Source organism: Triticum aestivum, chromosome 7A (assembly GCF_018294505.1).
Source record: "Triticum aestivum cultivar Chinese Spring chromosome 7A, IWGSC CS RefSeq v2.1, whole genome shotgun sequence".
NCBI lineage: Eukaryota > Viridiplantae > Streptophyta > Magnoliopsida > Poales > Poaceae > Triticum > Triticum aestivum.
In genome coordinates this window covers 131,523,427-131,595,515 of record NC_057812.1, presented here as the reverse complement: position 1 = coordinate 131,595,515, position 72,089 = coordinate 131,523,427, and the positions used below count along the sequence as shown (strand labels likewise).

At 45.0% G+C, this 72,089-nt stretch overlaps 2 protein-coding genes, 2 long non-coding RNA genes and 1 pseudogene across 4 annotated transcripts; all 5 read right to left on the bottom strand.

Annotated features, from left to right (window-relative positions):
• Window positions 1-34,643: 34,643 nt before the first annotated feature.
• Window positions 34,644-36,202, bottom strand: LOC123147411 (uncharacterized). The gene is made up of 4 exons (XR_006473181.1): window positions 35,874-36,202; window positions 35,585-35,797; window positions 35,072-35,399; window positions 34,644-34,993 (listed from the first exon to the last, which is right to left on the bottom strand). It is a non-coding gene; the product is annotated as an uncharacterized lncRNA (long non-coding RNA).
• Window positions 36,203-42,227: 6,025 nt separating this feature from the next.
• On the bottom strand, window positions 42,228-48,986 carry LOC123153167 (uncharacterized; annotated as a pseudogene).
• A 253-nt stretch (window positions 48,987-49,239) lies between these two features.
• On the bottom strand, window positions 49,240-50,260 carry LOC123150864 (uncharacterized). Its single transcript, XM_044570681.1, has one exon. The coding sequence runs from the start codon at window positions 50,098-50,100 to the stop codon at window positions 49,399-49,401; it is 702 nt and encodes a 233-aa protein (XP_044426616.1). The 5' UTR covers window positions 50,101-50,260; the 3' UTR covers window positions 49,240-49,398.
• Window positions 50,261-55,764: 5,504 nt separating this feature from the next.
• On the bottom strand, window positions 55,765-56,629 carry LOC123153166 (uncharacterized). The gene is made up of 3 exons (XM_044572413.1): window positions 56,570-56,629; window positions 56,275-56,412; window positions 55,765-56,085 (listed from the first exon to the last, which is right to left on the bottom strand). The coding sequence occupies exons 1-3, from the start codon at window positions 56,627-56,629 to the stop codon at window positions 55,765-55,767; spliced, it is 519 nt and encodes a 172-aa protein (XP_044428348.1).
• A 6,793-nt stretch (window positions 56,630-63,422) lies between these two features.
• On the bottom strand, window positions 63,423-66,312 carry LOC123149982 (uncharacterized). The gene is made up of 3 exons (XR_006474896.1): window positions 65,396-66,312; window positions 64,483-64,624; window positions 63,423-63,956 (listed from the first exon to the last, which is right to left on the bottom strand). It is a non-coding gene; the product is annotated as an uncharacterized lncRNA (long non-coding RNA).
• Window positions 66,313-72,089: the final 5,777 nt, after the last annotated feature.

Here is a 72,089-nt window from a genome sequence, read left to right as displayed (position 1 = left end):
GTGGGGGATTGCTGAAATTTGAGATGGGCTCTAGGCCCATATAACAATTTCTGAAAAATCTCTAAGGGCCCATGTGGGTTATATGGCACTAGGTGTAGTGCGAAGTTTAGTCCCACCCTGGAAGTGGAAGAGGAGTTGGACCTCCTTATAAGGGTTTCTCTTCTACATGCTCTTGGAGCTTAAGAAGAGAAGAGGCCCTCGCGCACTCCTCCTCCGCTACCCGCCTCGCCACGCCATGCCTCGTCACGCCGCGCAGCGCCGCGCCACGGGTTGCGGGATTGAGCCGAGCCGAGCTCACACCTACGCGCTTATTTTTGCCAGTCACTAACGGAGAGTTCTCTGACAGCTGGGCCATGATCTGAGACGTCAGATCGTGGGCTGACACAGACTCGGACGTGGGTCGAGCCCACGTCTCTCCACGCGGCTGCGCCTATATAAGTGTGTGGTGTCTCCTAACCCTAGCCGCCACGAACAGATCACATCTGCTCCACGCGCACGCCCACCGTCGTTCCTTTGCTGCTGCTGCCGCCGGTGACTCCATCCCGTCCGCCGCGTACACGGTCGACGGGAGAGCAGGTCTCCGAAACCACGCCCTTCTGGTTCCTGTGCGGGGTGAGGGGCGAACATGTTTGTGAGAAGCGATTACGCGACTGCTCGCTTCCGATCGTCTACTTCCTCTACGTCTGCGTTGCCTTCATCATCACCATGTCCACCGACGCCAAACGTGCCGCCGCCGAGAAAGCTGAAGCCGACAAGAAGGCCGCCGAGGACGCCGCTGCTGCCACCAAAGCCACGGCCTCTGCATGGCCTACTGGAAGGTATAACTCGTTTATCCTGCTCCTACTGTTTTTTGTTTTAGCCATGCTAGCATTGTACGTAGATCTTTCTGCAATTAGCGTAGCATGTGCTAGCTTGACTGAATATCAGTATGTGTTTATTTGTGTCAATGCCATGTTAGTGGTTTACTCGTGGATTAATTTAATCGAGAAATTGCTAAAGGAAATATGCCCTAGAGGCAATAATAAAGTTATTATTTATTTCCTTATGTCATGATAAATGTTTATTATTCATGCTAGAATTGTATTAACCGGAAACATGATACATGTGTGAATACATAGACAAACAGAGTGTCACTAGTATGCCTCTACTTGACTAGCTCGTTGATCAAAGATGGTTATGTTTCCTAGCCATAGACAAAGAGTTGTCATTTGATTAACGGGATCACATCATTAGGAGAATGATGTGATTGACTTGACCCATTCTGTTAGCTTAGCACTTGATCGTTTAGTTTTTTGCTATTGCTTTCTTCATGACTTATACATGTTCCTATGACTATGAGATTATGCAACTCCCGTTTACCGGAGAAACACTTTGTGTGCTACCAAACGTCACAACGTAACTGGGTGATTATAAAGGTGCTCTACAGGTGTCTCCGAAGGTACTTGTTGGGTTGGCGTATTTCGAGATTAGGATTTGTCACTCCGATTGTCCGAGAGGTATCTCTAGGCCCACTCGGTAATACACATCACTTAAGCCTTGCAAGCATTGCAACTAATGATTTAGTTGCGGGATGATGTGTTACGGAACGAGTAAAGAGACTTGCCGGTAACGAGATTGAACTAGGTATCGAGATAGCGACGATCGAATCTCGGGCAAGTTAAATACCAATGACAAAGGGAACAACGTATGTTGTTATGAGGTCTGACCGAGAAAGATCTTCGTAGAATATGTAGGAGCCAATATGGGTATCCAGGTCCCGCTATTGGTTATTGACCAGAGAGGTGTCTCGATCATGTCTACATAGTTCTCGAACCCGTAGGGTCCGCACGCTTAACGTTCGTTGACGATATAGTATTATATGAGTTATGTATGTTGGTGACCGAATGTTGTTCCGAGTCCCGGATGAGATCGCGGACATGACGAGGAGCTCCAGAATGGTCCGGAGGTAAAGATTAATATATTGGATGATATGGTTTGGCCAAGGGGTCAAGCCCATGAGGCTATAAGTCGGTGCAAAAGGAGTTTTGCCGAGGCCAGGGGGCCAAACGCCGGAGACCCTGGCGTCTGGCGCCAAGGATTGTGGCGTTTGGTACTGGAGTCCGATTGGGACTCTTGCCTTTTGGGCAAAACCGACTTTGAGGAGGCTTTTCCTCCACGTTTCGACCCCAAGGCTCAACATATAAATAGAGGGGCAGGGGTAGCACCAAAGACACATCAAGAAACACCAAGCCGTGTGCTGGTAACCCCGTCCCCTCTAGTTTATCCTCCGTCATAGTTTTCGTAGTGCTTAGGCGAAGCCCTGCGGAGATTGTTCTTCACCAACACCGTCACCACGCCGTCGTGCTGCCAGAACTCATCTACTAATTCGCCCCTCTTGCAGGATCGAGAAGGCGAGGACGTCACCGAGCCGAACGTGTGCAGAACTCAGAGGTGCCGTGCTTTCGGTACTTGGATCGGTCGGATCGTGAAGACGTACGACTACATCAACCGCGCTGATATAATGCTTCCGCGAACGGTCTACAAGGGTATGTAGACAACACTCTCCCCTCTCGTTGCTATGCATCACCATGATCCTGCGTGTGCGTAGGAAAATTTTGAAATTACTACGTTCCCCAACAGTGGCATCCGAGCCAGGTTTTATGCGTAGATTTCATATGCACGAGTAGAACACAAGTGAGTTGTGGGCGATATAAGTCATACTGCTTACCAGCATGTCATACTTTGGTTTGGCGGTATTGTTGGATGAAGCGGCCCGGACCGACATTACGCGTACGCTTACGCGAGACTAGTTCTACCGACGTGCTTTGCACACAGGTGGCTGGCGGGTGTCAGTTTCTCCAACTTTAGTTGAACCGAGTGTGGCTACGCCCGGTCCTTGCGATGGTTAAAACAGCACCAACTTGATGAACTATCGTTGTGGTTTTGATGCGTAGGTAAGAACGGTTCTTGCTAAGCCCAGTAGCAGCCACGTAAAACTTGCAACAACAAAGTAGAGGATGTCTAACTTGTTTTTGCAGGGCATGTTGCGATGTGATATGGTCAAGACATGATGCTCAATTTTATTGTATGAGATGATCATGTTTTGTAACCGAGTTATCGGCAACTGGCAGGAGCCATATGGTTGTCGCTTTATTGTATGCAATGCAATCGCCCTGTAATGCTTTACTTTATCACTAAGCGGTAGCGATAGTCGTAGAAGCATAAGATTAGCGAGACGACAATGATGCTACGATGGAGATCAAGGTGTCGCACCGGTGACGATGGTGATCATGACGGTGCTTTGGAGATGGAGATCACAAGCACAAGATGATGATGGCCATATCATATCACTTATATTGATTGCATGTGATGTTTATCTTTTATGCATCTTATCTTGCTTTGATTGACGGTAGCATTATAAGATGATCTCTCACTAAATTTCAAGATAAAAGTGTTCTCCCTGAGTATGCACCGTTGCCAAAGTTCATCGTGCCCAGTCACCACGTGATGATCGGGTGTGATAAGCTCTATGTCCATCTACAACGGGTGCAAGCCAGTTTTGCACACGCAGAATACTCAGGTTAAACTTGACGAGCCTAGCATATGCAGATATGGCCTCGGAAGACTAACACCGAAAGGTCGAGCGTGAATCATATAGTAGATATGATCAACATAGTGATGTTCACCATTGAAAGCTACTCCATTTCACGTGATGATTAGTTATGGTTTAGTTGATTTGTATCACGTGATCACTTAGAGGATTAGAGGGATGTCTATCTAAGTAGGAGTTCTTAAGTAATATGATTAATTGAACTTAAATTTATCATGAACTTAGTCTTGATAGTATTAGCATATCTATGTTGTGGATCAATAGCTCGCGTTTAGCTCCTCTGTTTTATTTTTGATATGTTCCTAGAGAAAACTAAGTTGAAAAATGTTAGTAGCAATGATGCGGATTGGATCCGTGATCTGAGGATTATCCTGATTGCTGCATAGAAGAATTATGTCCTTGATGCACCGCTAGGTGACAGACCTATTGCAGGAGCAGACGCAGACGTTATGAACGTTTGGCTAGCTCAATATGATGACTACTTGATAGCTTAGTGCACCATGCTTAACGGCTTAGAATCGGGGCTTCAAAGACGTTTTTGAATGCCATGGAGCATATAAGATGTTCCAAGAGTTGAAATTGGTATTTCATACTCATGCCCGTGTCGAGAGGTATGAGACCTCTGACAGTACTTTGCCTACAAGTTGGAGGAGAATAGCTCAACCAGTGAGCATGTGCTCAGATTGTCTAAGTACTACAATTGCTTGAATCAAGTGGGAGTTAATCTTCCAGATAAGAGAGTAATTGACAAAGTTCTCTACTCACTATCATCGAGTTACTAGAACTTAGTGATGAACAATAATATGCAAGGGATGACAAAAGTAATTCCCAAGCTCTTCGTGATGCTGAAATCGACGAAGGTAGAAATCAAGAAAAGCATCAAGTGTTGATGGTTGACGAAGACCACTAGTTTCAAGAAAAGGGCGAAGGGAAAAAGGGGAACTTCAAGAAGAATGGCAAGCAAGTTGCTGCTCAAGCGAAGAAGCCCAAGTCTGGACGTAAGCCTGAGACTGAGTGCTTCTACTACAAAGGGACTGGTCACTAGAAGCGGAACTGCCCCAAGTATTTGGCGGATAAGAAGGATGGCGAGGTGAACAAAGGTATACTGGATATAAATGTTATTGATGTGTACTTTACTAGTGTTTATAGCAAGCCCTCGATATTTGATACTAGTTCAGTTGCTAAGAGTAGTAACTTGAAACATGAGTTGCAGAATGAACAGAGACTAGTTAAGGGTGAAGTGACGATGTGTGTTGGAAGTGGTTCCAAGATTGATACGATCATCATCGCACACTCCCTATACTTTCAGGATTAGTGTTAAACCTAAATAAATGTTATTTGGTGTTTGCGTTGAGCATGAATATGATTTGATCATGTTTATTGCAAAACGGTTATTCATTGAAGTTAGAGAATAATTGTTGTTCTGTTTACATGAATAAAACCTTCTATGGTGATACACCCAATGAAAATGGTTCGTTGGATCTCGATCATAGTGATACACATATTCATAATATTGAAGCCAAAAGATGCAAAGTTAATAATGATAGTGCAACTTATTTGTGGCACTGTCGTTTAGGTCATATTGGTGTAAAGCGCCTGAAGAAACTCCATGCTGATGGGCTTTTGGAATCACTTGATTATGAATCATTTTGATGCTTGCAAACCATGCCTCATGGGCAAGATGACTAAGACTTCGTTCTTCGGAACAATGGAGCGAGCAACTGACTTATTGGAAATAATACATACTGATGTATGCAGTCCGATGAGTGTTGAGACTCGCGGTGGGTATCGTTATTTTTTGACCTTCATAGATGATTTGAGCAGATATGGGTATATCTACTTGATGAAACATAAGTCTAAAACATTTGAAAAGTTCAAAGCACTTCAGAGTGAAGTGGAAAATCATCATGACAAGAAAATAAAGTTTCTACGATCTGATCGCAGAGACAAATATTTGAGTTACGAGTTTGGTCTTCAATTAAAACAATGTGGAATAGTTTCACAAAATCGTGCCACCTGGAACACCACAGCATAATGGTGTGTCCGAACGTCATAACCTTACTATTATTGGATATAGTGCAATCTATGATGTTTCTTACCGATTAACCACTATAGTTTTGGGGTTATGCATTAGAGACAACTGCATTCACGTTAAAAAGGGCACCATCTAAATCCGTTGAGACGACACCGTATGAGCTGTGGTTTGGCAAGAAACCAAAGTTGTTTCTTATAGTTTGGGGTTACAATGCTTATAAGAAAAAGTTTCATCCTGATAAGTTCAAACCCAAATCAGAGAAATGTGTCTTCATAGGATACCCAAAGGAGATAGTTGGGTACACCTTCTATCACAGATCTGAAAGGCAAGACATTCGTTGCTGAGAATGGATCCTTTCTAGAGAAGGAGTTTCTCTCGAAAGAAGTGAGTGGGAGGAAAGTAGAACTTGATGACGTAAATGTACCTGCTCCCTTATTGAAAAGTAGTTCATCACAGAAATCTGTTCCTATGACTACTACACCAATTAGTGAGGAAGCTAATGATGATGATCATGTAACTTCACATCAAGTTACTACCGAACCTCATAGGTAAACCAGAGTAAGATCCACACCAGAGTGGTACGGTAATCCTGTTCTGGAAGTCATGTTACTAGACCATGATGAACCTACGAACTATGAGGAAGCGATGATGAGCCCAGATTCCGCGAAATGGCTTGAGGCCATGAAATTTGAGATGGGATCCATGTATGAGAACAAAGTGTGTACTTTGGTTGACTTTCCCGATGATCGGCAAGTCATAGAAAATAAATGGATCTTCAAGAGGAAGACGGACGCTGGTAGTAGTGTTACTATCTACAAAGCTAGAATTGTCGCAAAAAGTTTTTCGACAAGTTTAAGGTGTTGACTATGATGAGAGTTTCTCACTCGTATCTATGCTTAAGTCTATCTGAATTATGTTAGCAATTGCCGCATTTTATGAAATCTGGCAAATGGATAAACAAAACTGCATTCCTTAATGGATTTATTAAAGAAGAATTGTATATGATGCAACCAGAAGGTTTTGTCAATCCTAAAGGTGCTAACAAAATATGCAAGCTCCAGCGATCCATCTATGGACTGGTGCAAGCATCTCGGAGTTGGAATATACGGTTTGATAAGTTGATCAAAGCATATAGTTTTATACAGACTTGCGGTGAAGCCTGTATTTACAAGAAAGTGAGTGGGAGCACTACATCATTTCTGATAAGTATATGTGAATGACATATTTTTGATCAGAGATAATGTAGAATTATTCTGCAAAGCATAAAGGAGTGTTTGAAAGGAGTTTTTCAAAGAAAGACCTCGGTGAAGCTGCTTACATATTGAGCATCAAGATCTATAGAGATAGATCAAGACGCTTGGTAAGTTTTTTCAATGAGTACATATCGTGACAAGATTTTGAAGTAGTTCAAAATGGAACAGTCAAAGAAAGGGTTCTTGCCTATGTTACAAGGTGGGAAATTGAGTAAGACTCAAAGCCCAACCACGGCAGAAAATAGAAAAAGAATGAAAGTCATTCCCTATGCCTCAGCCATAGGTTCTATAAAGTATGCCATGCTGTGTACCAGATCTATTGTATACCCTACACCGTTTTTTGGCAAGGGAGTACAATAGTGATCTAGGAGTAGATCACTGGACAACGGTCAAAATTATCCTTAGTGGAATAAGGATATGTTTATCGATTATGGAGGTGACAAAAGGTTCATTGTAAAGGGTTACGTCGATGCAAATTTTGACACTGATCCAGATGACTCTAAGTCTCAATCTGGATACATTTTAAAAGTGGGAGAAATTAGCTAGAGTAGCTTCGTGCAGCGCATTGTTGACATAGAAATTTGCAAAATACATACGGATCTGAATGTGGCAGACCCATAGACTAAACTTCTCTCACAAGCAAAACATGATCACACCTTAGTACTCTTTGGGTGTTAATCACATAGCGATGTGAACTAGATTGTTGACTCTAGTAAACCCTTTGGGTGTTGGTCACATGACGATGTGATCTATGGGTGTTAATCACATGGTGATGTGAACTATTGGTGTTAAATCACATGGAGATGTGAACTAGATTATTGACTCTAGTGCAAGTGGGAGACTGAAGGAAATATGCCATAGAGGCAATAATAAAGTTATTATTTATTTCCTTATATCATGATAAATGTTTATTATTCATGCTAGAATTTTATTAACCGGAAACATGATACATGTGTGAATACATAGACAAACAGAGTGTCACTAGTATGCCTCTACTTGACTAGCTCGTTGATCAAAGATGGTTATGTTTCCTAGCCATAGACAAAGAGTTGTCATTTGATTAACTGGATCACATCATTAGGAGAATGATGTGATTGACTTGACCCATTCCGTTAGCTTAGCACTTGATCATTTAGTTTGTTGCTATTGCTTTCTTCATGATTTATACATGTTCCTATGACTATGAGATTATGAAACTCCCGTTTACCGGAGGAACACTTTGTGTGCTATCAAACTTCACAACGTAACTGGGTGATTATAAAGGTGCTCTACAGGTGTCTCTGAAGGTACTTGTTGGGTTGGCGTATTTCTAGATTAGGATTTGTTACTCCGATTGTCGGAGAGGTATCTCTGGGCCCACTCGGTAATACACATCACTTAAGCCTTGCAAGCATTGCAACTAATGAGTTAGTTGCGGGATGATGTGTTACGGAACGAGTAAAGAGACTTGTCGGTAACGAGATTGAACTAGGTATTGAGATACTGATGATCAAATCTCGGGCAAGTAACATACCGATAACAAAGGGAACAACGTATGTTGTTATGCGGTCTGACCGATAAAGATCTTCATAGAATATGTAGGAGCCAATATGGGCATCCAGGTCCCGCTATTGGTTATTGACCAGAGAGGTGTCTCGGTCATGTCTACATAGTTCTCGAACCCGTAGGGTCCGCACGCTTAACGTTCGTTGACGATATAGTATTATATGAGTTATGTGTGTTGGTGACCGTATGTTGTTCGGAGTCCTGGATGAGATCATGGACATGACGATGAGCTCCGAAATGGTCCGGAGGTAAAGATTCATATATTGGATGATATGGTCTGGCCAAGGGGTCAGGCCCAGTTGGCTATAAGTCGGTGCAAAAGGAGTTTTGCGGAGGCCAGGGGGCCAAACGCCGGAGACCCTGGCGTCTGGCCCCGGGCCAGACGCCGAGGCCCATGGCGTCTGGGCCAGACGCCAAAGATTGTGGCGTTTGGTCCTGGAGTCCGAGTGTGACTCTTGCCTTTCGGGCAAAACCGACTTTGAGGAGGCTTTTGCTCCAAGTTTCGACCCCAGGGCTCAACATATAAATAGAGGGGCAGGGCTAGCACCAAAGACACATCAAGAAACACCAAGCCGTGTGCCGACAACCCTGTCCTCTCTAGTTTATCCTCCGTCATAGTTTTCGCAGTGCTTAGGCGAAGCCCTGCGGAGATTGTTCTTCACCAACACCGTCACCACGCCGTCATGCTGCCAGAACTCATCTACTACTTCACCCCTCTTGCTGGATCGAGAAGGCGAGGACGTCACCGAGCCGAACGTGTGCAGAACTTGGAGGTGTCGTGCTTTCGGTACTTGGATCGGTCGGATCGTGAAGACGTACGACTACATCAACCGCGTTGATATAACCCTTTCGTAAATGGTCTACAAGGGTATGTAGACAACACTCTCCCCTCTCGTTGCTATGCATCACCATGATCCTGCGTGTGCGTAGGAAAATTTTGAAATTACTATGTTCCCCAACATTTGACTATTTACTCAACAATCCAAAAACCTATTATGTGTAGGAATTTTTCGGCAAGTGTCTTTGCCGCTGCACTGAAACCGGATGAGTTTACCGGTTCATATTTTAAGCGTTGGCAGACTAAGACCACTTTATGGCTCACGTCTATGAACGTGTTCTGGGTCACCGGTGTCTCCATGGGAATGATTGCTCCTGAACAGGAGAAGGCGTTCAAGGAGGCCACCATTGTGTTCCTCGGAGCAGTTCTTAGCATGATCGGAGATAAACTGGGTGACACATATTTACATGTGCATGTCGCCAAGGACTTGTGGGAGGCAATCGAATCTAAGTTCGGGGCAGCCGATGCCGGGAGCGAGATGTATATTATAGGGCAGCTCCACGATTACAAGATGGTTGAAAACCGTCTTGTATTGGAGCAGGCTCATGAGATAATATGCATTGTTAAGGAGCTTGAACTTCTTAAGTGCGAGTTACCGGGCAAGTTTGTCGTGGGCTGCGTAATCGCTAAGCTCCCTAATTCCTGGAGGAACTTTGCCACCACTCTGAAACATCAGAGGCGTGAATTCTTTGTGGAGGATGTCATTGGCCATCTGAGTGTTGAGCAGAATTCAAGGGCAAAGGATTCGCACGGAAAAGGGGCCGAAGGGACTTCTATCGTCAATATGGTGAACCATAAGAACTTCAACTCCCACAAGCCTAAGGGAAAGAACGGTGTCCAAAACAATACCGACTTTAAGAAGAAGGGTAAGAAGACCTTCAAGAAGAACAAGAAGGATGAGGGTTGCTTTACTTGTGGTTCGATTGAACATTGGGCCAACAAGTGCCCAAACAAGTACAAGAAGTCAGGACAGGACTCCAAGTCCGTCAACATGATTGTGGACAACAATGAGAATGGTGCACCTGGGTACGGTAATTTATTTACTGTTTTTTTAGTGTTTCAGCCCACCAATTGGTGGGTGGACACAGGTGCAGGTGTACATTTGTGTGCTGACATTTCATTGTTCACTTCTTACCAGGTCATAGGCCACGGGTCCGTATTGATGGGGAATGGCACGAGTGCTTCTGTTCATGGTGTTGGCACGGTTGATCTGAACGTGCAGCCTGTCCCTGCCATCAAGAAGAACCTCTTTAGTGGCTCCCTTCTATGTAGAGAAGGGTTTAAGTTGGTTTCCGAGTCTAATAAATTAGTTGTTACGAAATATGGACTCTTTGTTGGAAAAGGTTATGAAAGCGGAGGGATGTTCCGCCTTTCCCTCGCAGACTTTTGTAATAAAGTCGTGAACCATATTCATTCGAATGTTAATGAATCTGAAGTTTGGCATTGAGGTCTTTTTCACATTAGTTTCGGTGTTATGATGCGGCTATCCAAGTTGGATTTAATCCCGAGTTTCACCTTAACCAAAGGTTCTATGTGCCTTTCATGTGTGCAAGCTAAGCAACCTCGCAAGCCTCACAAGGCCGCGGAGGAGAGACACTTGACACCATTAGAACTCATACATTCTGATCTTTGTGAGATGAATGGTTTGTTGACTAAAGGTGGAAAGAAATACTTCATGACATTGATAGATGACTCCACTAGATATTGCTATGTGTATCTGTTAAACACTAAAGTTGAGGCTCTACACTACTTTAAAATCTATAAGGCAGAAGTTGAGAATTAATTTGAAAAGAAAATTAAACGAGTCTGGTCAGATCGTGGTGGAGAGTACTTCTCGAGTGAGTTTGATTCTTTCTGTGCGGAACACGGCATTATTCATGAGAGGACGCCTCCCTATTCACCCCAATCAAACGGGATTGCCGAGCGAAAAAACCATACTCTAACTGATTTGGTTAATGCCATGTTAGATACATCAGGGTTTATCCAAGGCATGGTGGGGGGAGGCTATATTGACGGCATGTCATGTCCTGAATAAAGTTCCGACAAAGGATAATGAGATCACTCCCTCTGAGAAATGGGCAAAGAGAAGGACAACACTCTCGTACTTGCGTACTTGGGGCTGTTTGGCGAAAGTCAGTGTGCCGATCCCCAAAAAGCGTAAGCTTGGACCAAAGACTGTGGACTGCATTAATTTGGGCTACGCTAAGAACAGCGTTGGCTATAGATTTCTAGTAGTGAAATCTGAGGTACCTGACCAGAAGGTCGGTACAATTATGGAGTCTAAGGATGCTACATTCTTCGAGGATATTTTTCCTATGAGAGATATGCAAAGCACTTCTAGACAGGAATCTGAGGAGACTCCTGAACCTGCCATCCCTATGGAATATTATGAACAAACACATGATGAAAATCCCGAGGACGATGACGAGGAAACCCTTGGTAGGGGCAAGAGACAAAGGACTGCAAAGACCTTTTGGTGATGATTTCTTCGTGTACCTCGTGGATGATACTCCTACTTCTATTTTAGAAGTGTATGCCTCTCCAGAAGCTGACTACTGGAAGGATGCGGTCCGTAGCGAGATGGATTCCATCATGGCTAACGGGACATGGGAGATCATTGAGCGTCCCTATGGTTACAAACCATTGGGATGTAAGTGGGTGTTCAAAAAGAAGATTAGTCCCGATGGTACGATTGAAAAGTACAAGGCTAGGCTTGTGGCCAAGGGTTATGACCAGAAAGAAGAGGAAGATTTCTTCGATACTTATTCACCTATGGCTAGACTGACCACCATTAGAGTATTACTATCATTGGGGGCCTCGCATGGTCTTCCCGTCCACCAGATGGATGTTAAGACGGCTTTTCTGAATGGAGAGCTAAATGAGGAAATCTATATGCAGCAACCAGATGGCTTTGTGATAGATGGTCAGGAAAGAAAGGTGTGTAGGTTGCTGAAATCTTTATATGGCCTGAAGTAAGCACCTAAGAAATGGCATGATAAGTTTAATACAACTCTGACATCTGTTGGTTTCGTTGTTAATGAGGATGACAAATGTGTATACTATCGCCATGGTGGGGGCGAAGGAGTTATACTGTGCTTGTATGTTGATGACATACTGATATTCGAAACCAACCTCAAAGTAATTGAGGAGGTCAAGTCGTTTCTGTCTCAGAACTTTGAGATGAAAGACCTTGGTGTGGCTGATGTTATCTTGAACATCAAGCTACTGAGAGATAATGAGGGTGGGATTACACTTCTGCAATCCCACTATGTTGAGAAGGTGTTGAGTCGTTTTGGATATTCGGAGTACACCATCTCAAACACCGTATGATCCTAGCGTGTTGATTCGAAAGTCCAAAGGCACGGCTATAGATCAATTGAGACACTCTCAAATCATTGGTTCATTGATGTACCTAGCGAGCGCAACGAGGCCTGACATCGCGTTTGCTGTGAGCAAACTGAGCCGGTTTGTATCCAAACCGGGTGATGTACATTGTCATGCTGTTGAAAGAGATCTGCGCTATCTGAAAGGTACTATGAACTATGGACTTCACTATACCGGATATCCATCGGTACTTGAAGGGTATAGTGATGCAAATTGGATCTCTGATGTTGATGAGATGAAGGCCACAACTGGGTATATGTTTACTCTTGGAGGTGGCGCTGTTTCCTGGAAATCTTGCAAGCAAACGATCTTAACGAGATCGACTATGGAAGCAAAATTAACAGCATTAGACACATCTGGTGTCGAAGCAGGATGGCTTCGAGATCTTTTGATGGACTTGCTATTGGTTGATAAACCGGTTCCGGCTATCCTTATGAACTGCGATAATCAGACTGTCACCACCAAGGTGAAAAGTTCAAAGGATAACATGAAGTCCAACAAACACATAAGAATGAGATTAAAGGCTGTCAGAAAATTAAGAAACTCTGGAGTGATAGCGTTGGAGTATGTCCATACGGCTAAGAATCTGGCAGATCCCTTTACGAAAGGGCTATCACGTATAGTGATAGATAATGCATCGAGGGAGATGGGTATGCGACCCACATAAGTTGCCATGGTAGTAACCCAACCTATGTGATTGGAGATCCCGTGAATTAAGACCTGGAAAAACAAGCCAGTGGTGAACTGAGGAGAGTAACTATACTAACCCACTCCGTTGGAGATGCAATACTCTCGATACTGTATGGTAGGATGACTACTGTCTTAATGTGTTCCGAAGCTTATATAAGCAAGATGCTATCTTACAGAGCGATTTTTCGAGGAACACACCTATATGAGCCCGACTGCTGGTCACAGTCTATGAGATTGGGGTGATCTCTAGTAAGCTCATGAATAGGCCAGGAGTATGACTTATATGCTCCACCCGAGGGGTCAGCCTTCGGCAGCCTAGTACTAGTAAGACATGTGGTGAAACTTCTTTACGCCAAACTGACAATTCAAGGCATAGTCGATTGTTCAGTTGTGAAGGAGTGTAACTACTTGCTCTAGGTGAAGCTCAACCTTAACAGGTCTTCACTGAAACACTGGTATATCGAAACAGTAATTAGAACAGAGGACACAATGGGCCCTGGAGATCTGGTGGAGGATTGCTGAAATTTGAGATGGGCTCTAGGCCCATATAGCAATTTCTGAAAAAAAAATCTCTAAGGGCCCATGTGGGTTATATGGCACTAGGTGTAGTGGGAAGTTTAGTCCCACCCCAAAAGTGGAAGAGTAGTTGGACCTTCTTATAAGGGTTTCTCTTCTACGTGCTATTGGAGCTTGAGAAGAGAAGAGACCCTCGCGCACTCCTCCTCCGCCGCCCGCCTCGCCTCGCCACGCCACGCCTCGTCACCACGCGCCGCGCCGCGCCGCAGGATTGAACCGAGCCGAGCTCACACCTACGCGCTTATTTTTGCCAGTCACTAACAGATAGTTCTCTGACAGCTGGCCCACGATCTGAGACGTCAGATCGTGGGTTGTCACGGACTCGGACGTGGGTCGAGCCGACGTCTCTTCACGCGGCTGCGCCTATATAAGTGTGCGGTGTCTCCTAACCCTACCCGCCACGAACAGATCACATCTGCTCCACGCGCACGCCCACCGTCGTTCCTTTGCTGATGCTGCCGCCGTTGACTCCATCCCGTCCGCCGCGTACACAGTCGACGGGAGAGTAGGTCTCCGAAACCACGCCCTTCTGGTTCCTGTACGGGGTGAGGGGCGAATAGGTTTTTGGACAGCGATTACGCGACTGCTCGCTTCCGAGCGTCTACTTTCTCTATGTTCGCGTCGCCTTCGTCATCACCATGTCCACCGACGCCGAACGTGCCGCCGCCGAGAAAGCTGAAGCTGACAAGAAGGCCGTTGAGGACGCCGCTGCTGCCACCAAAGCCGCAGCCTCTGTATGGCCTACTGAAGGATATAACTCGTTTATTCCGCTCCTACTGTTTTCTGTTTTAGCCATGCTAGCGTTATACGTAGATCTTTCTGCAATTAGCGTAGTATGTGCTAGCTTGACTGAACATCAATATGTGTTTATTTATGTCAATGCCATGCTAGTGATTTATTCGTGAATTAATTTAATCGAGAAATTGCCTATTTACTCAATACCTGCGAGACAAAGAACAAAGGCTTGTGCGTGTCTCAGCAGCATAAAAGTCGAGGAGCGGTAATCCATCGACACTCATGGCTCCTGTAGCCAACTACCCCTCTCAGAGGAGTGGGAACACTCGGAGGAAACAAAGGGGACACATGCAGCGACGGCAAAGGATCACGCCAAAGCTAGAAATTAAAGCTCTACAAATTGAAATACAAGTAGTGGTAATGTAGGAGGGCCGATAGCAGATTTATGCATACGAAATTACTTCATGTACGGCTAAAGCCAGTCCAATTTTCGTACGAGCCAACAATGGATGATGGTGACGATGTTTCGAGCTTCCTACATACACAAGAAACACTGCCTATTTTGCATCATTCAAAAATCATACGGAATTTGTCGTGCGTGAAGCATTGCTCTTATGCAAATGCAAGTATCTTCAAATATTTCTATCAATATATAATGTGCAAAACTAGTTGTGAAGCGTTAGTGTACATAGCGGTAACCCTTATATTGCATCCGATTTCCATCGCTGGCTATACATCCCTACATTAACAGACCCCTTAAAGTAATATCAAGGTGCACTTGGGTAAAATATTTCCTTCAAGATGCCTTCTAGCAGTTGTATGGACCATGTCAACATCCAATTTTGTTTCTTTTTTTTAATCCTTCTGGTGGATATTTATATGAGTGATCTATGCTCAAAACCTCTAATGCAGGGGCATTTTCAACCATATGCAAAAGGAACTCAACTTCGCCCATGCATGCTTCAAACCCTGTAATATGCAGGCTCTTTATATTGTTGAACGGATGCTCCGGAAACTTCCTAATAGGTTCAGGTTTTTGTACCAAGTGCGCATCAGCAATGTTACAAAACTACAATTTTGAAACAAAAATGAAATGAGAAGGTTTGCGACTAATCCATAAGCTGAGTACGTGACGAAGTTACTGACAGAGTTTTATCAAATTTTCATTTATTTTGTGAAATATTTGGACTGAATAAAAACCAGTAGCTTAAGGGAAAACAGGGTGAGAAAACACAGCAAGTCTATCCAACAGTCGGCTTATCCTGGTTTATAGTTATACTCGGACAAATATGCTTCTCAGTTCTAACTTTAAGCATTGTATGGAATATTAGCCAAAATACGAGTACTTACGTGCAGCTCTAGCTTCTCAATAAAACGTGCAGATATCAGAAAAGAGATCAAAGACAAGCTATCAAATTCTTTGATATAGACCAACCTCAGTTGTAAATATGTCATCCGAGAAAACTTGCATGGGTAATGCATCAAACAGGCAACCTGAAAAATAGATAAACAATGACATGGTAATGTGATATTATAGGATAATTGACTTAAAGGATGGTCTAAGAGGAAATGGTTAGCAGGTGAGACCCGTCCTGATGGATGACACGTGGCATTCACAAATCACAACCTAGTGGTTTATCCTTGGTATCCTCACTTATGGGGAAATGTAGTCTTGTGCTTTCATGAGCCATAGTAGTCCGCTACAGCCCGGTTCACCGGAGTCCTGCTAGCCCAACACTACTGCTCCGGAACACTTGACTGGCCGGCATGTGATTCACTTCGTTCCTGTGTCTGTCCCTTCGGGGAAATGTCACGCGGTGACATCCGGAGTCCTGCCTAGCCTGCTACAGCCCGATTCACCGGAGTCCTGTTAGCCCAGTGCTACAGCCCGGATTCGCACGCTGCTGACCGACATGCTCGATGTTGATTCATGTATGCCTGTCCCCGTAAGTTAGTGCCACTTTGGGTTCACGACTAGTCATGTCGGCCTGGGTTCTCTGTCATATGGATGCTAGCGACACTATCATATACGTGAGCCAAAAGGCGCAAACGGTCACGGGCCATGGTAAGGCGACACCCGTGGGAATACCGTGCGTGAGGCCGCAAAGTGACATGAGGTGTTACCGGCTAGATCGATGTGACTTGGAATCGGGGTCCTGACAGCATTGGTATCAGAGCCTGACTGCCTATAGGATTATCAAGCCAAGCTGGTCGAAGTTGTGTCTAGAAATGCTTTAGTTACATAAGGGAATTGATTGTGGAAGGGAGCGTAGGGCTCTTTTTACTCCTTATCCTCATGACCTTCTGATTTGGGTCATCTTATCTTTTCTACGGGGTTAAGAACTAGGCTTCTCTTCTATCTCTCAGGATGACGTGTTACTAAACCGTAGTTGCCTAGGATTGTTGAGTTCAAGCCTCAGTTCAGTTCCTACTACTTCCATATGTTCATAGCTGGCCTCAGAACCTTGATATTGTGATGTTGAGAGGTTATGCCACCATCTTTGCAGGTTGTCTCAAATCATTTTGAGCATTTACAGTCGTTATGTTGTCCGAGTCATCCCAGGTTTCTAAAATAGTCTGATGCATTTACAAATCCCTTCTTTTCGTTCCTGATATCCCTTTAGGCTAGTTCAACCACACTAATCGGTGAGTTGAGGTACTTTATTGCCTCGACATATATGTTGGAGCCATTATTATGACCCTAGGCATCTTAGAGAACCACCCATAATCTAGCGATGCTTTATATTCCCAGTGTGATGATTCTGGCCACCATTCTGGAGAGCATCCCGTGACGCTACTTAGTAGTAGGTATTCTACTCCTGGGTTTCTGATCCCGAGATTCACCCTACTTACTTCATGTTGATAGTTTTGCTCGTTCCTTTAGGATATTAGTAACCTTTGTGATAGTCCTCGAGGTTCATGGTATATCCTTCTTCCAAATATCATGAACTGCTTATGGCAGAAGTTCTGTTGAATCAAAAGATCACAACTAGAGTGATCTTGATGAGTTATCTATTCTGCATTGTGAATCTGCTAGTCCTACCTTTCTGCATGGATTACATGGAAGAAAAATGTTGAACTTGTTTGACATACCAAATCTATGCATCCGCAACTCATAAAACCATATGTTCCTTTGAGTTGTCTCTCTTTAGTTGTATTCTGACCTCTGTCTATCAATTGATAGTCATGACTAGTTGTGCATTCGTGTTCATCGATGCCTACTATTCTTGTGGTCTGTCAAGCCATCCTATTCAGAATGACTAGGAGAAACAAACTCCAGCACCTTATCCATATCTAGGATTGGGTCAAAGCAGTTGTAATCCGCAAATCAAATGCCAATCCAGCTTTTGATTCTGTTCTACCTTGGGGTATTACCATCTTTATATCAACATTGTCATGGAAATTGCACACCATCCTATGAACTCTTGATACAGTGATACTTCTTGCCATCATTGTTCATTCCCCGGTTCCCGTGTTTTTATAACCGGAATGCCGGCAAGTGAGCCATGATGTGTGAAACCAATACTCCTAGCAACTCCGTTGCTTGGTAGTTAATGGACAATATTCTCATTCTTAGCATGTTGGTTATTAAATCATCATCCTAAGATTGATCGTGCTACCTAGTCCTTATTTCTGGTGCACTCTTCGATCAATGAGTTAGGATTGTGTCAATTCCTCACTCTTTTTGATCATATCATCTTGCCCTGAAAAACAAGATTGTTCTCGAGCTTAATAACATATTGGTGGTTCGTGATTTTCCGAATATCTCTCGGAAGTATTACCAGGTTGTCACCTAACCGCTATGTTGAGTTCGTGATCATGTTGGTTTTCCTCCAAACCACCCATTCTCCAAGAATCTGTGTTGGATACCCTGAGCTAGTTGGTTAAGCTAAACAACAACTTGGAGAGTTGGAAGATGAAAGCTTGTCCTACTTAGTTCATCACTAAGGGATATCCTTGTGTGTGCGTGTGTTGGAGAAAGATGATATCTTCATCGACTGATCCCCGTGATCAGCTGTTGAATCTATTACCTTGTCCAAACCTTGATTTGAGTGTGGGCTATTGTCAAATCAAATCAGAACCAACGATGTTCGTAATGTTGTCTTATTTGCGGTTGTCCCTCGAGCATACACCATTATATCTTTCGGGTCTGACCAATGCTATCACCTTGTTCATATGATTGTGGGATTCCATTTATATGGAAACCTAGATGAATTGTTGTTGAGCCCATCGACAACATCCTTGTATTCTCCATGATTTTGTTGGATATCAAGATAGTGTTGAAAACTGTTGTAAGCTTTATCTTCATGCCCCGTTCATGAAATACATGTTTGGTGTAAGAAGTGACTTTCTCCAAGTTCACGTGCATTAGGTGCAAGTTGCCGCCGTGAATTCGAGAAAGATTGTTTTTGTTTCCTCTGGTACCATCCCAAGTCAGTTATGCATGTGCGAATGTATTCTATGGTTTGGTAGATTAATTACCTCCACTCCATATGTATTCCCTAGAACACCAAGCCAATGATTGATTTGTTCAACGATAACAAGATCAACTGCTATTCCCGAAGGGCCCAGACGGACATGCACAAGACTTCGTTATCTTCAATGATGGTTCCCCACTTGAACTCGGTAGTGTTTTATTGTAAGACTACTATGTGGTCATGCTTGTCTGAGACAACGTGTTCACATATGTGTTAGCAGAACCAGCTCATGTTTTGGAGCTTACTACCATAGTACATTTCCCGAGAATCTCGCAACGCCATCTCGTCGATTTGTGGTTGCAAACTTTCATTTTCTTCTAGACTCGATGGGTCTAGAATATCCTGTTACCAACCAGATCTGAATCTCAGGCAGATATGATGGTTGGAACTTTTCTAGGATCTATGATGTAGGTCCCGACAAGGTTGATGTTCTGGCCAACGCACCTAGCCGGAAGATCTGTCATTGTAGTATCTTTGACCATCTTTCCATGAGGATTTCATGCGACTTATTATAGAAGTTGTTCCTTAGAGATCCTTGTGCTCTCAGTTTCTTCGATGATTCTATAACCATTGAAACGTTGGAAACACTCTCGACTGTTGAGTTTTTCCCCAGTCACCAGAATCATTCCCAGCATTTGCATTTTGTTCCCAACTTGCACCTTAGTAGTTGTTGTCCAGGATCATCTTCAAAAGTGGACTTACCATGGGTCCCATCCATCTCCGATGACAAGCAAATCATCCATTATGTTGTCTTCAACAAGGTAGTCCACATCATCCTTTCTAGTCCAAGTATGTCATTCTTTTGAATTCCTTCAAATGATCGATTGTGATTGCCTTAGGCTGGTATAAAGAGTTTCAATGATCTTTGTATCAAAAGTAATTCTTTTTGCCACTTAAGGGAATAGTTCTATGAGTCACCTTTCCCTAAAGTGTTCCGTTATGGAATCATGGCAATTACCTCCTCGCTACTTTGAAACCATGCACCATCCTACTCCAGCGTGGAATTGTTGCCTACCAATTTGAACCCTCGTCAATTGTTTCTTCCGTCCTTTTAAGGTGTGTTTTGCCTCTCAGCTCCAGAGATGTTTCTACATCTCATCCCGTGAGTTGATCTTGTGATCATTAAGATGCTCCTAAGTTGCTCGAACCTCAAGAAGATCGATTCTTCTAAAATTCTCCCTTTCTTCTCGTTGTCATGTTGGATATCGATGAAGTTCTTAGAGCAAGACGTCGAGACAAAGATGATGATCGAATCAACGTTCTTATGAAGTGCAACCTGGATCGTGAAGATTGTGTTAGCTTTGTGTCCCCTCTGTCTTCTTACCTCACGTCTTGAATCTCGGGACGAGATTCTTGTTTTAGTGGGGGTGAGTTGTCACATCCCTAGTTCTGTTTTGCTCTGGGCTAGCTAGTCATGTGTTGCATCATGTTTAAATTGCTTTTAAACTTGAAATGGGGATGACAAACCCTAGCACCAAAATTAAGTCAAATAGGTTCAACTTAAAAACATTTTCAAGAACCCAGAATGCTCTTTAGAAAAGTTTATCATTTTTGAATTGGTCTAGAACCTCTGATAAAAATGGTGCACATTTTTCTAGGACACTTTGGATTTTTGAATTAATCCATAAGTATTTGATTTTGGACATTTAAATTCTATAAAATATTTGAAGTGTCCAAATAATCTTGAAAGCATTTGAGGGCTGTTGGAAATATTTTCAAAGTGCCCACAATTATTTTCAGGATTTTACAAAATGAATTAGTATTTTTACTAATTCAAAATAGAGGAATAAAAAATAGAAAACAATAACAGAATTAGCAGAGAGAGAGAGAGAGACCCACCTGGGCCTCCTTACCTGCGCGGCCCAGCCAGACAGCCCAGCCCACCAGGGGCAAGGGCGTCTTCCACCTCCTGCCAGGAGGACCGGCAGGTGCGTGGCGCCAGCACGCGCGCCAGCCTCCACCTCCTGCTTGCCCCAACACACGTCGATGCCGCGGATGATCACCCCGTTGCCGTCCGGATCCGCCCGACCTCTCACTCGCCCCCACCCCGCTCTCTGTTTCACTTCCCCCTCTCTTCCCCGAGTGCTGCCGTCGCCGCCGCTTGCCATAGCCGTGCCCTCCGAGCTCCCCTCACTGCGCCGACCCGCCCAGGAGAATCGCAGGGTGGTCTTCATCATCTATGAGGAGCCACGCGATGCCGGACGCCCCGCATCGCCGGCTACCTCGTCTTCTTCCTCCTCTGCCGCTGAAGATCGCCGGCGACCTCCCGTCATCACCAGCCCCTCCCTGAGCTCGCCGACGCCCCCATTGCAACCGTTGTGAGCTCCTGTCCCTAACCCCCTCCTCCCCACATCGATTGCGCCGTGTAGCCATCGTTTCCACTGGAGCCGAGAGCACCTCACCGCCGGCCATGACGCCGTCGTGGCTACGGCCGTGCAAACACACGTCCGAGCTCACCACTGCAATCAGTGCAGCCCCACGGTTCGAACGCATCCACCCTTGGCTCCTTCCGTGCCCTACCGCGTCCATTCCGAGTTCACCCGAGCGTCGGCCGCCGCCACGAGCTCGCTTCCGACGAACTCCGGCCACCCCGCGCCCTTCCGTTGCTTCCCTTGGATGCGCGTGGGCACGGGCTACCTCCTGTTGCCCTCGACGCGTCGGTCCGTCGCCTCTGGCGCAACTCTGGCGGCCGCCGCCGCGGTTTGAGGTCGCCGCCGGCCAAAACTCCGGCGTGCTGACGGTCAACGTCATTAGCCTAAGGCTAATTACCGCGTTAACCTCTCCCTGTGTCACTGACAGGCAGGCCCCAACACTCTAATTAACCGCGGGGTAGCCCCTGTTTACCTTTAACCTAACCACTATGGGCCCACGTGTCAGCTTTGACCAAGCTCACGTGGCTGTTGACTGGGCCCACATGTCTGTGACCCTAACCAGCCCTAAGACACTGACTATTGGGTCCCATGCGTCAGGTTTAACCTGGGTCAACCCAGTTGACCTGCTGACGCAATGTTGTTGTCATGCTGACGCAGTAATGGTTTTCTGGATTTAATATAATTTAGAAAATTCCAAAAAATTAGCAAAACTTCTAAAAATCATAGAAAATCAACCGCAACTCCAAATGAAACAATTTATATATGAAAAATGATCAGAAAAATCCAATCTATCAATTTGTACCATTTTCATGCATGTTTGAGAAACTTAACCTCACTGTTTAGTCCAAAACATGATAATGCACTATTTGAATTCATAGTTTGAATTTGAATTTGAACCTTGAGTTCAAATCAACCCAAACCTTTCTGTTACTAGTTGCATTAGCTCAAATCACAACATATTGTAATGTCATGATCATGCATCATATTGTGCATTGCATTGATTGTGCTCTTCCTTGTTTGCCGGTAATTGTCCCCTTTCGGTAGACGCTGCTCCGACGCTGTGATCGTTGACACTGATGAAGACTCAATGTTATCTTCAGAAGTGCCAGGCAAGCAAAACCCCCTTGTTCATTTTGATACAATCCCACTCTCTCGCTCCTGCTCTCTTTTACTGCATTAGGGCAACACCGATTCAACTGTTACATGATGCGGTAGTTGAACCCTTTCCTCTGCATGACCTGTCATTGCCACAGTAAATAGATGAAACCCACTAGCATGAGTAAGAGTTGTTTGAGCCCTGATGTGCCTACTCATTCATGCTTGTTTGTCATGCCTGCTACTGCTTAGAGTTGAGTCTGGTCTGATTCATCGGGAATGAATTGGAACGTGGTGAACATGTCCTACCGTTGAGAGATAAGTGTGTGAACACGATTTGGTAAAGGTAGCGGTGAGAGGCCATGTAGGTGTACATGGTGGGTTGTCTCATTGCAGCCGTCCTCAGGAACTGAGTCCTATGTTTGTGATCCATGAACAGTTACTACCACACATTGGGTTTCGGTAACTCGGCCCCTCTTGGCTTATTAATCAACTCGATCTCTGTCCAGGAGTTGCAACTAGTTTCTGGTGTTTGTAGGTAGTGTTAGTAGTCTACCAAGTGGCACCCGGTACAGGTGGGCTTGGGACAAACTAGGCACCGTGGCACGGTGTACCAAGTGGCACCCGGATGGTGGGCTTGGGAACCTTGCTCACATCATTTGGGGCCGTGAGCGACACCCCGGCCGGATCTCCTTGCGGATGGAACCCGAATAGGCGATAAACCTGAACTAGAGACTTGTTGGTTAGTCAGGTCGTGGCCGACTCCCTCGCCCGGCTTCCGCTTGAAGGTTGCCGAGGTACATGACGTGTACAGGGCGATAAGTGGTGAGAGCGTGTGTGAAGAAGTACACCCCTGCAGGGTTATCATTATCTATTCGAATAGCCGGATTCCTCAGATATGGAAACTTGGACCCCTTGCATAGTTCATAGACAAGTGAAAGTAGATACTCTAAAATGCGCAAGATAAGCGTGAGTGCTATGGATGGCCTTCTCGTAAGGAGACGGGAGCGGATCCATAGTGGAGTATTGATATGGTGAATATGTGGACTCGGGTGCGCCACCCCAAAAGAGTTACTCGCAGTCGTAGTATAGGATAGCCACTGAGTCAAAGCTGGCTTGCTGCAGTCAAACTCCACCACCCCATTTATTGATACCGATGCATATGTAGTTAGTTCTGATGTAAGTCTTGCTGGGTACATTGTACTCACGTTTGCTTATTTTATGTTTTGCAGAGAGACGTCAGTCTCGCTAGTAGTTCCACATGGACTTCGACGTTTAGCTTGTTACCTCAGCTACGATCTTGTTCCCTTGGGAGGGTCTTGTAGATAGTCGGGCTTCTGAGCCTTCTTCATTTGTAGTTGTCTGTACTCAGAGAAGTTAAGCTTCCGCATGTGCTTGTTGCTTGTATGCTCTGTATGTTGGGTCATGAGACCCATGTTTGTAATATCTCGCTCCTCGGAGCCTAATGAATAAATACTCTGAGTCGTAGAGTCTTGTTGTGATGCCATGTTGTATTGCACATATTGAGCATATTGTGTGTATGATTGAAATGCTTGGTATGTGTGGGATCCAACAACCTAGTGGTTTATCCTTGGTATCCTCTCTTATGGGGAAATGTAGTCTTGTGCTTCCATGAGCCATAGTAGTCCGCTACAGCCCGGTTCACCGGAGTCCTGCTAGCCCAACACTACTGCTCCGGAACACTTGACTGGCCGGCATGTGATTCACTTCGTTCCTGTGTCTGTCCCTTCGGGGAAATGTCGCGCGGTGACATCCGGAGTCCTGCCTAGCCTGCTACAGCCGGTTCACCGGAGTCCTGTTAGCCCAGTGCTACAGCCCGGATTCGCACGCTGCTGACCGACATGCTCGATGTTGATTCATGTATGCCTGTCCCCGTAAGTTAGTGCCACTTTGGGTTCACGACTAGTCATGTCGGCCCGGGTTCTCTGTCATATGGATGCTAGCGACACTATCATATACGTGAGCCAAAAGGCGCAAACGGTCCCGGGCCATGGTAAGGCGACACCCGTGGGAATACCGTGCGTGAGGCCGCAAAGTGATATGAGGTGTTACCGGCTAGATCGATGTGACTTGGAATCGGGGTCCTGACACCCATCCATGCCGAGAAGCAGCGTGGGTTCCGCCCCGTTTGACGCAATGCTGGATAGATACCCCATGGATGACATCACGGAGAACACTAACTGTGAGCTACACTTCAAAATTAAGAACATATCCTTGAAGGTGGCGGACGGCGTTGCTTATACAAATTCCCCCGATGCAACCTTCCACTGCAACCCGATTCCAGCAGGCTATGCTCGTGTCGTGGTTGATGAGGTGGTGGACCAATATTCGGGGTTAGAGCTTGACATTCCTGGAGGTGACGAGGAGCACACACTCGGAGATGCCAAACATCGTATCATCCTATGGAGAAAGGATTGCATCATCTTTCGAAGGCCACCGACACCGCGTCAGCAGACTCCCGCTCCTCCAAGTCCACCAACGCATGAGGCCACTCCTCCTTCTCCAAGTCCGGCAAAGTGTCAGGCCACTCCTCCTCCAAGTCCGACACAGCGTTAGACGTCCACTCCTCCTCCAAGTTCGGCACAACCTCAGGCCACTCCTCCTCTAAGTCCGGCACAGCTTCAGGCCACTCCTCCTCGTCCAACTCAGCCTTGTCAGCCGTCTCTGCCGCCTCAGCAATCGCAGAAGAGACACCCCGCAGCTATGGTGCGTAGCGGTACGAGTCGAGGTCATAGTACAGGAAGTACAGGTGGAGGCAAGCGATATAAATATGGTCCAAACCTCACTACTCCTCTTCCTGAGAGGGCTTACGATAGGACCGAGGAGCAAACCAATGCCATAGTGCGGGCAGAAGTCGACGCCCATTTTGGACCGAAACCGCCATCGCCGCCAAGGGAGAAAGTGCATGTGGAAGTAGTTGACCACTTCATTCGTATGGCTCAACCACCAGCTCCTAAGCCTGTTGACACAGACTATGAGCGCCACATCAGGAAGTTACATCGACAACGTCTACAGAAGGAGGCGAGCTCGAGCTCGAGCAAACAACAAGCAGCTGTCAAAAAATGCGGGAAAACCGTTGCCCAGCTGGGAGAACAGGCGGCGCAATCGATCCCCCCGTTTGTTGTGCCGCCAACAACACGTGACAGTACGCGCGCCCAATATTATTGTGGGCAAACAGTTTACGTTCCCGAGGTGGGCGATGTGGTAATATCCCAGGAGCATATAATGCAGGCTGAAACTCTCAACATCACTGTTGGACAACTCCACGAGATCGAGGACATGCCTGTGCTTACAAAGGAGGAAATAAAACGGAAATATGCCCGGGGCCAACCTTTGGTCAAGCCAGAAGAGGTCAAGAAGCTCCCAACGAGAATGTATGAATTGCATCAATGGTACATGGACATTACCAAGAGATCCGATCGAGAGTCCCTCATGGTGCAAGTCAAGAAGGATCATTACTACCATGAGAAACCTGTGACCGTTGAGTATTCTGAACTGTTTCAGTTATACAATCAAGACGCACTCGACAAATCTATTGTCAGTTGCTATTGTCTGTGAGTGATTTCTTTCTGTAATTTAAGTCTCAAGCTAGCTGTAGTGATCCTTTTGATCAATCATTACTGTAATTATCCTTATTATATTCTTTTCTGTGGTATTATGCAGGATGAAGATGTATGAAATGAGAAAAGGTGGACGCTATGGCATTGGGTTCATTGACCCAAACACCGTTAATGAATACACATGGGAAATAAACAAGCATCATGAAAAGCAGGTAGAGGACAGCATGCTAGAGTTCTTGAAGCGCCTCAAATACAATGAAGATATACTACTTCCTTACAACTTCCAGTGAGTCACACTTTCTTATACTACAAATTCTCTGTTTTTGCCTACTAGCTAGCTACATGTTTTTGCTTACATATGCCCGCTTAATTAAGACATGAAAACGTCTGTGCATGCAGATTTCACTGGATCTTGTGTATCATTAAAGTTGACGCCGGAACAGTTGAAATACTGAACTCACTACTCAAAGCAAATAGTGACTACAACATCTTGTTTGGGATAGTCAACAGGTAATTTCAATCATTATTAACTATATATCTCGGCCTATTTAGTTCATCATTTCATGATATGAACTATTTAATAATCCCTTTATTCATTTTCTTTGTCGGCGGGCAGGGCTTGGGCAAGGTTCATCAGCGTCACGGAAGGCGAATGGAAACGACAACTGAAATGGTTTCGACCCAAGGTAAGTAATTAAGTAGTACTAGCTAGCTAGCTAGCTGCCATCTCTTTAATTATCAAGCTTGATTAATTATTATCTGACCAAATTAAATTAAATTCTCGTAATAAAGGCCCTGAAGCAGGCGCAGGGGACTAATCTGTGTGCATTCTGCGTTTGCGAGAACATTCGCATGACGGCGTCCGAAAGGAGCAGATCTCAAAGACAGGAATGGGTATGCTTGTCAGAACACTATTCACAATTTTTACACCATTATCGATATCTAGTCACACAACTAATACACATGCATATTGATCTCCTTCTTAACAGTTCACAGAGGTGCGGGACAAGCTCCTAGAAACGGAGCGCGTAGAAGCACTTCAAGAGGAAATAGCGGGATTTTTGCTCGACTAGGTCATAAATCCGAAGGGAGAATACTATTACCCGCTACCGCCCCCATCGACCAGGTCATGAACCACTTCCAATTGTCATCGTGCTCTGAAGGCACCAATTAGGCTAATGCCACTGGCTCCGAAGGCAACATGCATATGTAGGAGAAATTGTATATAGCTATATATACATGTGTGTATGTGTGAATTAATATGGTGGTTTGTGAGACATTGACGATATATATATGATTGGTTCTACTAGAAATTCTATTTATATATATATATATATGCATAACGTGTACAATGTGTAGTATCGTAAAATACCAGCAAACGAAAAGGAATTAAAATGGAAAACACAAAATTAAATGAAAAAGAAATCATAAAATCAAAAAAAAAACATTTTAGTACCGGTTGGTGTTACCAACCGATACTAAAGGGCTCCCGGCCCCCGGAGCTGGCTCGTGCCACGTGGTTGCCCTTTAGCACCGGTTCGTGCTGAACCGGTACTAAAGGGGGGGCCTTTAGTGACCACACTTTAGTGCCGGTTATGAAACCGGCACTAAAGGGCCTTACGAACCGGTGCTATTGCCCGGTTCTGCACTAGTGTAAAGGTCCCCCTTTAGTACCGGTTACGCACGAACCGGCACTAAAGGGCAACCACGTGGCACAAGCTAGCTCCGGGGGCGCGTAGGACATTAGTACCGGTTGGTAACACCAACCGGTACTAAATGTTTGGGTGTGTTTTGGTTTTATTTTTTATTTTTACTTTATTTTTGTGTTTTCAATTTAATTTAGTGATTGTTTTACATTGTAATGAGTTGTTAAATCATTAGGTGAAAGTACCGCAGATTAGTTTGACTGGATGCATGTGGATCCTAGCTAAGTCATCAAGTATATGTCATATTCATATTATATATACTTGATCACCTAATTAAGTGATCGAGGTAATATGGATATGGCATATACTTGATCACTTAGCTAGAATCCATCCAGTTGAAACTAATCTACGGTTTGTTTCATAAATGATATAATAACTCATCATCATATTAATATAAAAACTCTTGCATCATATATATCATTACCAACAACAGTTTTCATAGCTAGCTAAAAGTCATCATATAATAGTTGTCTCCTTACCACTATTTAATCATCATATAGTCATTACCGCTATCTAATCACCACCAACACTAGCTTAAAGAAAAAATATTCACTTGTACCAGAAGCAAATATATCATCGAGTTCAATATGGTAATGATATTATAAGCGTTCATAACACCACAAAAGCAAATCGCTCTTTGAGATTAAGTTCAGGACGAAGAACACGGACATGAGAGGACAAGTACTAAGAGCATGAACTAGCTAATCACTCATGCTGCTCTCTCAGGTAAAATAGCATAGAACATGTATAGCTTTCCGGATTCATCATATTGGAGCATGCAGATGAACCTGTCTCCTAATCGTGGGTTGCGCTTCTGATTGCTGCCCCCTAGTACTTCTCTGCGATCGTTCACAATTTTACTCCAGTCTTTTACTATTAAGCATTCCTCGCTATTAGAAAACCTGAATGCACTAAAGTGCATTGTAGGATATCTTAGCCGTAAGCTAACAATATCCATGGTACCTTTAGTCTCGATCCAATCAGGCACAACATTCATCGGGAGTCCCTGTTGAAGAACATCGTATAGTAACATACTTAGCAATGAAGTTTAGCTTAAAAAATAATATATGCAAAAGATGCACTGAGGAGAAATAGTAGAAATCTTACCATCTTTCCTAAATATATGTGACCGTAGTTCAGTACGAACACTATTGGTCGCACGTTTTGAATACTAACATTTGTAAGTGCAGAAAAAAAATTGTCTTGACAGCATCAAGATCCTCAAGCCATGAAACATAATGACTTGTCTCCTCGCAGTTTAGTTCAGCCCCGGGACAGTGGACGGTCATGTCTACCAAGCGCCGAACATGTTTGCTTGATTGGAAATAAGCTGTCAATATAAATTACTTGTCAACTGTTTTTGACTAAACAATATCGAAGACATAAATATGATTGAGAAACTCACATAATGGTAGAACTGGAGGCATATGCACATTGACCCATATGTCTCTATTACCTTCAATATCATCTTCCAGACGAATATCAAAGTCTTGCACAGTGCTTGCCAAGTTTTGCATTCAAAATAGGTGTATGTGTCTGCATTGTATAATTTGACGTTGAAGGTATAACCATGCTCGGTCTTCAAGTAAACTTTTTTTACCTCCATAGTTTTGTTAGGACTGAAATCTATCTTATTCAAGACAAAAAATTCTTGCATGGCAGGGGATACGCTAGTAGAATAGTGAAAAATTAAAATTAAAAGTTGAAGCAAATGAAGCATAAGTCATGCTTAATTATGAAAAAAGACTTGTCGTTCTGACTTACTGTATCCACTTCGAAGTTCTCATTCAGCTTGATGCTGGAGCGCCTATCATCAAGTAGAAAATTTCTACCGCACAGGCCGCGCTGATCTTCGCAGTATTCGCACATAATGAAATTGTGTTCGATGTCAGACGACATTCCTATGTTCATAGGTGAAACATTAAACATTTATTAGTTCTATTAATTCAACTAATTCAATTAAGCACTTACGAAAAATATATCTAAATAAAGTAGCTTAACTATTCAACTAACTAGTCCAATTAATTAATTCAACTAATTCAACTAAAATAGTTCTATTAATTTTCTTACTAAAAATAAGGTAGCTAGTTCTATATAGTAAAAATGTTAATTAGATGATCAAATCTCTATATAATAAAATAGGTAGTTCTATATAGTAATATTTTGACTAGATCATCAAATCTCGTATACCTAAATTTTCTTACTAAAAATAAACTATTTCTATTAATTCAACTAATTCAACTAAGAATTTACTAAAAATATAAGGTAGCTAGTTCTATATAGTAAAATGTTAATTAGATAATCAAATCTCTATATAATAGAGTAGGTAGTTCTATATAGTAATATTTTGATTAGATCATCAAATCTCACATACCTAAATTTTCTTACTAAAAATAAACTAGTTATATTAATTCAACAAATTCAACTAAGAATTTACTAAAAATAAACTAGTTCTATTAATTTTCTTACTAAAATATATAAAGTAGCTATATATGGTAATATTTTAATTAGATCATCAAATCTCATATACCTAAATTTTCTTACTAAAAATAAACTAGTTCTATTAATTGAACTAGTTCAGCTAAGCATTTACTAAAAATAAACTAGTTATATTAATTCAACTAGTTCAAATAATCTCATATAGCTAAATTTTCTTACTAAAAATAAACTAGTTTTATTAATTCTTACTAAAGATAAACTAGTTATATTAAATTCAACTAATTCAAATCTCATATATATACATATATATATACCTAACTAATATCTAGGTAATTCATCTAACAATTGACATGACTATTTAACAACTTTTCTATCTGATTCATCTAACATTAGTTAACATTCTAACATTCTTATCTACGTAATTCATCTAACATTAATCTAAACAACAGAAAAAAGAAAATAAGTAAAAAAAATATGTGTGTTTGTGTGTGTGTATGTATGTGTGTATGTACGAGCGTTGGTCGACGGCCTACGGGCGGCGGCGCGAGACGGCGACGCGACGGGGACAGCGACAACGGGTGGCGGGGCGACGGCGCGATCGAGACGGCGACGTAGTACGGGGCGGCGGCGAGGGTGACGGGGACGACGGCGTGCGGTGGGGACGACATACGGCGCGCGGTGGGGACGACGGCGCGCGGCAGGGACGACGGCGCGCGGCGGTGGCGGCGAGGGCAGCGCGTGATGGGCGACGGCGCGGCGGCGGCGACGACGATATCGGGCGATGAAGCTAGTTGGACAGAAGACAGGCGGCGCGCGGATGAAAACTGGATTTTTCGTAAGTGCCATATATATAGGAGGGACCTTTAGTACCGGTTGGAGCCACCAACCGGTACTAAAGGCCAATTTTGGCCAGGTCAAGCAGCGGGAAGCGAACCCCTTTAGTACCGTTTTGTGGCTCCAACCGGTACTATTAGTACAGGTTGGAGCCGCGAACCGGTACTAAAGGTGTTGCGCTGCCACCCGCGGTGCACAATGTTTAGTCCCATCTCGCCGAGCGAAAGGCAGTCGCGGCTGCTCCTTCGAACTCCTCTATATAGCAGGCTTCTGGGCCTAACTATGGCGCGCTGCCCTGTGAGTCTGCCGGACCTTCTGGGCCTGAATTTGCACACCTAAGTCTGGCAGGCCCACTGGGCAGCGCCCCAACAATTTTTTTATAGTTTTTTCTTTTCTGAAAATTGATGACGCCGCTTTGAATGCTGCATACTGAATGCAAAAGAAGTCGGGATTTCAAATAAATTTAAAAAACATTGAAGTACCCGTGTGACAGATGAGTTCTCGTCCGTAACCCTGATACTCCGAAAGACATTGTCCAGTTTGTACACGAAGTGCGTCCAGTTTTTGCCGTGACCATCTCTACTCTTTCGCACATGCTATGCGGGTGAAATGATGATGCGATGACAAGTTTCAACATTTTCAGAGTTCATTTTGTAGTGATTTTCAATTTCACGGTCATTTAGCTCTCTAAACAAATCAGTAAATGACTGAAAAACAGTAAATGATGTCAGAACGTGTTGGAAATTGATGACGTCACTTTGAATGCTGCATACTGAACGCAAAAGAAGTCGGGATTTTAAATAAGTTTAAAAACATTGAAGTGCCCGTGTAACAGATGAGTTCTCGTCCGAAACTCTGATACTCCGAAAGACATTGTCCAGTTTGTACACGAAGTGTGTTCAGTTTTTGCCGTGACCCTCTCTACTCTTTTGCACATGCTATGTGGGTGAAATGATGATGGCAAGTTTCAACATTTTCATAGTTCATTTTGTAGTGATTTTCAATTTCACAGTCATTTAGCTCTCTAAACAAATCGGTAAACGACTGAAAAACAATAAATGATGTCAGAACATGTTGGAAATTGATGACGCCACTTTGAATGCTGCGTACTGAACGCAAAAGAAATCGGGATTTCAAATAAGTTTAAAAAACATTGAAGTGCCCGTGCAACAGATGAGTTCTCGTCCGAAACCCTGATACTCCGAAAGACATTGTCCAGTTTGTACACGAAGTGCGTCCAGTTTTTTGCGTGACCCTCTCTACTCTTTTGCGCATGCAATGCGGGTGAAATGATGATACCATGGCAAGTTTCAACATTTAAATAGTTCATTTTGTAGTCATTTTTAATTTCACGGTGATTTAGCTCTCCAAACAAATCGGTAAATGACTGAAAAGCAGTAAATGATGTCAGAACGTGTTGGAAATTGATGACGCCGCTTTGAATGTTGCGTACTGAACGCAAAAGAAGTCGGGATTTCAAATAAGTATAAAAAACATTGAAGTGCCCGTGTAACAGATGAGTTCTCGTCCAAAACCCTAATACTCCGAAAGACATTGTCCAGTTTGTACACGAAGTGCGTCTAGTTTTTGCCGTGACCCTCTATACTCTTTCGCACATGCTATGCGGGTGAAATGATGATATCATGCCAAGTTTCAACTTTTTCAGAGTTTATTGTGGAGTGCTTTTCAATTTTACGGTCATTTAGCTCTCTAAACAAATCGGTAAATGAATGAAAAATAGCAAATGATATCAGAACATGTTGGAAATTGATGATGTCGTTTTGAATGTTGCATACTGAACACAAAAAGTCCGGAGTTCAAATAAGTTATTAAAAATAAAAAAGAGGTGCAATGCTGGTTAATTAGTTTTAAGCCTTTCGGAATAGTGTAGACTGCACTGCACATAGCTCCGTGCAATATATGCTATTCCGAAAGGCTTGAAGCTAAGCAATGTGCAGGTGAGCATTGCGCCTCTCCTTCATCGTATCTGCACTCACGGCTTATAAACCGCTCATACTGCCTCTCTTTTGGCTAGGTGGGACTAAAAATCAGCTTACTAAGAAACTCTAGTATCGGTTCATGCCATGAACCGGTACTAAAGGTCTTCGTGAGGGCCCCAGCCTGACTACAGCCTGACACAGCCTCATTAGTACCGGTTCGTGGCATGAATCGGTACTAATGGTTGCCCACGAACCGGTACTAATGATGTCCGCCCGCCTAGCCGTTGGAACCGGCACTAATGGGCACATCAGTGCCGGCTCAAATTCAAACCGGCACTAATGTGCTTCACATTTGACCCTTTTTCTACTAGTGAAAGTACTCCTATAAAAATCTGGTTGACAATAAATCTGGCGCTAAAATTCTTGGTACAGGCTAAAACTTTCGTTTCCAAGGCATTACTAAGGTGCGTTCCACATGACACTCGTTAGTTAATGCTCTACGTCTGAACCAACAGACCCTGCATGTCTAGGCATGGATCCCCTTTGCTTGGTGCTATCATATTCAAAGAATTTAGACCAGGAATCACAACCATGCATGCGTCTCGCTTGCGTATTGATTTCCTTGGAGGAAAATAAGATAGTGAAAGACACACTTGTGTTAATAACATACGATCTGCTTGGATGAGCATATAGCTTTATTTTCATTAGATAGCAATACCTGGTTTTTCTTTTAGAGCATGGTTAATAGTATAGCTAGCTGCTGGCTATAAGCCAGTGTCATGTAATTTACAGCCCATCTTATAACCAACATGTATAATAGTAGATCAAAAAGTATATTATTTTTTTATTATGTGGCCCATCTTTCACTCTCACAAAGTGTCTAGGAGCACGTGCTAGAGCTGGCTCTTCACGAAGAGCCCACTTACCTTCTCTCTCCTTTTCTCTTTCCTCCAACTAAGCAGAAATATACTATTTTATTTCTTATAGCCCGCTGACTCAGCTCTATTATATTTGCTCTTATTAAACGTGGTCTCACAGAACTCATGCCACGATAGTCTTCCTCTTGAACAGTACAACTGGTGTTATTAGTAAGGTGGATATAAAGTATAGGTGGCTCAATAGTCCTTGCACTCCAATAAATGACGAGCTATACTTTGTGCTTTCAGTCCGGCTTTGGCCCTAACTTAATGCGGGCAAACAGGAACGCACTGTGCCAATCTACGATGGAGCGGTGTATTCAACGGCAGCTATTCATTTCATCTAATTATGCACTAATTCCTAGACAACAGAGCAGCGGGTGAGATTCCGGTAAGCATCGTCGCCAAGTGCTCCTAGTTCGTGTCCATGGCCTTATGTGCTAGCTTCTCATGAGAAGCTTTATTATCACTTGTGCAGAAAGCAGAAATATTACATGTTACCAAAAATGCCTTGCAGCAGTTATAACATAATTTATGGTGTTGTTATGCTAATACTTGCTACCTCATAGTCGGAAAAACAAACATAATAGCAACTAATGTCATGGCCCTGGTTTGATTATTAATATAGCTGCTCACTCTAGGGAATCGAATGGTATATTGCTTGACTAAGCTGAATACACATTACCACGTGATGTCTAACATATTCAGAAAATAACTCTAGGTCATATGCAATACAAACCCTAAATAACATACAGGTACACAATTTTGTCATTCTTTTAGGAGAAGACAGCTCGTCTTCTGTTGGCAGTTTGGCACCACCCAAATAGACATTAATTCTATGCAAAAACAGTAGTGGCATAGTGAAACGAGTTTTGGCTATTTTTTAGAAACGACCAGTTCAGTCGCACCAAAAAATTGCACATACTCATAAATGTATGCCAGTTCTAGATCAGTCTTCACTAAAGACTGCTCCATGACTAATTTATCTGCAAATAGAGAGATTTTGTGAGAAACTAGTGTGACTTCTCTGAAATAAACTACATAAGAATAGACACAATAACCACCTTGCTCGTGTTGACCCCCCTGCGAAGCTGCCTCTCTGTCCTAAAGTCCTTCTGCGCTTGGAATCGATGTAATATTCTACAGAGGTATTTATCTTACAGGTGTATCTTACCAATCGCAATTGATTTCTGTCCGGAAAAGAAACGACGGACTGAGGCGTGCATCTCGTATACCGGCTGGATACAAGTGTAACAGGGAAAACCGGGGTAAACATTACAGATGCTTTTCTGTATGTTGCCCCTTGTCTTCGTCTTGTTTTGGTCGCTTTTCTGTATGTTGCTTAGGACTTGGTACTTGTTTCTTTTTCTTTAATGATCACATGCAGTTCTCCTGCATGGTTCGAAAAAAAACCGGTGTAAACATTACGGATGAAAAACGGCGAGCCAAGCACCTGAAACAAATCCACCCGGCTTTATCTTACAAAGCCCATGCTTTACGGAGGTAAACCGACAATACAAGAGGGGTCTTAGAAAAAACAAAATCAGAGACAAGGATAGGATCATCTCAATACGCACCTAATCAAACATGAAGCAAACTGGAAAAGATCCACAGCGCACATACTGCTCGTCCTATATTAGCAGTTTGGCATCGCCGCCGCTGGGAACGAGTAGCTTGGCGCCGGCAGAAAACCTCCCCGCCTGAATCGCTCGAGCATACTCATGGTCATGTTGGTCCTGTCGTTGTTAGGCTTCATGGGTAGCAAGGAAGAAAGGGCTGCATGATGGAGGCTGAAAACCAACACAAAAGGTATCAATCCCATAAACCACATAGCGAAAACGAAATAACTTACTACATAGAACATACTCGGGCATGGTAGCAACTGCTGCTATCTCCGATGGCCCTGCACGGCCTGATCCAAAAGTAGAGATGCGGAGGGACTCTTGCCCAACTCTGGCGGTGGCCGGGGAAGGGAGGGGAGGGGCTGCCGGCGAGGAATCTAGGAGCGGCTGCCGGCGAGGAACTTAGAGGGGTTCGCCGGGGAAGAGAGCAGAGGGGCTGCCCGCGAGGAATCTGGTAGGTGTTCTGGAAGACTCGGTTTCTGTCGAGAGAGAAGGAGAAACGAGAAGGATGTCTGCGCGGGGTGTTTTTTTGCAAAAGTGCAAGCAGATTGAGTATAATCCATCTTAGCCTTACGTTTCAGATCGGACGGTAGAATTGGCATGAAGGCAGACACGTCATCATCATCAACTCGCATTTTTATAAGAGTGGAGATATGTGCGAATTCGTTGTAGATGATGTAGGTCTTACGTTTAAGTGTTGTGCCGGTGAGCTGTGTGATCAGAATGATTTCCCTACGTAGTATGTGATGAAATCGCCAGCTAGCGCATCCACGCTTTGGTTAATTTGCTATGTTTCTTGCTTCTGAATCCTGACTAGGACAACGTCCATGCATTGCTATGGGGCACATATATTATCCCATTTCTCTAATTTGTCTATGAATAAGTTCCCGAATCCATGCTACCTTGAAAAATGAATGCTGGAAATTCTATTCTGGCATAACCCTTCAACAATTGTGTACTACTACTTAGATTCGGGACACATCCACTAACTGTCCTTGAGATGCATCGGACTTTTAGAAAGTAATTTGAAACTTCGTACTTTCTCGGTACCAAAATAAGTGTCTCAACTTCAGTACAAAATTGTACTAAAATTGAATACAAAACTTTAGTATAAATTCGCTAAATTTGAGACACTTATTTTGGGTTGGAGAGAATATAATGTATATTTTTGAAACTTTGAAACTTGATGTTTGATACGAGAAATAATAAAAATAACGATGGTTGTCGTGTTATTATTTTTCTACGCGCCAGAGGAAATAAATATGCGGATGTGCCAGTGTACTAAGTACACAAAAGAAAGATAGGGAAATTTATACTTTATTAACCCAGCCTAACTCGCCTTTGCTTGCAACATCATGTTTGATTTGCCAGTGGCTTTGGCTCGAGTCTCATCTCACCTCCACATGTCGAGTCTCCGTAGCCGGGCAGGTTCTCAATCCAGCCGGGCGTCTAGCCTGACAAGACGAGTTTACCGCGGGAGTCTGCGGTGTACTCTAGGCCGCCAAAGGTCACGATCTGACCTGGGGTGTAGTTTTCGACGGAGGCCAGATGGCCCGTCGAGGCGAATGAGCCACAGCTGATCTGCGAATGAGCCATCAATCCTTCTGTTGATCCCACAACGGATCTCTCAATGAAAGCACCAGTTTCGGTATAAGAACCGGCATACCTCGGGGTAGGGGGTCCCGAGGTGTGCATCTCGGGCAGATGGTAACAGGAACGGGGAGACAATGATTTATCCAGGTTTGGGGCCTCTTGATGGAGATAAACCCTATGTCCTGCTCTTGTTTATATTAATATAGATGTATCGAGTACAAAGTTGACCTACTCGAAATCGTAAGATGTTGTCTAACTCTAGGGCTAGGTGAATGATATTGCGTTGATGTCCTCTCTACGGGCTAAACCCCACGGCTTATATATACGCCGTGTAGGGTATCTAAGGTTACAAGGTCGTCATCTTAGCGTAGAGGTGGTAGGAGAAGTCTTGGAGTGTACGGCAAGTCTTCGGCAGATGCGGTCTTGATCCTCCCCCCATCGTGCAGCCTCCGGAGTCCACCTTGACAAGAACAAGAGCTCACCAGCCTAATCCGAGAAACCTGGGCTGACTAGGTTTTCTTTTACTAATAAGTATTTGAATAGTTATATTTGTAAACATTGAATTTGTAATGTTACTGAATTGTGTGAACCTAAATTATTGAGTTCAAACCTAATACGTGTACACATGTCTAGTTGAAATGGAGTATGAAAATCAAATATAAAAGAATTGGCAAATAAATCCTATTAGGGAGTAAAGGTTTAGGAGTTCGGCTAGGAATCTCTTAAAAAACACCTTAAATTTGAAGAGTTAAGGTTTGAGGACTCTCTCGCAAAACAATTATAGAAAATAGCACGATTTATCCATAGTACAACAATAGTTGAGATGTTGTAAATATTACATCTGAGATACTCCCTCCATTCCCTTATACAAGGCCACAAACTCAAATTACAGGTAACAAGGTAAAATTTAATGACTGCTTTGCAAGTCCACTTTTGTTTTTGTTAACTGGGATCATTAATACGCCCAGGTGCATGTAAGGAAGGAATTGGAAGGAAATAGCACAGTGTCATTATGACTACATGCATGCAAGTATTAAAACAATTGGTAGTACGAGAAAACATCATTAATTTTTTCCTCGATTACAGTTAGTGGTCTTGTATAGATGCAAACTGTATTTTTCATAATGGCCTTGTATAAGGGAATGGAGGGAGTAATTGGATGGTCAACAAGTTTTTGGAATTCAAGAGAGGAGTGACCATTTGCCGTGGTGCACCGGTGATATCTCATCTTTTTGGGGATGATACCTTGTTGTTTTTTGAAGCTTCTGGCCAGCAAGAGAACATTGTTAAAGGTTTGTTGAACACTTATTCCTCGGCTATAGGTCAACTTATTAATCCCGAGAAGTGTTCCATCCTTTTCTCTGGAAACTGTAATGTGTCAGTGGTGGAGGAAATCAATAATATCTTGGAGGTGCAGCAACAAGTGTTTGAACCAAAATATCTCGGTTTGTCGGTACCTGAAGGTAGAGTGCATAAGGGTCAGTTTGAGACCCTTCGGGACAGGCTAAGGAAAAGGCTAATTGATTAGAGTGAACAATATGTTTCTGTTGGGAACAAGGAGATTCTCATCAAGGCTGTGGCACAACCAATTCCAACATACGTTATGAGTGTGTTCCGACTTCCTGCTTCGGTGTGTGATGATCTTACAAAGATGATGAGGCAGTATTGGTGGGGGGTGGAGAACGGGAAGAGGAAGATGGCATGGCTTGGTTGGGAGAAGATGATGCTTCCGACGGCTATGGGAGGTATGGGATTTCGTGATATGAGGGCCTTTAATCAAGCTTTGTTGGCCAAGCAGGCGTGACGTCTCATTGACAGTTCGGACAGCTTGTGTGCTTGTTTGTTGAAGGCTAAATATTACCCAAGGGGGAATTTATTGGACACGGTATTCTCAGCTAGTTCTTCGGCGGTGTGGAAAGGTATTGTTCACAGACTTGATTTTTTGAAGAAAGGCATTATATGGCGAGTAGGTAATCACTAGTAGAAAAAGGGCCTTTTGTCCCGGTTCATAAGGGCCTTTAGTCCTGATTCTGGAACCGAGACTAAAGGGTCGGTACTAAAGCCTCCCCCTTTAGTCCCGGTTCTTATACGAACCGGGACTAAAGGCCCTCCACGTGGCCACTGCCTGGAGGTCCACCTTTAGTCCCGGTTGGTAACACCAACCGGTACTAAAAGAAATTTTATGATTTTTTTGAATTTTTTTCTGAATTTTTTTTTGATTTTCAAATTTCTGAATTTTTTTAACCTCTAATCTCTAATCACCCCTCATCACTGCTCAATTTAACATTTAATCTCTAATCACCCCTCATCATTCCAAATCATCTAACTTCCCGAACGGTCACCCATCCTCTCACTACTCCAGCCTGAGCACACTTAACTTCCGGGTTCTATTCTCCCTCGTTTCCAAGTCTGCACTTGTTGTTTTTCTGACAATAGTAAGATGTCAATCCTATTAACCCTCGGGAATATAGCTTGAGCATGAAGTCACACATTTCACTGTTTGAGTTTGAAACTATTATTCTAAAAACAATAATTATTTAGTAACACTAATATTTCTTGAATAAGTAGTTTGACCACAGTTTGACCATAGTTTGACCAGATTTGACCAAAATTCAAAAAAATGAAATAATTATTTAGTAACACTAATATTTCTTGAATAAGTAGTTTGACCATTGTTTGGCCACAGTTTGACCACAGTTTGACCATATTTGACCAAAATTCAAAAAAACTGAAATAATTATTTAGTAACACTAATATTATTGAATAATTATTTAGTAACACTAATACTTCTTGAATAAGTAGTTTGACCATAGTTTGACCAGATTTAACAAAAATTCAAAAAAAAAACTGAAATTTGAGCATAACTTTTTTTCCTTTTAGAATTTGAGGATTCTAAAAATTTGCAAACAGGCCATAGGCAGTCAAAATCACCCACGAATTTTCGTTCTGAACATTTTGATATATTATACATTTTTTTCCGACGTCGTATGCAAAAGTTATAGCCGTTTTATATTTTCCCTACATTTTTTGCAAAACATGTCCAAATTTAAGTTTTTAAATTTTCCTAACTAGTAGATGTAGTAATATAACTACCTCTCGAAGGATTTTATTTTTTGAAGTTTTTATCATTTTCTTTTGATTTTTTTCGAAACAAAAAAGGCGATCCACACGGGGGGTAGAGTTTGAAAATGGGACCTTTAGTCCCAGTTTAAGACACAAACCGGGACAAAAGGGCATTGCATCCTTTAGTCCCGGTTTGTGACTCAAGCCGGGACTAAAGGTCTAATCTTTAGTCCCGGTATGAGACACAAACCGGGACTAAAGGGCATCGCACTCTTTAGTCTTGGTTCGTGCCTCAAACCGGGACTAAAGGGCTCAGGTGAACCGGGACTAATGCCTTAGCCGCACGAACCAGGACCAATGCTCACATTAGTCCCGGTTCGTGACTGAACCGGGACTAATGGGCTGACCCGGCCTGGACCTTTGCCCCCTTTTCTACTAGTGAATGGTACTCTCATTAAAACACGGAGAGATGCTTGGATCCCTAGAGGACATAATTTTCGGCCAGTAACTCCCAAGGGGAATTGTCGATACAATTGGGTGGCTGACTTCTTGGATGAGTATGGTGCATGAAATGAGCAGCGGCTCAGGGAACACTTTTGGGACTTGGATGTGCGGGAGATTCTGAAGATTCGTACATCTCCTAGGAATGCGCAGGATTTCATCGCGTGGTTCCCTGAAAAGAGTGGGCACTTTAGTGTCCGAAGTGCTTACCATCCCGCAACGGAAGTTCAACATTCGGTACACTTAAGTTCCTCCAGTGGTAACCCCTCAGGACGGAGGCCTATCTGGCAGCGTATTTGGAGTTCCCAAGTTCCGTTGAAAATGAAGATTGTGGCTTGGAAGGCTGTTTCGGGTGCCCTTGCTACAAATGAGTGCAAGAAATATAGACACATCTCAGTTAGGGATGGATGTCCATTATATGGGAGAGAGAAGGAGACGAGCTTCCATGCTCTTGTATCATGTGATCATGCAAGCAGAATTTGGACACACATGAGGCTGGTATGTCGTCTTCCTAGCAATGATGTTTTACATGATACAGGACAGGACTGGCTGTTAAATGTTCTTGCGAACTGCGATGATCAAATGAGGGATTGCGCGATCATGCTGATATGGCGAATTTGGTCTTTGCGCTCAGACCTCACTCATGGAAAGGAGGCTCCCCCATTGTCGGCGACATCAGACTATCTCCAGAGTTACATGAACTCACTCAACCTATGTGGCAGATTTTCAACGAAAGAAATTATTAAAGGGAAGATGCCAAGGGTACAGGAGGCTCCATACGTAGTTCCCAGGACGAGCGCCCCTTTGGCTTGGCCGTGGCCGCCGGCTGAATTCGCTGCCCTCTCGGTGGAGGGTGCTTTTATGCAGGAGGACGGGTCTGCTGCGGCGGGTATGATCCTACGGCGTTAAGATGGGAGTGTTATCTTTGCAGCATACAGGTGTATATTCAATTGCAACGACGCGTTGGAAGCGGAACTGCATGCGATCATGCAAGGCATGGCACTGGCCGTGCAGCATTGTTCCATGCCAATTGTTGTGCAGTCAGACTCAGCATCGGCATTGGCAGCATTGACCGGGGAGAGTTTAACTAGGTCAGCTTATGGACACTTGGTGACGGAGATCAAGCATCATATGGAGACTCGGGAGTTTGTTCCTTCAAAAATCAAGCGTGAACAAAATAGGGTAGCACATCAGTTGGCTTTGTATAGTCGTACGAAGTTCACTACTGCTGTATGGCTAGGGAGATGTCCTCATTGTATTGAGGATTTGGTGCCATATGGAATAAAACTCTCTTTCTATCGCAAAAAAAAACAAGTTTTTTTGGAATTCAACGATACTCGTGTTAGAATCAGCGTAGGTCGTGGCATACATACTGCCCCCCCCCCCCCCCCACCCCACATCAATGTATGTGTATGAATGGTTTATCATCGGTCCTGTAGTACTGAACGGTAACAGGTACAAGAGCAACAAGAAGCAAAATTTACTGTCTTCATGCATGGTTAACGAGCCCAATAGCTATATTGTCTCCACTCGGTGATATGCACCGTAAAACTTGATGAGAAAGTTGCAGAGTGCGAGCGACTTCTCATTAAAGAGTATCTCACAAAGGACAGTCCTGCTTCTAAGACAGAACTTATTACTACACGTACCTAGATAGCCCTAGCCTAGCCATTGCTAACAAAGACAGCTAGTTATTGGGCCCTAGCCTAGCCATCGCGTGTACTAAATGGTAAACCTGCGCTGCTGCACGCCTCTGCACTGCTGCTGCTCGTCGTCAGTCGTAAAACACGCACAATTAACCGCAAGGAGTACGTGTGTCCCAAATTAAACTCACACTGACAGGCATGCAAGGCAGCAGCCATGGATGGGTCGACGATCAATCGCCATGACCATCCAGGCATGTAGCCGGCCTTATCAACCGATTCTTACATTAGTTTGGTGAAAAGATTGCAGCTTGGTAGATAGTAGATCAGTCGGGCATAGCTTTGTTGATCCATACCAACTACTAGTAGCTTGCTACCGTCGGAGCTAGCCTCAAATCACACGATGGCCGGGGCCTCCGACTCGTCCATGCACGGCGCGTCGGTGACGACGAAGCTGGTGTAGTCCGGCGATGACGACGACGACGAGCCACCGACGGCGATGGTGACCGGCCAGCAGTAGTACGTGGCGGGGTACCTGGTCGTGACTTCCCCGCTGGCCATCGTCGTCGTTACGTGGCTGGCGAAGACCCCGCTCAGCATCAGCTCCACGCCTTCGACGCTGCGGCCCTCAAAGAGCGCCCGCACGTACCGCATCGGCACGTCCTCGCCCGGCGTCATCCCCACCATCACGATCGTCTCTTGCGCCATCCTCGGCGACACGGCGATTGGCAGCGGCAGGTCGAACTCGGCGATCTTCGTCGGCGACGCCGACGACGCGCTCGTGATGTCCGTGAGCCGGACGGTGACGTTGTTGTACTCGCCGGAGGGCGCGCCCGCTGGGGTTGTAGGCCACGAAGACGAAGGTGAGCGTCACGACGTTGTCAGGCGGCGGCATCGACGGGATCCTGTCGACTGCCACATGGCCCCCGGAGAGCCTGAACTGGAGCTTCTGGGGGCGGAGCATCAGCACCGCGGCCCGAATGATCACTGCCACGGCCAGCACTGTCACCACGGACGCCGCCGCCCACCGCGCCACGTACAGCCATCCGAACCTCTTGGTCGCCGTCTTGCTCTGGTCGGTGGCTACCATATGCATCAGTCCGGAACTCTGGAAGTCTGGATGTGGCTACCACTGCGTACGTCTTCGTCGTGAATGACATCCACTTCGGGTATCTATTTATAGATAATTTGCTCCTCCCCCCCCCCCCCCCCCCCCCCTCTCTCCTGCATGGAGATAATTTATCAGTTTTGCTAGAACTCATCTAGATGAGATTTAATTTGGTCTCATTCACCTTTTATAGCCATTGGATATGATGCTATAAGATGCGTGTGTGCTGACGTGGGTTGTATCCGTTCTTGTTTTCCAGGTGAATGAGACCAAATTACGTCTCATCTAGATGAGTTCTAAGTACTCCCATAATTTACTCTCGGCGACCAGCCTCCGATTATGTCACATCTAAATATCACATAATACCTCACATCCAACTATGACAACATCATACATCATTATTAGATAACTAAAGCCTCACCATTGTATTGTTTGTTTGTTTTGTTTCAATTTCTTGCTGTATTTCTTTTGTCGCCCACGACACCCAGCCCAGAACGATGGGAGCTTCTCCGACTAGGCCGGCCCAATGTCAAACTGACAACAAGCAGTCGCGTGCAAAAATATCAAAAAAGGAACGCCTCGTGAGTGGCATGGTTCAAACCGCGAACCTTCTGTTGGTGCACTCATCTTGCAAGCCACAGAAACCGACTAGTTGTACTGATAAAATAGTAGCTCATAGTTTCAAGAACTAACGGTATTGCATAACCTAATAGTACTAGAAAATTGGGTTGATCCTCAAAAGAAAAAGTACTAGAAAATTGCAAACAGTTTTTCAAGTATTGAACGCCTTTTCAAATAAACACGACTGTTCTTAAAATTTTCTAAATATTTGGTACAACTATTAAGAAATATTATAAAATCCCGACATTTTTTAAATTTGTAAAAACAAAACTTGAAAATGTGAACCTCTTTTGAAATTTAGAGCATGTTTGGAAACATGAAAAGGATTAAATATTTCAGAACATTTTTTTTGAATTGGTGAACACATTTTTTGAAAACTCGAGGTGGTCGACTGCAAGCTTTAGGCTACCACATGTGTGTTCAAACCCTCGAATCCATTGGAGGGTTTGTTCAAACCCTTGAAATTGCCACCACGTGTGGGTGAAAACACTCAAACCGATCCGAGGGTTTGTTCAAACCATCGATGGTTTGTTCAAGCACTTGAAATCCCTACCCCGAAGAGGGATGTGAAACCCATGCATGTATGTTCAAGCCCTCGAATCGATTCAATTCGGGGGGAAATCACAACCAATTCAATCAGTCCGAAATCGAAGCCTAACTGTCAATTGAATAGGTGCAATTTACATTCCACAGCAAATCGAAAGCGACGTGTTAAAATGGATGCTACATAGGGGATGGAGGACGTATCACCATTGACACGGAGGAGGGAGGGGGAGGAGTGATCGCCGTGTAGATCTCGTCATCACCGCCAGTGAGATGCAGAGGGGAGAGTGGGCGATGGGAGGATGGGAGCTTGAGGTGGTGGGAGAAGGAGAGAGTGGGTGATGGGAGGGGTTGGGGTGAGGGGAGTTATGGCACCCCTTCAGGAGCCAACACGGTTTCTATCGTGTGTCCCCACGCGTGCAACTACTCCTTCCCATGTGCACCCCTCGCATCTCTCGGGTCTAGCTCACTGGAAACGACCTATTTGACTGTTTTCATCGATGAGTGACGTGCAGTGCAGACCCAATAATATTTGCTATGAAACAAACAGTCTGAAAACAAAAAATACTACCTCCACGTCACGTAAGACTAGCCACATCGAGTCCAACTCGGCAATTTTTCCTAGTATGTGGCAATGAATTAATGAGAAGAGTGATAGTTTTAGTACTACCTCCGTCCGGTGAAAAAAATTATGGAGTGGAGTGAAAATGCATTGGAAAGGTGCAAGCCGCCATCTCTCCATTTTAACTATCCTACCCCCAATGACCTACTAAGTGCATGAAAAAAATTAAAAAAACCATGTGTAGAATGCTATTGGTCTTGATTACCTTGTGATGAGGGAGAAGCAATATTTTTCTACTTTAATGTGCATTGGGAAAATAAATGTACACTCTTTTGTGGACAAATTTTAAAGCCAAACGTCTGTAGGCATTGGCCCCTCCCTCTCCTTAGTCCAATCACAAATTGCCAGCTCAATCTCACCCTGTAAAACTCTGTAGATCTCCGTGGATGTAGCATTGTTGTTAGTCTAACACTGTATGGTTGATCCACTTGGCGAGAGGCAGGTCGATCAGGTGCCTGTGCAGCATGCAGTGCTTCCAAAAGTCCAAATTAGACCTCTCCTAATACATTGATGCTAAAATGATGTGCTAAGTGCATTAAAATGCTTATCAACTAATGTTCCCAATGTATCGGTGCTTAGATTTTGTAGCTAAACCTCCTCTATTTAATTGTTTAGTAATAAATCTCTTTCATGTATTGGTTGGTAGTTTTTTACCTAGGTCCACGTGTTTAGCATTGGTTATTTAAATGCTCTCTTTCTTTTTAAATGCTTTGCCACATCATATTTTTATCTATGTGACATCCTTAACACTTGTACACGATGAAGCACTGGGAAGGGCCTTAAAGACATGATGAAAGTGGGGTTCCTTTCGGTCATCTTTAAGGGGCTGTTTGGTTTATTGCCCTAAGGCGCTGAACCAAAAAATTGGTCGTTGACCAGCTGTAGGGTGCGTGTTTGGATGGGATCCAAATAATTGACACGCCAACCCGACTCACCTTTCCTTTGCTTCTTTTACGCCAATCTGTTGGTAAGGGCGAGGGCGGTGGAATTGTTGGCCAATTTTTTGGCTCACCAACAGCGCCAACGATTTGGCGGGGCTAACCTGAGCTGAAATCAAACAGCCTCTAAGAGCATCTTTAGCCGCGCCCCCAACAGGCCCTCCTCAGGCGTTTTTGCCTCGTCAGTACCAAAAAAATGGTCCAGTCGCGTCCTCAGAAGCCCGTTTTTCGCCGGCTCGGGCCAAAACTGGTGCCAGCGGACCCAGGCCGAACCCGGCGCCCTGGGGGCGCTTGGGGAGCCAGCACAAGCGAAAAAGGCGTGTGGGTCTGCCCTGGCAGCGACCCGAGGGCCTTTTCCCGTCGTTTCTTGACGCTTTTCCCTCGCATCCCTCCCGCTCGCTCGCCTTCCTCCCGCCGTTCCCTCCCTTTCTCCCGCCAAACCCCCTCCCGCTCGCCTTTTAGTCGCCGCCATGCCACCGAAGAAGTACGCCATGCCGCGCGCGGCGGCAACCACGACTGGCACCGTGGCCCAGCCGAAGCAGAGGAAGCCAAGGGCGCCGCCATTGAAGCCACCGGGCATGTCGAACGCCGAGTGGAGGGTGGAAGTTCAGCGAGGCGACGCAGTCACCGCCGACCGGCGGAACAGGGCCATCGCCAAGAAGGCCCGCGACAACGCGGCGCGCGCGGCGGCGTCCTCCTCATCGGTCGACCACGCGGGGATGATGAATCCACCCGTCGTCAGCCACGCCCAGTACGCGCCCTGGGGACAGCAAGGCGTCGGATCTCCATGGGGATCGTCGTCTCCCGGCTACACCGACGGCGACGCGCACGGTGGGTTCAACCCAAACGTGACCTTCCCCATGGCCACCGCGCGACGCGCACACCCTCGCCCGCCTTCGTCGGCGTGCAGTACCCTCCATACAACTACTCGCCGCCCGCCTACGCGTCCACACCGACGCCCCATCTCCGCCGTGGACCGCTGCCCTTCTCGCACCTAGGCGACACCGACGACACAGGAGCCGACATGGACGACATCATCGCGACAGGATCGACCGCGGCCGCCGCGTCTCCCGGGTTCGCCACCCAGGACGAGGTAGTGGATCTCAGCGGCGACATGGAGGCCGAGCTCGGCTACGTCTACGGCGAGGACGCGCACGAAGCGCAGGAACCCGAGAAGGAGGAGGAGGAGGAGCCGGTTCCTGATCCGATGAAGGGACGCCAGAAGAAGAAGCGGGCGGCTAGGTCAGGCGAACCGCGCATCAAGTGGACGTCCAAGGAGGAGGAATGCCTCGCCGAGGCATGGAGAGTCGTCTTCCTCGACCTGACCACCGGCACGAACCAGAGCTTCGAGACGTACTGGGACCGCATCAAGGCCGAGTTCGACGAGCGGAAGCTCGTCGACCCCTACTTCAAAGGCGTCTACATGCAGCGCGGCTCCAAGGCGATGGCGAATCATTGGGGGCGTATCCAGGGGGCGTGCAACAAATGGCATGGAATCGTCGAGGAGGTCGCGGCTCGCCCGGAGAGCGGCACCAGCGTTGAGGATCAGGTACGCACGCCGTTCGTCCGCATCTCTTCGTCGTCTACGCCCGCCGCCCGTCAACTGTTTGTTCCTCCGCGCAGTTGCTGCGCATGTTCACCATGTATCGGCGCGACAACCTCGACGCCGACTTCAAGTACCTCCACGTCTACCAGCGCATTGACAAGTGCGAGAAGTGGGCGGAAGTCCCACGTACCCTCGACAAGGCCAAGGAGACATACAAGCCGGACGCGACGACTCCGGGCGCGTCAAAGGGGCGGCCGGACGGCCACAAATTGGCAAAGAAGGGGGAAAACGCCGACGCGGCAACCGCGCGAGTGCAGGAGTCCATCAAGCATAGCCTCGCCGACACCCAGTCCCGGGCCGTCCTACGTGAAGAGAAGACCGAGGCGCGGTGGTCGTCGCTGATGACGAACAGCGCCATCAAGCTCGACCTGCTCCGGACCAACGTCGACGCGAAGAAAAGGAACACCGACATGACTTTTCTGATGGGCGGGGCGGACATGCTCCAGAGCAACGACGAGCAGCTCAGGGTGTGGTACATGGCGGAGCGCGGCCTCATCCTGAACCAGATGCAGACGGCAATGCCGACGACGCCGACGACGACAGCTCCCGCGCCCACGGCCACACGGACGCCAAGTCCGAACGACGCCTCCACATCGCCGCCCAGCAGTACCGAAGCCACGCCGACACAGCCCAGCACCGAAGCAGCTCCGACACCGCCGAGCCCGCGCACGCCGACTCCGCCAACGCCTGGAGCCGACCCCGCCGAGTGATTCGTTGCGCACACGAACTTGCGGCGTGCGGCGCTCTGTTTTTTGTAACGCCAAACTACGTCTGATCGCCGGATTTGTGGTGTCTTTTGTGAGAGGGAACGACCTAGTTCAAATTTCCCGCATCCTGGGGCTGCCGCTTGGGGGCGTGACTGGGAGCTAGGTCACCCCAGGGGCCGAACTAGCGTCGGCACGCCCCAAGCCGCTCTATTTAGACGCCCCGGGGAACCGAACAGCTGGAGATGCCCTAACTACTTCAATACTGTTGCTCTCGTGCCCAATATCCCTGCACCGAACACATGCATGCTCCAGCACGTAGTTACTCCTTGTCCACCACCTGTGCCGGCTGCCAGTGCATGCATCTTGGCTCCGACCTGACCTGCCACCTTCCATTAACTTTCTCAAAGGACATGTCCTGCTTCTAGATAGCCCTAACCTAGGCATACGTACCAAGACAGCTAGCGTCGCGTGTAGGGAATGGTAAACCTGCCACGGCGAAAGACTCGGTAGGTCGCGCTGCTGCACGCCTCTGCACTGCTGCTGCTCGCCGTCAGTCGTGAAACATGCACAATTAACTGCAAGGAGTACGTTCTGTCTCAAATTAAACCCACGCTGACAGGCATACAAGCAGCAACCATCGATCGACGATCGATCGCCATCATCCATGCGTTATCAATCGATTTTACTACATACACTAATGTAGTAAACACTCAGTGGATTGCAGATAGCTAGACGGATCGGTAGGCATATCTTGGTTGATCCATGCGGGAGGCAATGCATGGCATCACCTAGCTGGCTACCGTTGGAGCGGAGCTGGCCTCAGTTCACACGATGGCCGGGGCCTCCGACTTGTCCAGGCACGGCGCGTCGGTGACGACGACGCTGGTGTAGTCTGGCGACGAGGACGACGACGACGACGGGCCACCGACGGCGATGGTCACCGGCCAGCAGTAGTACGTGGCGAGGTCGCTGGTGGTGACGTAGTCCCCGCTGGCCATGGCCACGTGGCTGTGGAACACCCCGCGCAGCATCATCTCCACGCCGTCGACGCTGCGCCCCTCGAAGAGCGCCCGCACGTACCGCATCGGCACGTCCTCGCCCGGCGTCATCCCCACCCTCACCATCGCCTCGTGCGCCGTCCGCTGCAGCACCGGGATGGACTCCGGCAGGTCGAACTCGGCGATCTTCGTCGGCGACGGCGACGACGCGCTCGTGACGTCCGTCAGCCGGACGGTGACGTTGGTGTACTCGACGGAGGCGCGCCCGCTGGGGTTGTTGGCCACTAGGACGAAGTTGAGCGCCACCTCGTTGCCCGGCGGCGGCATCGACGGGATCCAGTCGACTGCCACGCGGCCGCCGGAGAGCTTGAGCTGCAGCTTCTCAGGGCGGAGCATCACCACCACGGCCCGAACGATCACTGCCACGGCCAGCACGGTCACCACGGACGCCACCGCCCACCGCGCCACGTACAGCCATCCGAACCTCCTGGTCGCCGTCTTACTCTGGTCGGTGGCTGCCATTTGCATCGGTATGGAACTCTGGATGTGCGAGTACAAGTGGCAACTACTGGCTAAGCTACAGTCGTTAGAGTTGCACACGTAACATGCATCAATTAGCTAGCTACCGCTGCGTACGTCTTCGTGAATGGGAACCACTACCGGTATCTATTTATAGACAATTTGCTCTCGGCGGCCGATTTAATTATTATCACTTTTGATATTTCTTAGATGTCTGATTTTATGCATCTGTCATCATCTTCCTTCCTTCTGCCACGCCGGACCTCGCCGGAGAGCAACAAACTTCATCAGAGAAGACAACCCCACTATTCATTTTTGAAAGAAGGCATTGCCCCACTATCTATCTTAGGTGAAAGCCATTACCCCACTATTTATCTTAGGGAAAGCCATTGCCCTAGTATCTACTTTATGGGTGTGTGTGTGTGGAGGGGGGAGGGGCAATGCTACACCTACGTAAAGTAACGTAGGTGTTTTATGTAATGTATAACGTGGACAATCGGGATTGGATTAAGGGGGATTGAGGGGCCCACCCCACTGAAAATCAGAGGGGGGGGGGGGTCATTGTTAGGGAGGTTACATTGCCTTACGTATATCTCTTCGTAGATAGAGCATTATAGGGGGGGGGGAGGGGGTGTGCGCTGGAGTTCTTCCGTGGTGTGCCGAGGCTTAGAGGGAAGGCCGGCGCAACAACTAGCACGGCAGTGGGGGAGATCGATGGGAGGGCTGGGCAACGAAAGCCCCCGGCTTTGGGGGGTGGGGCGGTGGGAGGTAGGCAGTTAGTCCTGTGTTGGCCAGTGACTACGTGAGGAATAAGATGGTGGAGGTTGGACATAAGCAATGTTGATCTATTTTCAGCCATTAGATGAAGATCTAATGGCCATCGATGAAAGTGACTATTGTAAGATGTTTTTTGAAGTACCTAAGAAAAAAAAAGGTCCCTTTGATTATACGTGCACACGTACGTGTAATGTCCATTACGGGACAGTCTATTCAATGGACAGGCTATTCGTAATTCAGTTGGGTGAAAATTGAAATTGAAGTCGGTCCCTCATAGTAAATCCAACATCTAGCAACCATTTTTTCTTCATCCAACCATATTTCCTTATCTCGACTCCCACGGGCCGAACCGCCGCTCCTCGGCACCCGCGGCCGACGGTACAGGGCCACACATACCTCACCATCCTGCCCTGCGCGAGCCACAACCCTCCTTCATCACTCTAAATCTTCCCACGTCGAGTTTGTCGACGATGACCCCACACCCTCGATCCGAGTGGCAGCGCGCAAGCCACCAACTAGCCGCCACGGGCTGACCGCCCCGTGGGCAAAGAAGCAGGGCCGACTGCCGGCGGCTTCCTCTAGGCTTTGCCCAGAGAGGGACACCAGTGACGACGAGGGAGAGGGCGGTGGGATCGGGACGAAGGCGGGGGAGGGCCGGTGCCGCCCAAGTCGGACATGGAAGGAGCGATGCGCGCGTGTGGGAAGATTGATATCTATAATATAGAAGGCATTCATGTTGCATGCTTGCATGGTGAAAGAAATACGGTAGTGAGGGCAGCTATTTTTCCATTTAGATACGGAAATGGAAAGGTGCACACTAGTGCGGGAGTAGTCATCTGCCAAGTCCTGCCGCCCGCTCGTTTTGCCTCGTGATTCTCCTAGTAGTTCAATTTCGCACAAGGGCACAATAAAAAAGAAAATAAATCCCTCAAAAAGTTTAACTTTCAATGATGAAACTTACGGTTTTTGAATCTAAAACTGTCAGGTTTCAACCAATTTCACATATATAATTTCAAGCAATTTTTTCTATCGATTGTAAACACAAAATAATTATTTTTTATCGGTCGCTCGTACTAAGTTTCAACATTTAATTTTAACATATTTTTTTAAAAAGTCATTAAAATTCAAAATGGATTTTATTTGAAAGCGCTGGTCACAAGAAATACGAATATGAAAACATAACTTAACTTTTAAAGCTTTGAAAATCGGAAGCCAAAATAAAAAGCAGGCATCAGGAACATGCATGCCCCCGCACTTGCGTATCACAAATCCTCTCCCATTTAGATATGGAAGATTTATGTCTGATTTTTAAGGCGCAATATACTGTGATGTACTCCTATGCTTATCAACAAGTTATAGGAAAACAAGTTATGATGTTGTCTGAATGTTTGAGACTTGATGTGCTCCTATTGCTCATTTTCTACCACCGGCGAATACATTGTTGTATTGAGCTCTTGCCGCTCGCTGGCTGGACGGCGAGACGGTGATCACAGCGGGGAAAATTACTCTGCTCTTCCCGCAAAATTACTCTAGCAAAACCCCGCCCAGACAATGGATCGGGATAACATGGCGATACCCGGCCTGGTTTCACTTTCACCCCGTTACCATGTTGCCTTCTGCGCATGCACCATACGAAGTCCATACACATATCGACAGCCTCTACCTAGGAGGGGAGAGCAAGTTTTTGTTTTCCATGGCGACCAGCACTGGGAAGTTCACTGATGGCTTGTGGGGCCCGAAGCACTACATCCTGGCGGCCATCGCCGTGACCCTCGCCGTGAGCGCCGTGGCCGTCGTGACCTCCGTCATCCTCAGCCCCGCGCGCATCGTCTTCTCCGTGACCGCCACCTCCACCAACCAGGTCCAGGGAGCGCCGGTGTTGATCCTAAACTTCACCGTGGACGCTGCCAACCCGAGCCGCCGCGCGGGGGTGGAGTACAGCTCCCTCACGGCCCGGCTGCGGGTGTACAGCGCGAGCCACGGGGCGGACGCGTCGGTGCAGACGGTGGTCCACCAGGCCATGCCGCTCCTCCAGCCGCCGGCGAGCTCGAGCAGCTTCCGTGCGTCGGCCTTCTTCGACCTGCGCTTCTTGGTCAGTAACTCCGGCGGCAACAAGGGCGTCCGTGCACAGCGGGCGCCTCCCATGAGCGTGCTGGTGAGGGCCCAAGTCCGGTTCAAGGTCGGGCTGGCCTACTCCCGCCCGTACGACGTCGAGGTGTCCTGCCAGCCCGTCGACTTCTTCACGGCCGCCGCCGCCGGTACGAGGATCGGCTGCGTTGCCTGACAGATCCATCGATCTATGCTCTAGCTGTTTGTGTCGATATGTGAATCTCTGTAGGCCTGCAGATCCATTTGTTTCGACAGTCCAAATCATATGCCATTTTAGATCTCCAAGTGAAGGCCCCAAGTGAATGGTTCTGCTTCTGCTGTGTTCTTCTGGTTTCCCTCCATCTCCAGAATAGGATTATTAAAGAAAATTGTTCATGAAAGGGTTATTAATTGTTTGTTTCTATGGTATGCTTACTGCACCAAGAAATGCAGAGAGTTTCTTGATTACCTGAACTTATGCATTTAGACGTACAATACGATTATCAAGAGACGCCTTACATAGGATGCATCAACTGGTCTTCCTGTTCCTTTTTTTATGTACATATCAACAGAGTTGTTCCGATAAAACACATTACAGGAAACAAACCCCAAGTTATATAGCTTAACATACTGATATAATAAAGATACTGACAATGGACAATCTGAAAACACTTCAGAAGATCAAGGAATTGGCCCAAAAGAATTTTCATTAATATTTTTTTCTGAGATACATTTTGTTGAGGGTTCGTTTTGAGATTAAAAAATTGAGAGAATGTTTTGAGGATTTTTTTTTGAGGAAGATGTTTTGAGATAAATGAGAAGGGAGAAAAGTAGTAGTCTTTTTTTTGAGAATCAGAAAAGTAGTAGCCAGGTTTCGTCACGGCCCAAAATCAGTGAAAGCCCATCCACCTGACTCCTTTGTTGGCCCTTCTACATTTATTCCATTGATTTCTTCAATTTGTTTGCATATATGACATACCGGAGTTTCTCCACAAAAAAAAATGGCATACCGGAGGAATTCCCTATTTACCGCTCTCTACGTCGTACTGTCGTCGTCGATTCACACAGGCAAGTCGACCTATCGAGCAATAGGGCCGACCCATGTATAGCAGTACGTGCAGCATTCTAGTAAACCGTTTTCGGAACCTTCTAGATCGTCCCCAGTTGGTATTTACCGGTTTTGGGAACCTTCTAGAAGGTTCCTGAACCGGGTTTTCCTTTTTCCAATTTATTTTTCTTCTTTGGTTTCCTTTTCTTTTTCATTTTTCAGTTTCAGTTTCAATATTTTTCATGTTATTTTTCTTTTTCGAAATTTGTTCAGAAATTTCAAGAAATTCATGTTTTCAAAAAACATGAAATTCAAAATAATGTTCCTTTTTAAAAATTTGTTCGTTTTCAAAATTTTGGTCATGTTTTTTGTTTTGTTTGGGAGTTTCAGAAAATATTCTCATTTTCAAGAAATGCTCCCGTTTTAAAAATTGTTTGCATTTTTGAATTTTGTTTGTGAGCTTCAGAAATGTTTCTGTTTTCAAATTAGTTCATGTTTTTAAATTTTGTTCATAGATTAAAAAATGTTTGCATTTCCAAAAAAATGTTTGTATTTTCAAACATTGTTTGTGTTTTTGAATTTTGTTTGGGAGTTTCAGAAAATGTACCCATTTTCAAAACAAAGTATGTGTTTTCAAAAATGTTTGCGTTTTTTAATTTTGTTTGTGAGTTTCAGAAATGCTCAGGTTTACAAAATTTGTCGGTTTAAACAATTGTTCGTGTTTTTAAAAAATATTCATGTTTTCCAAAATTCTTCACGTTTTGATTTTTTCTGGGAGTTTTAATATTTTTTTCCGTCCTTAAGAAATTATTCGCATTTACAATTTTTGTTCTTAGATCCTAATTGTTTGTGATGTTGAATTTATTTTGAGTTTCAAAAAATATTCCTGTTTACAAACTTCGTTCATTTTTTAAAAAACATGTTACCGTTTTCCCAAAAATTGATCAATGATTAAAAAATAATGTCGTTAAAAATTATTAAGAAGATTAGTGTTCAAAAAAATTCACTTTTTTTAAAAAAAGTTATGTTTCTGAAATGCTCATCACAATTTTTAAAAGGTTTGTGTTTCAAAAAAATATGCACGTTTGCAGAGAAAAGCTCGCGTTTGATCTTTTAAAGAATTTCGGATGTGGCACTGACATTCCTTCTTAAAGTTTTGCGCCACTGTCTTAGTCAGTAACTTTCTACCACCACATGAGGTCTCCCGCTCGACCCCCTGCCAGCGCGCTAATCTTTTTGCAGATTATTCACCCGCCATGCGCTATAGTACCCACACGCCCTGCTGGGCCGGCCCAGTCGTGGCGGTGGGGGGGGGGGGGGGGGGCTGTGCGAAGCCCCAACAGTGTGCCGCAATAAGCGGCACATAGGAGCTCCCCATACCGGGGGAGCCACAACAATATCATTTTCAAACAACTCACAAATAAATCATTTATTTCTTTATTCTACCACTCATCTCACGGAGTGTAAAGTAGTCTTGCTACATGGTACAACCACCAGGTCCTCCATAGTACTCCCTCCATTCCACAATGTAGTGCTTTCTCTATCCTCGTGCTTCAACTTTGACCGTAAATTTAACTACCAAGACTGATTGCGGCGAGAGTAAAAATTATATCAATGAATTCGTATTCGAAAGAAGTTTTCAATTATATATTTTTTTCTCCCGCCGCAATTGGTCTCGTTGGTTAAATTTATGATCAAAGTTGAACCTCGAGAAGTGCGGACGCACTATATTTTGGAATGGAGGGAGTAAAACATTTCATCTACAGATATAACGGCTCCATAGCATTTCTTGTGGATAAAGAAGCAACTAGACCCTTGGGCCATGGATCAATTATGTAGCCTCTACCAGTGTCATCAACAAATCTGACGTCTCGAACGGTTGCTGAATAAATTCCAGGCCAATGCACATTGCCCATTGCGGGACTAGCACTCCCAGGATCAGACATGGTGTAACCACCCCATTGTATATTATTTGCATGGTCTGCCATATTAATGAAAATACTTTTTGGCCAAAATCCAACAACACGAAGGTTCTGATTATCATAACCAAAGTACAACCACCAGTCACCATCATCTTTCTTCTGCAAGAGAATTAAAAGTAACTAGAAATTATTCCAATAACTAGCAAATGACTTGGTGCGAAATGAGAGTCAGTTAGTGATGTCATCATCTAGGCATAAAAATCTAGACCACAAATAGCTCTTTAGGTTACAAATGTTTCATCGCACAGTAAATGATATTCAGTGTGTTCATGTGTTTTAACTATGTACCTTGAATATCTTGATTGTCATCTTAAGTTTCCCATTTTTAGGATCTATAGTGTCTCCTGGAGTGATAGGGGCATTTTGTACAGGCACAAAACCATCACACTTCAAGTTATAGCATCCAATCGATCTATACCCATCAGCCTATTACACAAGACAGTATCATGAAGTGTACGTCAATATGGTATATAGATATTGTCCACCACAAAATATGGTATATGGATAAGAAAATGTAAACCATAATCTTTTCAAAATATTAAACCCGCAAAAACCCTGAGAAATGCAAAAATTAATCATGTACCGTCCATTGTGTAAAGAAATGTGTATTGCTATCACCATAATTAGACAGGCTAACTTGCATTGAAGATTTTTTTTTTATTAAAATACAACCATAAATTTATGGGGTGACATAATAGATGGATTTAAAAAAAGCTACAATCATCACTGAAAAGGAAAATCATGCATTCCACGTAGGTTATGCTTGAGTAACCATCGAGGAAACTTACAATCCATCCGGCCATTACAACGTTTAGACTACCATAGTCATCCCCTTTCTGATTTATCACGCATATTTGTGATGAGCTTGTTTGAGTATTGAAATTTCACAAACCACATACATCAAATGTTCCCATAGCACCGAAAAGAACGGTTTGAGAGTTTGTGGTTGACTCAAAAAGAGCATACTGCGGAAAAATGAGACAACGGTTAATAACACACTTCACAACGTATACTTACAATACAAGGTGTATATAGGCAACTCCATAAGTGGTTTCTAAATTAACCGAGTAACATAAAATCAACCGGGTAATGTATTTTATTATTTTCATGAGGCAAAAAAACATGATTGAAGGAGGGAAAATTCAATATTCTTTTTATGCCAATTCTCTATTTTACCTTTGTAAGAAAAAGCCTTCTACCGTAATTAATTTAGTGTGTTTGTGCAGAGAAGATCCTTGGCTTTGTGAAAGGAAGATAAGAAGAGTCGCAAAAATGGAAGAGAATGCACAAATAAACTCAGGTATACAATCAAAACAGAGAAATTTAGCAACAAGCTTCTCCCTTGTTAGTAAATCAAAATAAAGTGTGGTCTATTAAAGTCAATACAAATCCATAAATATGCATCCCTTTCATTACAAATAACCAAATCTATTTTATATGTATATATAATGCATCAAATCTAACAATTGTGTAGACAACCTTCAACTTACATGGCTAATTCCACTCTCGCCAGCTTTTGTGGGTAGTAAGCTACCATTCCAGAATGATTATTGCCTCATTTTATTCATATTCTCAGAATATGTACCATTAGGCGATGATATCACAACTTTAGATGAATAAATAATCAACAAAATGAGAAGTTGTTGAAGGCGCACAGCCGGTTGCATTTTGCAACCAGAACTGCAATCCTTCTCTTCAGTGAAGATATTGTGGGGGAAAAGCTAAGTAAAAATTCTAAGGGAAAGGTTTTGCATATTTTGGGTTTTAGTGACACACGCGCGCGCGCGCAGACACACACACAGATATAGTTATTCTTCACCTTGGGTGAGGAATAGTTATTCTTCACCCTGGGTGAGGAATAGTTATTCTTCACCCCTCTTTATTTTGACGTCAATGCATCATATTTTTAGGTTTCGTAAATTTTTTCTTATTTCATATGTAAAAAGGGAACATAAGAAAATATATACTCGCTGTAAAAAAATTTGGGTTTTCCCTTTTCCAATTTTTTTCTTCTTTGGTTTCCTTTTCTTTTTCAATTTTTTAGTTTTATTTTCTATTTTTTCTTGTTATTTTTCTTTTCCGAAATTTGTTCAGAAATTTCAAGAAATTCATGTTTTTCACAAAATTCATGAAATTCAAAATAATGTTCCTTTTAAAAATTTGTTCATTTTCAAAATTTTGGTCATGTTTTTTATTTTGTTCGGGAGTTTCAGAAAACATTCTCATTTTCAAGAAATGCTCCCGTTTTAAAAAATTGTTTGCATTTTTTAATTATGTTCGTGAGCTTCAGAAATGTTCCCATTTTCAAATTAGTTCGTTTTTTAAAATTTTGTTCATAGATTCAGAAAATGTTCGCGCTTCAAAAAAATGTTCGTGTTTTCAAACACTGTTTGTGCTTTTGAATTTTGTTCGGGGGTTTCAGAAAATGTACCCATTTTCAAAACATAGTCTGTGTTTTCAAAAATTATTTGGGTTTTTGAATTTTGTTCGGGAGTTTCAGAAAATGTACCCATTTTCAAAACAAAGTCTGTGTTTTCAAAAATTATTTGGGTTTTTGATTTTTGTTTGGGAGTTTCAGATATGTTGGTTTACAAAATTTCATGCTTTAAAATTTTGTTCGCCGGTTTCAAAAATTGTTCATGTTTTCAAAAAAATATTCATATTTTCCAAAATTCTTCACGTCAGTGTGGTTGTACTTGGGGTTAGACTTCATTGTAAACTTGGTTGTGGCTGAGAGGCCCCCATGTGGGCCGCCCTCGTCAGGGACGCCTGAGGGTGCGGGCGAGGGGAGGGGGGCATCCCCCCCCCCCTCTCCTCGCTGTACGGATCAGTATTGACCTAGATCATATGTGTTATATATATCCTTTGTAAGCCGCCTCACGGGGTAAGTTGATCTGTTATAAATCCTTGGCGTTTTCAACCTCCCCCAATATAGTGAAGATTTGTTGGCTAGCGTCCGTGGTTGGTTCCGGTCTCCTAGTTTAATTGCATGCGTGTTGCAATGGTGTATACTACATATTCTAGCGACCCAACACTAATTATGTCTGACATAACTAAAATTAGATTCGTAACAAACTGAGCTGGCAGCGTGTGTTTTGATTGGGATACTGTTGTTTAGATTTTATAAACAACAGTTGTAATATTAAGTTAGACCCGTGTAATTCCAGTAAATTTTACAAGATAATAAAATGGTCATCAAGTTCAGTAGTAGTTTTCTTACAGTATCTCTGTAGCCTATGGAAAAAGAATTTAACCCCTTTTATGGAAATGGTCTTTGTTTTGCATAAAAGAACAGAGCTTTCAAAATGAAAAAATAATTTTGCATCGAACACCCTAAAGCTTTTGTTTTCTTACAAACAAGGCCAATTATTTTGCATCGAGCACCTTGAAGCTTTTGTTTTCTTACAAACAAGGCCAAAATTTTGACAAGTCGGGGTAATTTTTGCGGAAAATTTCGGCAGCATAACAGGTGGGGAGGTTTTTTATTCACACGCGAGGGAAACCGCATGCCATGACAATCACTCCTTCATTTTAATTAGCCCACCATCGTCACTCCTTTACACCCCAGTAGTGACATGATAAAAATTGCAGTATCGCATTGGCTCATGTTATGAATTTTGGATCGACATCCTACAACGCCTTTAGCAAGCTTCGGAAGCCTCATCAGCATCCAATGCCCGTTGCAGTGGGCAGCTCCATGCCTCATGCCCCTTGCCCTAGACAGACAACTTTATTGCTCCTCATTGTAATGCAACCGAAGACCTTTCTCTTCCCACGCTGACATAGCGCAGGACCCTCTTGTCTTGCCTTACAACCAAACTAGCATAGCAGGCTCTCCCTCTCAACAAAACAAAAAACTTCCAGCCCACATTAAGAGGTTCATTTACACATAAGTAGCCAAAATAACTATGGATTGTTAATGATACAAAGTCAAATTATAGATATTGTTCTTTTGTTATTCGACACAACATCTCAGTGGGGGTTAAAAACCACATTATTATCGGGAACCATTGAGATTGAAGTTATAATTCCAAATTCTTTCAAGAGAAAAAGAAAACTACATAGAGACATGATGATTGTACTCTACATAGCGAAGTTTTCAGATAACTGGCAAATAAATGGAAGACATGACATTCCAGATTAATACAAACCCTCGGCATCCTAATAAATCATCAAAAGAAATCATGACAATTGTACTCTACACAGGGACATTTTCCATGCCTACAGTTATACAAAGGCCTATGCAATTGCAGAAACTTGATGGAGATTTTTGTCATGGCAACTTGTACTACTTACTCATGTATGTATAGAACATGCTACTAGTAGCTGATTTTGTAGTTTACACTTCACACATTAAATTACATCCAAGGAGATGATGATGATGATGATGATACTGGTCATTTAACTAATTAACTTTATAACATGTAGACCAACAGAATAACACATTTGCGTAGTCCTACTCATCAAATGCCTCATCCCCTTGTCGTTTCAGGACAGACTTTCTTTTTCTTGTGTTAATAACATCATCGTTATGAGAAAATTCAAAATTCCGATGTGTGAAACAATAATATAGTAACTTATTGAGCATTTAAGGTGAGTCAAAGGGCATGCCAAACATTTTTATTAAGCAGCTAGCTATCTTGGCATTATACCACACTGTCAAAGCAACAGAAGAAAGCTTATTAAGCAATACAGAAGATTAAAAATAGAAAACGCAGGAGAATGTCCTAGTGTTCGCCAAAGGGGTAACACAAAATGTTGTAAGAATCCCACCGAACAAATACATAATAATGCTGGTTGTCTAGAGTGCAGTTTGGTGCCGTCAAGATAGGCCAAGGTAGTATCCTATTAATTTTGGTGTGTATCTGACCGCACAAAGAAACAAATGAAACAGGAAAGATTAACCAGTTTGTCTGGAAAGCAACAGAAAGTAGTCAAATAGATCATGCTACATCGACTACTCGCTAAACCGATTATGTGGAGTGATAAATCCTATCATTTCCCACCTATCCTCAGGTCATTGTAAAGCCCAACTAGCACTATCGTGGCTCTGTTGTTCACCCAACAATTCAACATTAAATTGTACTTAAGAATGCAGTTTGGTACCATCAAAATAGGCCAAGGTAGTATCCTATTAATTTTGCATGAAACTGTACTTCACTTTCACCTTCGGTTCTACTTAACTTGTAAGACAAAAAATATACATATTACTGAAGAACTCACCTATAGTCGATCGATTTTATTAAGGGCATAGACAGGACACGGCCAATCGGTGTTGCTGCGCACCGGGCCGACCGATCTGACCGGCGACGGACCATCTCGATGGGCCGTGCTAGCCGGGCACTGCATCATCAGAACCGCCTTTGGTTGATGGCTGCTTGCTATGCTTGCTGTTGTAGATGATGCGAGGTGTTGGCGGCTTGAGGAGGAGAAAGGAGGAGCAAGAGCAATGCGTGGGGCGCGGCCATACATAAATAGAGAGAGAGGCGGTAGGGAACGAGCGGGGAGGCGTTGGATGGCAGAGGGATCCGCGTGAGGTGTGTGAGAGGGGGCAGCCAATCGATCGAAGCGTGTTGGATCGCCGGTAGATGAGATGAAGAGGGAGGCGGTACGTGCGATTTGATGGGGCGAGAATTAAGACCCTGTTGTTTGTTTCAAGGGACTTATTGCTTTTGGGACTTATTTAAGTCCCTATAAGTTCCATCTAAACCAAACAGGAGGGACTTATATAGAGACTTAAAGTGGTGATTTGGGACTTATCAAAAAAGACTCTCAGGGAGGAGCTTATTGGGACTTATCCATCGATTCCCCTGGCTCGCACCGCTTCGCTCATGCTCCGCCCCGCATCGCTCCTACCCCGCATCGCTCCTGCCCCCCTTCGCTCCTTCCGCCGCCGCCCCCAGCACCCAAAATCGCCACCGCCCCCAGTACCCAGAAGCGCCGCCGCCATGGCCGACGATGAGGAGGACCGGATCCCCTTCTCGTCTCAGTTCCACGCGCATCATCAGGCATCGCAGGGCTCATCCGCTGGGGGAAATCTCGGAAGGGGAATGGGATCTTCGATCTCAACCACAACGTCGACGACTTCCCGGAGTTGGGCTCGTACCAGCAACTCCTCTTCGACCAGCCCGCCGGCCATGGTCTTCCTCCTACTGGACCTGGTTGTGGGAGGCCCGTGTCTCAGGGCGGAGGAAGCCGAGCACGGTCTCTGAACTTCGGAGGCCGAGCCGGCTCTCACCTGCGTCCGTTCGTCGCCCCGGGCGCAACTGCCGTTGAGGGAGGCGTGATAGGGCGTGGGAGGACCGTGTCGCAGGTCACCGGACGCGGTGTAATTCGTTTGTATAAACAAGGATTATGTGAACAAGTGTTTTATCAACTTATAAGTCCCTGCAAACAAACAGGTAGGGACTCGGGGCTTATAAGTCCCTGTAAACAAACAGGTATGGACTTATGACTTATAAATTGAGACTTAAAAAAGTCCTATGACTTATGAAACAAACAGGGCCTAAGGAGTGCATTGGTTTTGGGAGTGTCTACTTTCGAGGAACAAATGGGAGATTTGCATTGGTTTCGAGGAGCAGACGAGAGAATTAAGGAGGAAGCGTGCGTACCTGTATCTGTTTGGAAGGAGGATTTGATTAGAGTTTGTTTGCTGGACAATTGGAGAGGCGTATTTTAAGGTTGGAAGGAGACTAGAGTCTGTTGGAGATATGTCAGCTAGACTCAGCGTCCACCCAGTTTAGTGGAAGTTTTTGACAGTTGGCTGGTTGGGTAAGAGATATGTCACAGTAGCATACAAACTTTCTTTCTTTCTTTGTTTCAGTACAGTGGAGTAGACTTTCTTTGTTTCAAAGTTTCATATTCATAAGCTCGTCGTTACATATAATGATGGACGCACGGACTTGACCCATGCTTGAACTATACCAGGTTTTACTTGTGTCATATGCCAGAGAAGAGGGAGAAACCTGACGGATGAATGACTAGATGAATATGTTTCATTGGATTACAACGTACTGTCTCAAATTTGTTTCTTTCATACGATCAAAACAAACAAACTTTGATACATACATATCTGGCTAGACAGATTTTACAGTAGATTCTGCCAACAGCTTTTCACTATATTTTGTGCTACTCAACAGCATCAGCTTGGCGCCCTCTAGTTACTACATATGCACTGGTTGAACATATATATTACCACCCATCAGCATTTTGTGCAAACTACATGAAAAGATTGGCTTCATCATGCAAGAGGAGCAAACCCCTCCCTCGCCAAGGGACCTTCAACATCACCAGCATCAACCAGATCCACCCACCGCCACGCCATGCATTATTATAGAGAATAGTAGCATACATTTCTCAATTATATAAACAAGGGGACTAACAAACCTGGGCAAGCCAGTACATAACTCATCATCAATTCTCCTTCGCAAAAAAAAAAAAAAACTCATCATCAATTCTGTTTCAATCTATATCAAGTTCACACATGTCCTCCAAAAAAATGTTGATAATAAATAGGTTGATATACACGATAAATCCAATGAGGCACTGCAAATTGCACATAAGCAAGTCCCAGCCATTTTCTTGTTTAACGAGCGAGAAATATGTTATGTAGCTGAGAAGAGATGTGTACAAATGTCATGGGTTCTTTAAACACTACACAGTCTAGAGTATTGGACTCGAGCAACAACATGATCTTTAAACAACTACCAACCAAAAACTTTATCCTAATCCACTGCACACAATGCAGATTTAGTTTCGGGGGCATCAAACTCCGATGGGCCTTCATCTTGCCAAGCACCCACGCGTATTTGAATGATTATCTTATTCATCTTAGGAGCTTCCTCTCCAACCTCTTGTCAATACCTCCAAGCTTGTACATCAGATGGCCCAGTGGTGGCCGACTTGCCAGAGTCAAGATGCCAAATGACCACAATGTTGATGTGAGTCTTCTTGCCAATGGCTGAAACAAACTGCAAGATCAAATATAAAATGTGTTAGAACACAGGATCGACATAACATAATGAACTGTTTGTCAAGATTAATATGTCAAATGACCCTATGGATAGGAACTCCATGGGTTTAATCAGATAGGGTACACTTAGTTATATCCAATGAACCATGAACCAAAATCCTAGTTTACAAACATTATGTGGGCAAATGCATATAGGAGCAATGCATAAGAAATATCATGTGGAAAACACCAAAATGGCAAGCGCCCGGCATATCTATGGCCATTAATTAATAGCAGGTAACTAACAAATCCAGATAGATTAATTTTAGTTGTAAAAAGGATTCCAAAGTGACCTGATTTCCCCATTATCAACATATAAATGAATACCACTGCATGACCTTAGAAAAAGCTTGCCAACATGGCTAACCATTTTATTGTGTATCTCAGCAACCGAAGTTCAAGTCAGGAATTCGATGCAGTAAAGAAACTACTACAATGGTTTTCTTAATAGAAAGCTTCCCAAAGGAGAGGAACCAACAACTTACCTATGTCGGAACCAACGAGGAAGAGGATACCGGAAAGGCAGGGCGTTAGGCGTCAGAGTGAGCACCCGAGCATGCAGAGCTTTGCTGTCCAAACTTGTACCAGACAGCTCTGTGGTCCCGGAAGGTACGCCCAGCAACAGTGCTACAAATGTGAGCAAAAACCAAAGCCACCAGTACTCAAGGCAGGCAAACTAAAATGATGGTTTGTCAAGCATTAAGATAGACATAATAATCTAAAAATATTGAGATAGACAGGAGCGGAGCAGTCAAAGCTTATCAAGAAATCCAAAGCAAGCGAAGTTTGGGTACAGGATATTTATATTAATCTAAATGCACAATGATGCCATCAATTCCGTTATTCAGTTTGGTTTTTAGCTTTTGTAGCACTGTGCAATCAAAACTTCATAATATTGTCATTAAAATTACAGCTGCAAGCCAGCAAGGTTATCATAGATTTTCGTTCTGCACTGTGGTCATGGAGTGATAAGATAAAACATGCCAGACATATCAATTGTTTGTTGGTGTTATCATGCACAGTGGTTCTTTTTTTTAGGGATCATGCATAGTGGTTCTACAGAGTAAATTCTGAGCAGAACAGGCTAACAACATGATAATTGCTACCAACGATTTACTTGAAAGCAGCTGCTACAGTAGTAATAACAAATTCAGTAGTTGTTATACATGTGATTTCAGTGATGTTCCTCCAACTTATACGGATCAGAGGTTCAGAAGCAGTAATAATTGGGTAGTTTCACATGGTAGTAGCAGCCACCTACCTATCCAACCTGCCTACCTAACGAACACAATTTGGGGGAAGCCATGGCCGTGAACACAAACGCACAAGCCACACGAGCAGATGGTGGATGCCCGCAACAGCAAGGGGTGGGCAGAAGGGGTTGCGCAACGTACGTACCGAAAACATAACGGCCAGGTGGGTGAGGTCGGCAAGACCGTTGAGATCACCGTCGCTGCTGCCGAGCGAGTCCTCTCCGTTCCCGCTCTCTAGGAAGACTCTCCTGCTGCTGTGGTGGCTCCTGGACCCCTCCCATCGGCGCGTCCATAGCAAGAGCTCGCCCGTCGGTGGCTCTCCCGCCACCCCTAGGTGGCATCCTTGTTGTTGGCGCCCTCCGTCGTGTCGCCACCGTGATGGGGACGCGGGGCTGACGAACCAATGAGGGGATCGAACCCCGTGACGGATTTCGGGCGAGATCCGGCGAGCGGACTCGCACCGTGCGCGGTGGGTGTTACTGATCCACCTCCCAAGCTTCAGAAGGTGCAGCGGCGGCGAGGGGAAGAATTTTTTTGGCTCTGAATACCAATGTAACACCCCCGATCTGAGAGGGGATCGGTGATCTAAGTGGGTGAGATGGAACAGGTGAGGAAGGGGATGAGCTTGGAGAAGGGGTTTAGATTTCAGAGGAAAGTTTAGATACAAGAAAAGTGATTCACACGCATGACTCACTCGACCAATAGGCTGGTCCTTTTAAACCCCACACACTCACACCCAGGCTAGGGCCCCGCTTGCCAGCCTTGCCAGGTCACGCCGTCCAGGGGTGGACCGGTGTGACACGAACCAATGAGCGGGCGGAGCGGGAGAAGACTCCGAGGAAGAGTCCTCGGTATGGCTTCGTTAGGTTGAGGAGGCGCCGGCGGGAGCGCATGTCCAGGAGGCGCTGCTGTCGACCGGCCGCCGCCGCCGCATCTGGGTGGTGGGAGCTGGGTTGGGGTTGAGATGTAGGTGGGGGCTTGTATAGGAGGAGGTGGTGGCGGAGGCAGGAGGGGTTCCTCTTGACGTCTGAAAGGGCTCCCTCGTCGCCAGCCTTGTCGGGGGTGAGCACGGGCAATGACGGCGGCTCCAAGAAAGAGAGAGGAAGTAGGGAGGAGGCGAGCCGGGGTGGGGGGAACCGGATCCTCTAACATTGTGAAGGAAAGTCACGGTGCTACAGTGTTTGCCTAGTGTAAAATGAAAAAGGAAAGTTAGGGACTGTTAGTAGGTAGTTAGTAGGTTGTTTATTGTTGATATTTACTGTAGATATAAATAATTTAAAATTAATTTTATTTCACCATCAATTTATTTGTATGTAATTACTATAAATGTACACGGTAGATCATCAATTTGCAAATTAATTTAAATTATTTTAGCAATAATCATATGGATAGAAAGAAGGAAAGCTAGAGACCTTAACTTTCCTTCTTAATGTTAGAGGATCCGGTTCCGGAGTGGGGGAAAGTGTCAGGTGCTCCCAGCCTTAGCATACTCCCGGTACTCCAATGCCAAAAAACATTTTTTTAACGTTTCAAAAATTCCGAAAAAATTGTGAATGTTCACAATGAATGTGACTATAAGTCCTAAAAATTTCAGGTCCAAACTCGAAACACATATTGAGAAACAAAAATGTGAAATCTAGCATGAATAGTGTAAAGAAGAGACAAAAGGAACATTGACACTATTTAGATCTGGATTTCTCTTTTTTTGTTTCTCAATGTACATTTCGATTTTAGATCTAAAATTTTTAGGGGATGTAGTAACATTTCTTGTGAACATTCTCATTTTTTCAGAATTTTTTGAAATATTTAAAAATCATTTTTTGATATTGGAGCACTGCGAGTACCGCAAGGCTGGGAGCACTGAATACTTTCCCGCTGGGGTGGATCGGTGATGTGTTTTCGGCAAACGATGATGGGCAGGATTGCGCCTGAAAAATAAGATTTTGTGCGAGGGACAGATGAAGGCGAGGCAAGGCCAGGCAGACAAAAAGTGGGAGGCGTAAGACGGGATATGGAACATTATTATTGCAGTGTCATTTTTGTGAAAACCCCCTCAGTGAATTCCCGACACAACCCACACTCCCTGGTCGTCTCCCCCACTCGTCTCCCTTGCACGTCGGAGCCCTTGCTCGGCTCCCCCGCCCTACGCCTCCACCACGTTGCTTCCCTCTCCTTGTTCCCTTGCTCATTCCCCAAGGTGAACCACGGGAAGGAGAAGGCTTGATTTTTGTTTTGGATCTGCTTTGGAGTTACAGAATATAATTTGATCATTTTTCTGATCATTTTTCATATATAATTTGTCTGATTTGGAGTTACAGAATAAAAGTTATGAATTTTTGAAGTTTAAATAATATTCTGGAATTTCCTGATTTAAATTAATTCCAGAAATATATATATTGCGCCAGCATGACGTCAGCATGACGTCAGTGGTCAACTGCGGCTGGCTGGGGTCAAACCTGACGTGTGGGGTCCACACGTCAGTGACAGGGGGGTTTAACAGGGTTAATTTAATCCTAATTAGGAATTAGTGGCGCTGGGGCCCACTGGTCAGTGTCAGGGGTTAACTAACAGTGATTAGCACTAATCTGACCACCTGGCCGACGGGGCCCACGCGTCAGTGACCCTGGGGGGGTCAAACCCCAGGTCAGACAGGTCAAACCCACCGGCGACATGACGCCGGCGAGGCCCGAGACGGCGGCGCGATTCGGAAACGCGCTACAGGGCACGGGCGAGGCTGTGCTTGGGCTCGTTGGAGAGCCCTTGCTCCCGCGCGTCGAACGGTGGTGGTGGCCGTGCCTGAGGTGGCCGGTAGCGACGACGGCGAGCTCGTGAGCGGCGGCCGGAGTTCGGGTGCGGTCGGGATCGGCGTTGCTGCTTGCAGGCGAGGGGGCTGAGGCACTGGAGGGGCTCTACGGGTCCTTACGGACTTGTTGGACTCGCCGGGGTGACCAAATGGTCACCGGAGCTGCGTCGACGGCGAGCTCGGCGACGGCGGAGGTTCGGCCGTAGTGGGAAACGGGGTTACGGTGCGGGAACGAGGGGGAAAAGAGGGGGAAACGGTGGCGGAGCTCACTGCGGTTGCAGTGGGCGTCAAAGCGGGCTCGGGGACGCGCTGAAGACGGCGAATCGACGGCGATGGTGGTCGGAGCCCGAGGAGGAAGACGATGGCGTGGAGGCGATGCAGAGCTTCCCGAGGGGCTTGGCTTGGTGGGGAGGAAGAGGGGATCGCGGCGGAGCTCCTGAGCTCAGCGGAGGGGCGAGGGGTGGCCGGTGACGGCTGCTATGGCGAACGGCGGCGATGGTGGTGTTCGGCCGTGAGAGAGAGAGCAAGGGAGAGGAGGGGAAGAACCGAGGGAGAGTGAGAGAGAGCAGGGGAGGGCGTGGCGTCGTCCGGGGCATCGAGACGAGGAGGGGAGGGCAGGCAGGCAAGCGAGCAGGTGGCGTGGCGCGGTGGCGCGCGCGCGCGCCGGCCACACTCCCCTCCCTCTGTCGAGGACGAAGACGACAGAGGAGGGAGGCGGGCTGGGCCGCCTGCTGGCTGGGCCGGCCAGCTGGCTGGGCCGGCCAGCTGGCTGGGCCGGACAGGGAGGAGCCCAGGTAAGCTCCTCCTTTTATTTATTTTTCTTTTTCTAATTTCTGACATTTGTTTTGATTTAAATAAAATATTAAATCATTTATTTACCTTATGCCAATTTTTGCAGGAGCTAGATATATTATTCCAGAGCTCCTTTATAAATGGCATAATATTTGGACATATATTAATATATATAACTAATATATTTCCAATGCAAATATTTATGCATTAATTCCAAATACCCAAAATAAATACCTATGAGCTCTTAAAAATATTGGTTTGATTTTTATCTCTGTCCAATATTTTCAGAGAGCAACATGAGCATTTTCTTGGACCTTTTTGGAGAAATTTTTATTTGGATCATTTTCAAAAATGATTCTGAGGGTTTCACAAATCCCCATTTCAAATTAAATGGAATTTTAAACTTGATGCACACACTCTGATGCATGACTAGCTAGGGTGTGACAACTCACCCCCACTCAAAAGAATCTCGTCCCGAGATTTGGGTTCCTCCGAGAAGAAGGCGGGATACTCGAGTCGAAGACGATCCTCCCTTTCCCAAGTTGCTTCATCCTCAGAATGGTGCGACCATTGTACTTTGAGAGACTTGATATTATGACGTCGGGTGGTACGTTCGGCCTGATCGAGGATACGAATGGGGTACTCTCGATATGTAAGATTATCTTGGAGATCAAGCGTTTCGTGGTCCACTCCACGGATAGGATCCGAGAAGCAACGCCTGAGTTGAGAAACGTGGAAGACATCATGGACTCTGGAGAGGTGCGGAGGTAGTTCCAGCTGGTAGGCAACTTCTCCTCGTTTGGCGAGAATGCGAAAAGGTCCAATGTAACGAGGAGCCAATTTGCCTTTGATACCAGAACGATGGGTTCCCTTCTGAGGGGTGACCCGAAGATAAGCCTTCTCGTCAACCTCGAAAGTCATAGCCTTATGTTTTCGGTCATATTGACTCTTTTGACGAGATTGGGCTGTTTTCAACTTTTCACGAACGATACGAACTTGTTCTTCTGCTTCCTGAATCATATCCGGGCCAAAGAATTGTCTTTCCCCGGTCTCTGACCAGTTAAGGGGTGTTCGACACCATCGTCCATAGAGAACTTCAAAAGGGGCTTTACCCAAGCTAGATTGATAGCTGTTGTTGTAAGCGAATTCGGCAAATGGAAGGCACTTCTCCCAGTCCATTCCGAATGAGATAACAGAGGCTCGAAGCATGTCTTCTAGAATCTGGTTGACGCGTTCCACTTGACCACTCGACTGAGGGTGGAAGGCGGTGCTAAAGGAGAGACGGGTTCCCATAGCATTTTGGAAGCTTTCCCAAAATCGAGAGGTGAAAAGACTTCCTCGATCCGAGTTAATTTCCAAAGGAACACCATGGAGAGACACTATACGGGAGATGTATAAGTCTGCCAATTGACTAGCGGTTATACTCTCACGAACAGGTAGGAAATGGGCTACTTTGGAAAGACGATCGACAACGACGAAGATAGCATTATTCCCTCTCTTGGTCCTGGGAAAACCGGTAATGAAATCCATACCAATTTTATCCCATTTCCATTCAGGAATAGCTAAGGGTTGAAGGGTGCCAGCAGGCCGTTGGTGCTCTGCTTTTACACGACGACAGACGTCGCAATTTGCAATATACTGAGCAATCTCTCTCTTCATCCTAGTCCACCAGAACCTCTGGCGTAGGTCCTGATACATCTTAGTACTACCGGATGAATGGTGAGAGGAGATTCATGAGCCTCCTTAAGGATCAATCGCCTCAGGTTTCGCACTTTGGGAACCACTAGTCGATTCCCGAAGTATACGACCCCTTGATCTTTAATGGAGAAACAATTCGCAACTCCTTTCTGGATGTTTCTCTTGATGCGGGAAATTCCCGGATCTACCTTCTGTGCTTTGATAATCTGATCCGTAAGGGTAGATTTTGCCACCAAGGTGGAAAGAAAACCTTGAGGTACAATGTGAAGGTTAAGCTTCCGAAATTCCTCATGGAGAAGCGGTTGACTTTGTTGTAACATCAGGTTGTTACAATAAGATTTACGACTTAGCGCATCAGCCATGACGTTGGCTTTCCCTGGGGTGTAGGTTATTCCTAAGTCGAAGTCTGTGATCAACTCAACCCAACATCTTTGCCTGAGATTCAGATCCGGTTGGGTGAAAATGTACTTCAGACTTTGGTGATCAGTGAATATTTCGCAAACGGTTACCGAGGAGGTAATGTCGCCAGGTCTTAAGTGCATAGACTACGGCTGCAAGCTCTAGATCATGAGTAGGATAATTCTCCTCATGTGGGTGCAATTGCCGTGAAGCGTAGGCAATTACGTGTCGATCTTGCATGAGAATGCAACCTAGTCCTTGTCGCGAGGCGTCGCAGTAGATAACAAAGTCCTTGGAGAAGTCTGGCGGTACCAGTACGGGAGCAGAGGTCAGGCGTCTTTTCAGTTCCTGAAAGCTGTGCTCACATTGTGGAGTCCATTCGAACTTCTTATCTTTCTTGAGGAGTTCGGTTAGAGGTTTGGCAACTTTGGAGAAGTTCTCGACAAAGCGACGACAATAGCTCGCTAAGCCCAGAAAACTCCGAACTTGCTTGACCGATTCAGGTGGAGTCCAATTAAGGACGGCTTGAACTCGCTCAGGGTTAACAGCAATACCTTTACCAGATATTACATGACCCAGATAGGTCACTTCTGATAACCAGAATTCACATTTAGAAAATTTGGCATAAAGGCGATGCTCTCGAAGTTTCCTCAACACTAGCCTTAAATGTTCGGCATGTTCTTCCTCGTTCTTGGAGTAGATGAGTATATCATCGAGATAAACTACGACGAATTTATCCAGATACTCCATGAAGATTGAGTTCATTAACCGAGAAAAGGTGGCTGGAGCGTTGGTTAATCCGAAGGACATGACGGTGTACTCGTATTGGCCATAACGAGTAACAAAGGCCGTTTTAGGAATGTCCCCGTTTCTGATTTTGATTTGATGGTAGCCCAACCTCAAATCCATCTTGGAGAAGACTGAGGATCCAGCAAGCTGATCATACAGGTCGTTGATCCTGGGAAGTGGATATTTATTCTTGATTGTGACCAAATTGACAGGTCGGTAATCTACAACCATCCGGTCTGTACCATCCTTCTTCTTGACGAATAGGACGGGGCAAGCCCACGGAGATGAGCTAGGTCGGATGAAACCCTTTTTCAAGGACTCATCGAGTTGTTTCTTAAGCTCGGCTAGTTCTAGTGGT

Bases quoted from the DNA above. Each gene is read 5' to 3' on its own strand.
- LOC123150864 (XM_044570681.1), bottom strand. From the start codon at position 50,100: ATGCAAATGGCAGCCACCGACCAGAGTAAGACGGCGACCAGGAGGTTC.
- LOC123153166 (XM_044572413.1), bottom strand. From the start codon at position 56,629: ATGCAAGTTAGCCTGTCTAATTATGGTGATAGCAATACACATTTCTTT. The intron at 56,413-56,569 runs GTACATGATTAA...CTTGTGTAATAG, and splicing joins ATTTCTTTACACAATGGACG to GCTGATGGGTATAGATCGAT. The intron at 56,086-56,274 runs GTACATAGTTAA...ATTCTCTTGCAG, and splicing joins TGACAATCAAGATATTCAAG to AAGAAAGATGATGGTGACTG.